Below are 72089 nucleotides of genomic sequence, written 5' to 3'. Positions count from 1 at the left end.
AGTGCCGAAAGAAGAAGAAGATTTGGTGAGCATGCAGCATCCTTCTTGTTTTCTTATCTAATCTATCCAACACATTTTGTGGACCATCAGTCACTCCGAAACTGTAAGTTAGGACAGGAAGAGCAAATTGGTTTATAGTTTGGATTTTGTTCATAGATGTCAATACTGTTTTCAGGATTAATTTAAGTCTTCTAAAGTATTCCTTACTAAGTTTTATTCACATTTGTTTGTGTTTTATTGTTGATCCTTCATCAATTCCCAAATATTTACAGTCCCTCTTTTATATCACATTCTTGTCCCAAACTGATGTTTTCTTGGTGCTGCAGTTTCCCTGCTTTAAAGGTTGCTTTTGCACGTTAATCAAGACCAAATGACATTTATATCATCTGAAAACGTTTTGACAACTTGCAGTTGTACTTTCAATTCCTCATTTGATGAGCTGTACAATTTTAAATCATCGATAAAGAGAAGATAATTCTTTACACTTTGTTGTTTTCTAGGAGCCAAATTATAGCCATGGTCTAAGCTAAGTAGCTTAATGGGTTAAGGGCAAGGCAGAATAACAGCTGTGACAGAGAGTCATCCTGGAATATCCCCCTTTTAATCTTTATCCCTGGGATAATAATTTGTTCTTTATCATGGCTTAATTGTAAAGTGGTCTGCCACTGTAATGTAGATGATCAGTGTAGGGTGCATCTTATACATTTTTAAGCATACTATCAAATGCTTTTTTATAGTCAGTTCATGCCATACTTGGATTCTACCCCTTTTTACAGTTCTCCACTATGACATTATTTAACAACAAATGATCCTTTGTTCAATATCACTTTCTTTTATTGCCCTTTTGTTCTACTGCCATAATTGCATTTTCTTCTGAATAACTGTAAACTTTGTCGGCATCAATTCCAGTCTACAGTTTATACATTTTCGGAAGGCAAGTTAATGGTCTATAGTTTTTAGGGTAGCTTGCAGGTTCAGTCTTAAGTAGTAACATTGTTTTTCCTGTTTTTAGCCAGGTTGATGTCTGTTCAGGGTGCGCATATAAATAGTTCTTACTCATAGCTAAATCTTTGTGCAAAGATGTTAATACTTTTAACAATAAGTTGGGTACTGCATCTGGTCCTGGGGGGTTCCAATTGGAGGATTTTCTTAATTTTGTTTCAATCTCTCTGGCTGTTACCTCATCCCATTTCATATCCTGTACCTTTAAATTTCTTATTCTTTCTTTTACTTCTTGTATCCATTTAGCATCTTTATTATGTTCCACAGGATCTTCATAAATACTTCTCCAAAATGTATCTATTTCTTCTTTTTTTGGTGGTCTTTCAATTCCTTTTACCTTAATTCCCAACTTTTTTGGATCATCAATAAATTGCTTCTGTGTATCTTCTAAGTTTTTCTGCCTGTGCTGCAATTTTTATCTTATTTGAATTAGTACATGGTAGATCCTGGTCTGTTCTAATACTCTGCATTTGCTTTTATTATGTCTATCATTTTTAGTGTTTTTGTTGATCTGTTGCCTCTTTTACATTATTCTAACAGTGACACTTCTTGTCTTAACTGCTTTATCATTTTCTCTATTCGATACTTCCATGATGGTATTCGATTTTTCCCTTTCCTTTCCCTCACTACCCTGTGTTCTTGCAGTAAGACTTTATCAGTTATTAATTTAGCTGCACTGTAATGTATCCTGTTTACTTCTGTTATATCGCATAGATCTCTATGTACAGTCCTAATTATTGTGTTCATTTGTTTTTTTTTTAAACTTCTGACTTTTGGAGTTTTATTGACCTTCTGCATCTATTTCTTCCATTGATCTTAATATGTCTGTCTAATAAATCAAGCAACTCTTCTCTTAGCTAGTTTTCTTCTAAACTGAGGGCACATTTCTTATTTTTCATTTCCTGCAGGCATTCTATAGAAAGTCTTGTAGCATCTTCCTTTGGCACATTCTCTTCAATTTCAGGCTGTGCCATCCATTGCTCTGTCATATTGAAACTTACTGGCCTATCACTCTTGAACAGTGACTGTGTCAGAGTTTCACAGTTATCTGTTCCTTCCCATGCTGTCCAACTTCAAGTGAACATTTATACTGGTTTCCTGTGGAAGGCTCTAAAATATTTTCTTATGGCAACTGACCAGTTGCTTCCCATTCCACTGGTTTCCCTTAATTTGGATATCTATCCTGTTGTGGTTCTGAATTAGATTTTCTACACTGAATCCTTCACTTTGTAGGTACTCCATAACCTCAGTTTCTATTTCTTTAACTTCTCCATTACTAATCTCCTTTTCTACATTTCCTCTTTGTCTTCTTATTTTTTGTATTGTAAAGTTTTCCATATCTGGATTCCTTTGTCTGTATTTTTCCTCGAATATTTTTGGTGATGCTCTTTTTGTATTGATTAGTTTTGCTTTCTCCTTTGCATAAATATTACACTATTAAATCTCTCTTTCTTTCCCATGTCCATATTTCTTCTTCAGATGTCTCCTGATTTTTCTGGCTGTCCTTACTTTGTGGACTCGCTCCATCTTGCTATGATGTAACCTGTGTTAGACCGTCTACACCAAATCCTTCACTTCACAGGCACTCCATAACTTCACCTTCTATAACTTCTACTTTACTAATCTTCTTTTCTACATTCCCTCTTTGTGATATTTTCTTTATTGTGAAATTTTCCATATCTGGATGCTTTTGCCTGTATTTCTCTTCAAATATCTTTGGGACTGCTTTCTTTATATTGATTAATTTGGCTTTCTCCTTTGCATAAATATTGCACCATATCAAATCTCTCTTTCTTTTGTAACCTGACGAGGATAAACAGGCAACCAGAAGATGACACCAACAGCCAAAACCAGGATACCACTCAGCAACTTGTAATGAACCACATGAACTCCAAGGATGAAATAAATTACGAATCCATTTATTGTGACAACGAATATTACCTAGGTTTCGTTCAAAACGAACTTCTTCAGACAAATGACTTGAATAAAACACCTCCCTTAAATACTTTGCACTAACCAACATCAAATTGCCAACAATTAACCACATTCATTTCCCAATTAAAAGAATTTACATTAAAGGAATATCTAAAAATAAATGTGTATATGTATATGTGTATGCAAAGTAAACTACTCTCCTTTTACTATTTGCTTATGAAAATATCATAATGCACTGTTAAAAACAAAATGTAATTTAATAATATTGTCGCTAAACTCCTATTCTTGATATACCATATAATAATGAAATAAAATTGAAAATGAAATGAAATTACCACCTAAAAATAACATAGTATGAATATGGATTAAATTTCTCACATTCCAATACCATAAATGGCTATAAATATGTATAATCTAATGTACCAATTAAATTAATTGAATTAACATCAATAGAAATAAAAATTAACTATTGAAAAATGAGAATAAATTATTAATAATATCAATATTGATATTAATATATTGATAGTAAAATTAATACTGTATAAAATTATACAAATTTGTATATCTGCAAAAATTATATATATATATATTCATACAAAGTACATACATACAACCACACTGCAAAACATTAATATATACATATATATGTATATACCATAACACAAATAACATTATTTCCCTTTAATCATATTGTTGTGCAATATTGGCTTAATGGTGCAAAATTCATTTATACCCGGTCTATTGTATGCGTCTAACAATATCTGCCATTTCAACTCATTAATATCTAAGTCATATTGTGTAATTCTACCTTGTATATTATATACCAAATGCTGAATGACACAAAATTTGAATTTGTGTCCCTCATTACCTTGTATATGCCTAGCGAGTGCGTTAGTATTTTTTAAGTGTTGGATGTCTAAAAGATGTTCTTTCACTCTATCCCTAAAATGACGAGCTGTCTTCCCAACATAAAACGCATCACAATCTTGGCATAATGCAAGGTATACCACATTTGATGTATAACAATTGTGATGTCCTCTAATTTTGATATTACAAGAATTCACAACTATAGTACTATTAGTACAATAAATATAAGGGCAAACAGTACATCGTCCACATTTAAAATTTCCTTCAGGTCTATGTGAACTTCCTATTTTAACCTTAGTTTCTTTTTCAAAAATGTTTTTGAATGATGAATCTTTTTTATATACAAACTTAACATTACCTTGAAAAAGGTGTCCCAATTTCTTATCTTTACACAATATGTCCCAATTTCTCTCAATTATATGTTTAATAACTACAAAACAATCATTGAATACAGATATATAAAGAGGGACATTGTCTGTCATAGATTTAACCTTAATCCTATTGTTGTTATTCCCTAAATTTAAGAATTCTGAAGTCAATATAGCTTGATATAGCCCTACTTTCCTTTTATGTGTAACCTCATTATATATTTTGATACCTAACTGTTTGGGATAACCTCTATTCTGAAATAAATTGGATATATAAGTCAATTCTTTAATAAATTCCCCTTCGTCACTCACCATCCTGGCTGCCCTGACCATTTGTCCTTTGGCAATAGCTTTTTTCTGATGGTCAGGGTGCCAGCTGTTGTAGTGCAAGTAGGAATTAGAGAACGTTGGTTTCCTATATATATTTGACTTTATCCTCCCCTGTTGCTGATCATAGGATAACCTAATATCCAAATACGTGATCTCTTCTTGATTTATTTCATGAGTAAATTTTAGAAATCTTACAGTGTTATTAATATACAACAAAAAAGATTCCAACGCCTTCTTATCCTCATCCCATACAAGGAATATATCATCTAAATATCTTGTGTATATTTTAATATGTTGATAATATTCCGTTTTAAAAATGTAATTAAATTCCCAATAGCTCATGATTAAGTTGGCGTACATGGGGACACAAGCTGCCCCCATTGCCACGCCATTCACTTGTTGATAATAATTACCTTCATAATATAAATAATTATTTTGTAGCACAATGTCCATTAAATTGACAAGTGTGTTTATTCTTCCTTGATCATATACCCTGGTCTCATATAGTTGTTCTTCAAGCCATATCAAACCTATGTCTTGAGGTATGGTTGTGAACAAGTTACATACATCCACAGTAACAAATGAATATCCTTCTTCCATGTTCAGCTCCTTGATCTTCCCCAAAAAATCCCACGAGTCTTTAGTAATATACGGGAACTTGGTCATGCATTTCTTAAAATGATAATCCAGAAATTGGCTGATAAAACACGTCTTGCTCCTCTTCCCGTCAATGATGGGTCGAAATTGCAAGTTATTCAACCCCTTATGTATTTTGGGTATACCAAATATACCACTAATAACTGGATTGTTATTAATCAAAAAATTGAATTCTTCTTCAGATATTTCTCCTTGGTATAACATGTCCTTAAGTGATAAATCTATCTTGGTGTATGCAATATGTATTTCATTAATGCTGACTTCTACATATGAATCTCCCTGTAGCATGTCTGTCATATAGGATATGTAATCATGTGTGTCAGTAATAACAACACCATTTCCCTTATTGGGTCTCATAATCCTGATGTCCCGTATATTGCATATACCCCTAAAAATCTCCATTTCTTCTTTTGACATGTTGTAGTGTATTTGTTTTTTGTATGTTTTAAAAAACTTTCTTATATCATTTTCACTCAATTTCTCAAATATGGCCACCCTATCATTCATTGGGGGATTGAATACACTTGACTTTGTTGGTCCATCATCATTTTCCTTATTTTTATTCTCAGAACAATCATTAAACCAAGTTTTTAAATTCAATTTACGGGTGAATAATTTTAATTCCAAAATGGAATTGACCAAGTTCCCTTTATTACATAGGACAAAATTGAAGCCCTTTGCAAACAAATTGACTTGTTTTTCTTCCATGCATACTTTGGAATAATTGAATAGCTTAAAGTCACCTTCATTATTCATTACAATTTTAGGGTGACTTAAAACTGCATACATTGTATTATCTAAGATGAAAGCTTCATTTTGATCTAATTCTTGTACGTCCGTACTATTCGTTTGCCCTTCATAATAATAAGTTTCTGGATTTAGGTTAATATGAAAGTTCACATATGATGACCTATCTTGTTCTTGTGTGAATGATACATTTTGTTCTGTATCATAATTTTCATATGAGTCATTATCATCAGTAACTTGTTCTCCATATTTAATAGCATCACTACTTGTATATTCGTCTATGCTCATATTCATCAAACTTACTAGATTAATGTCTTCCATATTATCCCCTTGATATTGCATCAAACATGTGTCGCTGTTTAACTGAACTGTGTTGTATACATCATTCACATTTTCAGCATCACCTGATATAACTTGAAGCTTTGTATTTTTTATACTATGCGCATTTCCATTATTTATTTCTAATAAACTCCTGACAGCATTGTCAGAATGCCGAATATACCCTCCACCATTTAAAAAAACATTGAAGGTATCAAAAACTGATAGGTTAATTGGGACATAATCACAAGAACATGTATTAATATTGGACTTAACTTTGTTACATTCATCATTAACATTTTTCACATCACTTGATATAACTTGAAGGTTTGTGTTTTTTGTACTGTCTACATTCCCCATATTAATTTCTGATGAGCTCCTGACAATATTGTCAGTGTTCTGAATGTACCCTGCACCATTTTTACAAACATTGAATATGTCTGAAACTAATAAGTTCTTTGAAACAAAGTCACAATGAATGTCTCTCTCAGGTCCAACAAACTTACCCATATCCACCACTGTGTCAATAGCAAAGGATTGGGTAAACGGACAAACAATACTATAATCCATATCATCATGCAAATGTCCGTGACTGTCTTCTTTATGGTCTCGCATAATACCTCTGTGATAACATTCTGTCATTTGCTTGCTTTCCACCTGTTTCTTGGATTGGATAAAAAATCCTTTTTAGGTCGAGCACCTGTTTTAGTATAGTCATGAAGTACTGTTGACTGCCCTTGGTTCCTAAGTCTATTCGACCTCCGTAAAAAATCATCCGTTTGACTACCATTCTGTGTACGGATGTCATTTGGATCTTCCCGCTCGTTACCAGAACTGATGTCATCTGGATCATCACCATTGTAATCACGTACTGCTTGATTAGTATTGCCTTGACAACTATCGACACTTTTAGATTTGGGATAGAGTAATCCCAATTTGTATCTATTAATGTCTCTTTCGATCTTAGTATTTTTCTTATAAAAAATGATGTCGCAACTCTGTTCAACATCTTTGATGATGTGTGTATAGTTGATGTAATACTGATCAAAAAGTAAATCTTTACTAATGTTGTTATTTAATTCTTCCAATTCTTGGGTTAACTTTTCTATTTTGATATTATTAAATTTGACCATAATGTCCATTAATTTTAAACCACAGTTGTTAAAAAACTCGTGAAGTTCTTTAAGCATGTTCTCATCTGTTTCACATCCATTCGGATATTTCCACATACGTAAGCCTTTCGGCACCATACCCAGTTCACTATTTCTAGTGAGGTAACTGTTTTCTAACTGGGTTCTTTTAAGTTTAAAGAGCTTCATCTCAAAACTCTTGAGCATGTCTTTCATGGATTTAGAGTCTTTGTTAACCACTATACCTTTAGATGTTTTGATTTCTTTGAATGAATAACTATTGTTTTTCCACACATCATTACTACAAAAATCCTTCCTCATAGGGTTACAGTTATTAACGAGTGAACCAGTGTTGCTCTCACCTATAGAACCGGACCTCGGTATTGCTTGTGTAAGGGGTAAGCCCAAGCTATCCCCTGTATCCATAAAACCGGGTCCATTTTCTTGGTTCAATAATTTATGAATGAGCACCGAATGTTCCTTCAGTTGCTCCTGAATTTGCTGCAGCACACCCACCACGTCAACCGTTACATCCTCGTTAGCCATATAAACTCAGAACCAAGGTAACAACGAACCAACTATTGTAACCTGACGAGGATAAACAGGCAACCAGAAGATGACACCAACAGCCAAAACCAGGATACCACTCAGCAACTTGTAATGAACCACATGAACTCCAAGGATGAAATAAATTACGAATCCATTTATTGTGACAACGAATATTACCTAGGTTTCGTTCAAAACGAACTTCTTCAGACAAATGACTTGAATAAAACACCTCCCTTAAATACTTTGCACTAACCAACATCAAATTGCCAACAATTAACCACATTCATTTCCCAATTGCTTCCCATTCCACTGGTTTCCCTTAATTTGGATATCTATCCTGTTGTGGTTCTGAATTAGATTTTCTACACTGAATCCTTCACTTTGTAGGTACTCCATAACCTCAGTTTCTATTTCTTTAACTTCTCCATTACTAATCTCCTTTTCTACGTTTCCTCTTTGTCTTCTTATTTTTTGTATTGTAAAGTTTTCCATATCTGGATTCCTTTGTCTGTATTTTTCCTCGAATATTTTTGGTGATGCTCTTTTTGTATTGATTAGTTTTGCTTTCTCCTTTGCATAAATATTACACTATTAAATCTCTCTTTCTTTCCCATGTCCACATTTCTTCTTCAGATGTCTCCTGATTTTTCTGGCTGTCCTTACTTTGTGGACTCGCTCCATCTTGCTATGATGTAACCTGTGTTAGACCTTCTACACCAAATCCTTCACTTCACAGGCACTCCATAACTTCACCTTCTATAACTTCTACTTTACTAATCTTCTTTTCTACATTCCCTCTTTGTGATATTTTCTTTATTGTGAAATTTTCCATATCTGGATGCTTTTGCCTGTATTTCTCTTCAAATATATTTGGGACTGCTTTCTTTATATTGATTAATTTGGCTTTTTCCTTTGCATAAATATTGCACCATATCAAATCTCTCTTTCTTTACCATGTCCATATTTCTTTTTTATACTTTTCAAAAATCTCTAGGTTTTGCTGTTTATATTTCCACACTTCCTCAGATGCTTCTTTTTTCCAAACAGATCAATGTTTCTTGATCTATTTACTGTTTTTCACAAATCTGTTGTATTAATGAATACAATTTATTTGAAGTTTCTAACAGTTTTTCTTGTGGAAGAATTTTTCTTTCCTCTAATTTATCTCTTAATCATTTTGTATATCTTGTGTCTGGAAATTCTGGGCGTTTGCATATAGTAACAATACATACTTTCTTTCTTATCCTCAATAGTCCACTTATCATCTTTATGGCTTTTCTTTGGCCTACCAGTTTTTGTGAACTATTACATGTTCTTCGTGTTACACTGTTGCCGTCATCATACTTGGGTTATCTGCCTGCAGGTAGCCCTCAGTCAGCCCGAATACCAGAGTCTTGGGATTTCTGCGTTGGATGCTGTCGCTTCTTCCATGACATCAGGTCTTCAGGGGTATAAAACATGCAGCCAATGCCATTACATCACCTTTTCTTGCTGAGTGAAGCCCGAAGCAGAAGCAGTTTGCAAGTGCCGGTTGGCCGCCTTCTGAAATTTTCATTTTTCAAGTTTCAGACCTGAAGTCTTCTAAAAGATAAGTACCCCGTTGGGGATCCTTTTTTCTTGCTCTAACCGATGTCAAAAAAAATATTAATTGCCTGTCGAAAGCAAATACCTCACAGAGATTTTCATTCTTACTGTATCACCTGTTTAGTTCCAGACTACGACATTCCTCACTGTCGGTTTTGTGCCTTGTTCAACCCCTGAACTATTCGTCGTTGGGTTATTTTTGTCACTAAATTCTTTCACTCTCATTTTCTGTATTCCAACATGGCTTTGATAAGCCATCCAACTACCGATCTTCCGAAAAAACGTAAGGATAAAGACAGAGACAGACCGCATAGGTCAAAAACTGCTGACGATGCTTCCGTTAAGCTAGTCGCCAGTCTGCTGGTACTCAGTGAGGCACTTTTGCAGCCCCTGATACCCCCTTCTACAGATTTGCAGGCCTCTACTGAGACCCATTTGGAGTCTGGTATGCCGCGAGATGCTTCGACTATGGAACATGCAGATGTCTCTACCTTGGATGGGTCTGGAGCTGCTGTGCAGGCATTGGCTTCTGAGGGTGTATTCAAGCCTTCTGATGTTCATATTAACCGACTACTTTGTTTCAAACCAAAAATACCAAATTTCTCAGGCCCAGAGTTTGCACTACGCCTAGGAAACAGATTACCAGAGTGCATTCTCAGGGCCCCATGCCACAGAACCAAATGCTTACAATGGCTGAAGACCTTATTACCTTAATTAGGGGAAGCCAGCCTTCCACTCTAAAAGACCAAGAACTGATTTTCCTTCTGATTCTTCAGATCATGAGTCTGATGACTCTGACCCTTCTGATTACCAGGACATACCTTTATCTACCTATGAGGATTCTGATGCAGAGGATTCCATTCCCCCTGCTTCTCCACCAGATGATTTTTCTTTCGGTGAAACCCTGCATACCCTCAGAGAGCATTTGCGCTGGGAGTGCCAGGACTACCCACAGTCCAAAAAGAGACTCAGGGAATTTTTAAACTTGCCTCAACACAGGTCTCTAGCTATCCCTCCTGTTCTGGAAATTGTAGATGATGTCTTCATGAAATCCAGTCTTACCCCCTGATACTTTGCCACCAGCTCCCAGGAAACCTGACAGGTACTACAGAGTACCTGACTCTCACAAATTCCTATTTAAGAATCCTACTGTGGATCCAGAGACCATTTCCCAGGGACCTAAAGGCATTAAGGCTACTACAGCCCAAAACCCTACCCCTTTGGACAGAGATGCTAGGGCTTTGAACAGATGGGGTAAGAAGGTATACACCTCTGCTACTCTTGTCATCAGGACTTTAAATTGCCAGTTTCACATGTTAAAGTATCAGCAACATATTATGGAACTAAAACAAAAAATGATGTTGATTCCTGATTGTGCAGAACATAAAGATTTACAAGAGTGTTATGCAGAACATAAATATTTACAAGAGTTAATGCATTCTGCTAACCAAGTTGGAAAACATACTTTGCAATGTGGTTTTGATGCCTTAGAAGCATCTTGCAGGGCTGCTGTCACTGGGACTGTTCTTAGAAGGCATGCTTGGCTTAAGGAACAAATCTTGCCAGACCATGTCAAAGCAAAATTACTAGATGCTCCATTAAACCAAGAATGTCTGTTTGGCACTAAAGCAGAAGTCGTCCTCAAAAAGATGGAGGAAAAAGCTAAATCTATGCAAACTGTTAAAGATTTCCTACATGTGCAGCCACCTAGATTCAGTAGGCATTGGCCTTCTAAAAACTGGTCTTTCCCAGTCCCTCCCACACCTTCTCAGTCCAAACCCAGGGGCAGCAGACCACTAAGACTACAGTCTCAGGGTATGCACAGATCTAAACAATGGATTGCTCTCACCTCAAAATCAGGGAGTAGTAAGCCACCATCCTATGGAAAAAGTTCACAATGACTTGTCCTTCACCCTTCCAAGCCTTTCCCAAGTACTTGCATCCGTAGGAGGAAAACTAGCCCTGGAGTACATTACCCAGGACAGATGGGTCTTGAACATTGTATCCCAGGGATACAGATTCTACTTCCACTCACTGCCAACCCCAAGCAGATGGCCAGACCTCCCCCCAAACCAGTGGACAGAGGCCTAAAAGCAAGTACTTTCTCTTCTCGGCATCAAGGCTATTCAACCTGTTCCAGCAGAGCAAAGGGGACAAGGCTTTTACTCCAGACTGTTTCTGGTACACAGAAAAGAAAACACTTGGCACCCTATCCTAAGGTGGCATCCAGTGTGGCTCTTAATCAGACCATTCGTCTGCCAACCTTCTTTCCCAATCCACAGAACAAGGGTGAGCGAATTCTGCATTCAGTCTATTCTCAACACCTTCCTGGTGGTTCCAAGATTAAAAATACTTGCACTCCAGCAGCTGCTTCCGATGCTAACCAAGGACTCCTGGCTAGCCACCCTATACATAAAAGAAGCTTATCTGCACATCCCCATAAGGGAATCTTGCAGGAAATATCTACATTTCAGAGCAAGCTCTATGCACTACCAGTTCTCTGCGCTTCCCTTTGGCTTATCTACTGCACCCAGGGTATTCACAAAATGCCTAGCTCCAGCCATTGCATATTGCAGGCAGAGAAAAATTTGAATTTACCCATACTTGGATGATTGCCTGATTCAGGCGGACAGTCAGGAATTGCTACTTCAGCACCTGACATTTGTAAAGAGACTTCTAACTTCACTGTGGTATCTAGTACCCAACCAAAAGATTGTATTCCTGGGAGCAAGCTTGAACACAACTTCCCAGATGGCATTCCTCACTCCAGAAAAACTGATTTATTTAACAAACTACTTCAGTCTACTGGCCACCCAAACCCAGCTATCTGCAAGAAAAATACTGCAAGCCCCAGGGTTCATGGCCTCTCGCATTCTATTAATTCCATATGCAAGACTGCATATGAGGAAACTTCAGTGGTACTTAAAAAGTTTCTGGTGTCAACATTCTCAGGACTTGGAAATAATGATTCCTATCATTCCTTGCCTTAGGATAGAGTTCCTTTGGTGGGCAGAGGCCTGCTACCACAAGGGATTCCCTTTCACTCAACCCCCCGCCACCCAAACCCTAACAGCAGACACATCAGTCTATGCATGGGAGGCTCACATGGCAGGAAAATGCATTCAAGGCAAATGGAGCCCAAAACAAATGCACCTGCATATTAATCAGAAAGAAATTTTAGCTGTACAGAATGCTCTGACAGCCTTCAAATACCTTATTCTTCCAGGGCAGCTATTGATAAAGACAGACAACACCACAGTTGTGGTACATAAACAAGCAGGGGGGAACCCATCCCTACCCACTTTACAAGTTAGTCATGGCTCTGTGGAATGCAGCCTTGAGCAATCAAGTGCACCTGCAAGCTCAATTCCTGCCAGGCAAACTAAATTCACTGGCAGACAACTTACGCAGAAATCTAATGGACCCACAAGAGGGGAAACTGGAGCCCAAATCATTCAAGCTTCTGATCCACAGGTGGGGGGGCACCAGAGGTAGACCTCTTTGCTTCCCCGTAGAACTATCACTTGAGCAAATATTGCACCAGAACTCCCCACAGCCAAGCATGGAAAGTGGATGCCCTGTTCTTTACTTGGGAAAACCTCTCAATCTATGCCTTTCCCCCCTCTGCCCCTCATCTCGAAGGTTCTACTAAAGATCAAACAGGACAGGCCAAGGACAATTCTTATTGCACCAGACTGGCCACACCAGCACTGGTACCCACTTTTGCACAGTCTGACAGTAGTGCCACCATGGCACCTGCCTCAGATCCCTTCCCTGCTGTCCAAGCAGGAGGACCAGATTTTGCATCCTCAGCTGCAAACCCTGAACCTAGAAATCTGGCTCATCCCCTGAACACTTCACCAGCAACCCTCAGTAAACAGGTACTGGATGTAATCCTTGAGGCAAGGAGGCCTAGTACTAGGAAATCCTAGTCAGAAAAATGGAAAAGATACTGTTTTTGGACCCAGTCTCAGGGAATGGACACAACCGTGCCCAACTTACCTCAAATCCTAAATTACCTAACAGAACTGCTCCACAAAGGCTTATCCTTCTCTTCAATTAAGATTCATGCCTCTGCCATCTCTGTTCATCACAATACTGAGCCCACCCCTCTTCTCTCACCTCTGGTCAAAAAGTTCCTGAGAGGAGCCAAAATGTAAGACCCCCCATGAGAGCTCCCACTCCAGCCTGGGACCTTAACTTTGTACTGGAGAAGCTCATGCTTCCTCCCTTTGATCCTGCTGCTGCAGCAGAGTTAAAATTCCTCTCTTGGAAAACAGCCTTACTTCTAGCCATCACTTCAGCAAGAAGAGTATCTGAATTGCAGGCCCTTATGGCAGTGGAACCCTTCATTATCTTCCATGCGGACAGGGTTTCCCTCAGGACTAACCCATCATTTATGCCCATGGTGGTATCTAGTGTGGCTTTAAACCAATCCATTCATTTGCCAAACTTTTTCCCTAATCCACAGAATAAAGGGGAAAGGATCCTGCACTCCCTGGACATGCATAGGCAGCTTAGGTTCTACGTGGACAGGACTAAACCTATCAGAAAATCTGACCAGCTGCTAGTCAGCTTTGCTACAGGGGCAAAGGGCAAGGCCATTTCAAAGCAAACCATTTCTAAATGGATAGCACACTGCATCCATTTCTGCTACAGACATCATGGAAAACCTACACTACAGGGGATCAGGACTCATTCCACTAGGGCTACCTCTACAGCATTTCTCAGAGGAGTCCCTACCAGGTACATCCTGGAAGCTGCAACCTGGAGTTATGTACACACCTTCATCAAGCATTACCACTTACCTATCTTTCCTAAATCCAGAGCTGGATTTGCCACAGCAGTCTTACAAGGCCTGTGAGCCAGCCCTAATGCTTCTTGACTACCCTACACCCTTCCTCAGCTTTGGGAATCAACCCAAGTGTGATGACTGCAAGAGTGAAACACGAAGAACATAGTACAGTTGTGTACACTTACCATAAATGTAGATGTTCGAGTGTATTCATTGTTGCAGTCCTGGTTACCCTCCCTCCAACCCCATGACTTCTCTATACTTTCTACCTATCCTTTTTTTGACCATATCTTATAACAATGGTATTTAGTTTTTACTGGGGGTGTTCCACACCATGTAATTGCTTCCTATTTTGGGGGCTCCTAACATCTGTGGCAAGAAAAACTGATGTAATGGCGTCGGCTGCATGTGTTATACCCCTGACGACCTGATGTCATGGAAGAAGTGACAGCATCCGATGCAGAAATCCCAAGACTCTGGTATTCGGGCCGAATGAGGGCTACCTGCAGGCAGATAACCCAAGTGTGATGACTCCAGCAGTGAATACACTCGAACATCAATATTTATGGTAAGTGTACACAACTGTACGTACTTCTACAACAGGGGGGCCATCCTACCCCTGGGCATGGCCTAGATCTATTGTAGGAATGTTTCCGTATTTTGCGGATTCTATGCTGTCATCTTTTCCAGTCCTGGCACCAGCGTGCCTACCAGGATTGGGCACTTTTATATCCTGGGTCTTTCTTTTTTAATTTTTAACCTACTTTTGTCCATGATATATGCTATATAAATACAGTCTATATATCAGTGTCGCCTTAGTCAGATTTTGTGAAAAACAGGGTCCACCTCATGAAGGTACTCACCAAGATTTGAGGATTAATTCAATTTCAGCACTACTACTCTCCCTTGCTTGCTGACTTTTTATCTCTCCATTCAGACTCCATTCTTTCTCAAGTCTGTTTGCTGTGCTGTTTCCACAGGCCTACCTGGTGTCTCTGCACCTGGAGGATGCCTATCTCCATTCACCCTATCTTCCGGAAGTATTTATGGTTCTCTGCTTCTTCCTCACAATATCAGTTCTCTACTTTGACTTTTGGTCTTTCTACAGCACTGAGGGATGTTCTTCGTGTTTCACTGTTGCAGTCATTACATTTGGGTAATCTGCTGGCAGGTTGCCCTCAGTCAGTCTGATTAACAAAGTCTTGGGTCCTGCATCCTTTGCTATCCCTTCTTCCATGACGTCAGGTTATCAGGGATATAAAACATGCAGCCGACGCCATTACATCAGTCTTTCTTGCCGCACGGTGCCTGAAGCAGAAGCAGTTTGCAAGTGCCAGTCAGCCGACTCCTGAAATTTTCATTTTCGAGTTACAGAACCGAAGTCTTCAACTAAAAGCTAAGTACCCTGATGTTCATCATGCATACAGCTGCAGTCATAACAGATGGGTTTTCCTGCCGTCAGGCGGGTCCTCGGTCGACCGAATTCCAAAGTCTAGGTCCGGCGTCGGTTGTCGTCGCTTCTTCCCTGACGTCAGTGTGACAGGGGTATAAAGGAACCAGCCGACGCCATTTTCTTCAGTCTTTCTTGCTGCATGGTGCCCGAAGCAGTTCGCAAGTGCCGGTCGGCCAGCTCCTGAGATTACGAAAATTTGGAAACCGAAGTCTTCTTAAAAGCCAAGTACCCCGTTGGGGAAACTTTTCTTGCCTCAGACCGATGTCAGACAAAGTTAATAATTGTATTTCTTGTGGGAAGCAAATAACGCATAAGGATTTCCATTCCCTCTGTATACCTTGTTTAGGCCCAGACCACGATGTCTCGGTCTGTCGCTTTTGTGCTACATTCAACAAACGCACTATTAAGCATCGGGCGGAGTTCGCCCAGCATTATTTTGGGAAAGCATTTAACTATACTATGTCGTCGGATACTCCGACTCTGGTTTTGTCTAAAAAACGCAAAGACAAGGACCGACACACGAGGTCCGCGGCCTCTACCGACACCACGCCAAAGCCGACTACACGTGCTCCAGTTCTCAGTGAGGCGCCTACACAGCCCTTGACTACCGACGACACTTCTTTGATGGTGTCTCCTGTGCCCGAGGTCGCAGGCTCCTCGGCCCACACCCCGACTACAGATACCGAAGCCACTCTTGGCATTGAATCTCAGAATGTGGACAGGTCCACCTCCACTCAAGGTGTCTTCAGACCTTCCTCTTCTTTCTCCATCAAGGCTTTCACAAAGTCTAAAGCAACCATGCACTCTAAGAGACCAGCTACTCAGGGCCCATCTCCAGGCCCCATGCCTAAGAAACAGATGCTTAAAATGGCTGAGGATTTAATTACTCTTATCAGAGGTTCTCAGCCCCCACTGGACAAAAGGCCCAGAGTGGAGGAAGATTCCCCCTCCTCTGATCAGGGCTCCATTATTTCAGAGCATTCTGATGATCAGGAACATTCTTACTCCCCTTTTGAAGACTCTGATGTGGAGGAGTCCATCCCTTCTGTCCCCCCCCCCCCCAGAGGATTACTCATTTGGGGAAACTTTGCATACCTTAAGGGAACATTTCCACTGGGAAGGCCAAGATTATTCAGATTCCAAGAAAAGGCTCAGGGAATTTCTCTTGCTACCTCAGCACAGGCCTCTGGCTATACCTCCTGTCTTGGACATCCTAGATGATGTTTACTCGGAGGCTTGCCTTAACCCGGACTCTCTACCTCCAGCTCCAGTTAAGCCTGACAGGTACTACAGGGTTCCTGACTCACACCAATTTCTATACAAAAGCCATGCTGCTGACCCAGAAACCATATCACAGGGCCCCAAGGGAGTTAAGGCCTCCATTGCTAAAAATCCATTACCTTCCAAGAGAAACTCCAGATCCTTAGAAAGATGGGGAAAAAAGGTATATACCTCGGCTACCTTATCCATGAGGGCCTTAAACTGTCAGTTTCATATGCTAAAATACCAACAGTTTTTGTTATCACAATTGAAAAGTAAAATGTCACAACCTGAACAACCAGACTTGAAGGAGTTGCAGGATTTGATGCATAGTGCAGAACAAGTGGGTAAGCATACCTTACAATGTGGTTTTGATGCTCTAGAGGCTTCATGTAGACCTGCTGTTACAGGATCAGTCATACGTAGGCATGCCTGGCTCAAGGGACAAGCCTTGCCTGATCATGTCAAAGCTAAATTACTAGACGCCCCTCTTCAAAAGGATGTACTATTTGGTTCTAATGCTGAGGAGGTGTTAAGGAAAATGGAGGAAAAGGCTAAATCAATGCAAACTGTGAAAGAATTTCTACAGGTACAACCTCCACGTTTTAGTAGAAATTGGCCTTCCAAAAACTGGTCCTTTCCTGCCACGGACAGACCCCAAAGAGGCAGACACAGGCGCCCGAGGGGCAGAGGACAATCCCAAGGATCGTTTAGAGGCAGACAATGGCAAGCTCCTACACAAAGAGGTGGTGAGGATAACTCGCAATCTTTCAGAAAGCAAACCCAATGACTTTCCCCTTTGCATGCCAACCAAGTCTCAAATGGCAGCCCCCTTAGGAGGAAAGCTGGCATTATTTTCAAAAAATTGGCATATTGTCACAAAGGACAAATGGATCCTGGACATTATAAACAGAGGCTACAAATTCCATTTTCACACCCTTCCAAAACTGAGAGGCATGCCAAACCTGCCACACAATCAAAGGGCAGAGGCACAAAGGCAAATTACAGATCTCATAAACATGAAAGCTATTCAAGAGGTACCTACGCATCTAACAAGGTCAAGGTTTTTATTCCAGGCTATTTCTGGTGCCAAGGAAGGGAAAAGATTGGAGACCTATTTTGGACCTATCCATCCTAAACACTTTTCTACTCGTACCAAAATTCAAGATGCTCACTCTACAGCAACTTCTTCCCATGCTGGGCAAGGAGTCTTGGCTGGTAACATTGGACCTCAAGGAGGCATACCTGCATGTCCCAATCAGACAAAATTGCAGAAGGTACCTCAGGTTTTTTGCAGATTCAACCCATTATCAATTCTCTGCATTGCCCTTTGGCTTATCTACTGCGCCCAGAGTATTCACAAAATGCCTGGCATCAGTAATTGTCTACTGCAGACTTCAAGGGATACAAATATACCCCTATTTGGATGACTGCCTGATCCAAGCGAACAGCAAGCACATTCTTCTGAAACATCTGGCTTATGTATTAATGTTGTTGAAATCTCTGGGATACACAGTCAACAAAAAGAAATCAAGGCTAATACCTTCTTGGAAGATAATTTTCCTGGGTGCCAATTTGGACACAAACACTCAGATGGCCTACCTCACGCCAGAGAAGCAGGGGCAACTAATTCAATACTTCAGAACACTAGCAAATTGCACCAGGCTGACTGCAAGGAAAATCCTGCAGGCTGTGGGATTCATGGCATCTTGCATCTTACTAATCCCATGTGCAAAGCTGCATATGAGGAAACTACAATGGTACCTGAAAAACATATGGTCTCAACACAGCCACAGTTTGGAAACAATAATACCACTAATTCCATGTCTGCAAAAGGAATTTCTGTGGTGGGCTCAAGCATGTCAAACAAACACAGGTCTTCCATTCAGCAAGCCTCAAGCAAATCAAGTCATCACAACAGACGCCTCGGACTACGCCTGGGGGGCGCACATGACAGATTGGTGCATTCAGGACAAATGGTCCCAAAAAGAAAAGCACCTTCACATCAATCAAAAAGAAACGCTAGCAGTAATAAATGCTATTATAGCTTTCAAGGACCTTCTACAACCAGGTCAACTACTGATAAGAACGGACAACACCACAGTTATGTAGTACATAAACAAACAGGGAGGAACACATTCTTGCCCCCTATGCAGACTGGCCATGTCACTTTGGAACATGGCCATGGACTTACAAATGGAACTACAAGCACAGTACTTGCCAGGCAAGGAAAACACGCTGGCAGACAACCTAAGCAGGAATATGACAGATCCACACGAATGGAAATTGCATCCAAAAGTTTTTACAGAAATAATCCAAGAATGGGGAAGGCCAGACATAGATCTCTTTGCCTCCCACAAAAATCATCAATTGACAAAATTCTGCTCAAGGATCTTCCATCCAAAGGCCTGGAGAGTGGACGCTCTCTTTCAGTTGGACATCAATGACAGTTTATGCCTTCCCACCTCTTCCTCTGCTGCCCAAAGTTCTATTGAAAACCAGAGCAGACAGACCAAAGATGATTCTCATTGCTCCGGACTGGCCAAGGCAACACTGATACCCACTCCTGAGGAGCCTGACGCATTCACCACCATGGACCCTGCCTCTAATGCCTCTTCTTCTGACTCAGCACAGTTTCAAAACTCTTCACAGCCAGCTAAAAACACTCAATCTAGCCGCATGGAAGATTCCTTAGCATCACAACAGGCCCTACTCTCCAAGGAGGTGCAGGATGTAATTTTGGAGGCCAGAAGGCCATCAACTAGAAAAGCTTACTCCGCAAAATGAAAACGTTTTTGTGTCTGGAATGAGAAAAAGGGCCAGGATCCTGGAAAACTGAATTTACCTCAAATACTACAATATTTGGCTGAACTGCTAAGCAGTGGACTTTCTTTCTCCTCCATCAAAATCCATGCCTCAGCCATTTCTGCAGAATACAACACTGATCCACCTTTATTCTCTCACCCTCTCTTAAGACAGTTCCTCAGAGGGGCTAAGAATTTAAGACCTCCAAGGAAACAACCAATACCTGCTTGGGATCTTAATTTCATTCTGGAAAAAACTGACCTTGCCTCCCTTTATGCCAGCTGCCTCATCAGATTTGCAATATTTGTCCTGGAAAACAGCTTTCCTTCTGGCTATCACCTCAGCTCGTAGAGTTTCAGAACTACAGGCTCTCATGGCTGTCCAGCCTTTTATCATCTTCCATCAGGACAGAGTTTCCTTACGAACCAACCCGTCCTTTATGCCTAAAGTGGTATCCAGGGTAGCTTTAAATCAGGCCATACATTTACCTACTTTTTATCCTAATCCTCAAAACAAAGGGGAGAGATTACTACATTCCTTGGACATCCACAGACAACTGCGTTATTATTTGGACAGAACAAAGCCTTTCAGAAAATCAGAACAGCTCTTTGTGGCCTATGCGGTAGGAGCTCAAGGAAAGCCAATTTCCAAACAGACAATCTCAAAATGGATAGCCCACTGCATACGCTTTTGCTATTCCTTTCATGGCAAAACTGTACCTACAGGCATTAGAACTCATTCCACCAGGGCCACAGCCACCTCTGCAGCCTTCCTCAGAGGAGTTCCTACCAAGGATATTTTGGAAGCAGCCACTTGGAGTTCTGTGCATACCTTCTCCAAGCACTACAACCTACCATTATACTCCAAATCTAGAGCAGGCTTTGCCACTGCAGTCTTGCAGGGCATTTTGGCTCCTCCTAGTTCCTACCACCCCTTTCTTAGCATTGGGATTCTACCCATCTGTTATGACTGCAGCTGTATGCACGATGAACATAGTACAGTTTTGTACCTACCATAAATGTAGATGTTCGAGTGCTAATACAGCTGCAGTCCAGGTTTCCCTCCCTCCTTCCCCTCTTGGGGCAGGCCTATAGGCTAACACATCCTCATACAACCTGATTGGGGTATTCATTTATGTTGTATTTGCTTGCAATTACTGTATTTTGATTATATTACACTGCATTATTACACAAATTTATGTATTGCCTTCCTTCTGGGGGCACCTGACATCCGGGGCAAGAAAAACTGAAGAAAATGGCATCGGCTGGTTCCTTTATACCCCTGTCGCACTGATGTCAGGGAAAAAGCGACGACAACCGACGCCGGACCTAGACTTTGGAATTTGGCTGACCGAGGACCCGCCTGACGGCAGGAGAACCTATCTGTTATGACTGCAGCTGTATTAGCAGTCAAACATCTACATTTATGGTAGGTACAAAACTGTACTTTGGGGAAACTTTTTTCTTGCTGCTTACCGATGTCAGTAAAAGTTAATAATTGCATTACTTGTGAGAAGCAAATACCTCATAAGGATTTTCATTTGTACTGTATTCCTTGCCTAGGCCCTGGCCACAGAGTACCTTGCTGTCGGTTTTGTGTTAAATTTAATCAACACATGATTAAACGTCGGTATAATTTTGCTTCTAAATATTTTGTCTCGATTTAATTATCCAGAAATGTCATCAGTTAGCAATCCAACTACTGGAATACCTAAAAAATGCAAAGAAAAAGACAGAGACAGACCGTCAAGGTCCAAAACGTATGACGACGCTTCTCCTAAGCCAGTTGCCAGATCGCCGGTACTCAGTGAGGTGCTTTCGCAGCCCCTGATACCAGCTACTTCTGATTCGCAGGCCTCTACTGAGACCCATTCAGAGTCCGGTATGCCGCAAGATACTTCAATTATGGAACCTGCAGATGTCTCTACCTTAGATGGGTCTGGAGCTGCTGTGCAGGCACCGGCTTCTGAGGGTGTTTTCAGGCCTACAGATTTGTATATTAGACCAACGCCATCTTCAAAACTAAGGTCAAAATCTAAATCTAGGTCTAAAAAACTGATGTCTAGGCCACATGTGCAGGCCCCTATGCCTAAAAAACAAATTATCAAAATGGTTGAAGATTTAATTACTCTGATCAAGGGTAGCCAACCTCCTCCTTCTAAGAGGCCTAGGCAAGACATTGATTATGAATCTTCTGAACAGGATTCTATTTCTTCTGACTCTTCTAATGAACAGGATTTGTCTATTCCTACTTATGAGGACTCTGATGCAGAAGATTCCATTTCTTCTGCTTCTCCCCCTGAGGATTTTTCTTTCGGGGAAACTTTACATACCTTAAGGGAACATTTCCACTGGGAAAGTCAGGATTTCTCTGAATCTAAAAAGAAACTTCGGGATTTTCTTCTTCTTCCTCAGCATAGGCCTTTGGCAATACCTCCTGTTTTAGACATTGTTGATGATGTTTTTTCAGAATCTAGTATGGCTCCTGATTCTCTGCCTCTGGCTCCTTGTAAGCCAGACAGAGATACCACAGGGTTCCTGACTCCCACAAATTCCTTTTCAAAAATCCTATTGCTGATCCTGAAACCATTTCTCAGGGTCCCAAGGGCATTAAGACCTTTACTGCTAAAAATCCTACCCGGTCTGATAGAGATTCCAGGGCGCTGGATAGATGGGGTAAGAAGGTTTACACTTCTGCAGCCTTGTCAGTCATGGCTTTAACCTGTCAATTTCATATATAAACCAGATAACAGTAAATACCACAGGGAATGAACGCTCTTGAGCAAGGAACAAAGAGGTAAAATCATAAAATAAAGAACTGCTCAAGACCAACACCATGCAGATGGTAACACACAGCATACAGCGAGTCTCTTCAGACTAAAACCATGTAGATGGTAACAAACAGGATACGACAAGTCTCTTCAGACCAAGGATACATGATAAATCCAGTCCAATAAAGTAAAATACTGTCACAACTTCTTCTGGAAAACCAAATCTTTTATTAACAGATATCTGGAATGCACTTTCGCCAAGGTGGCTTCTTCAAACCATAAAAGTAAAAAACAGTTCAAGACACACCTTAGATATTTTTAAGAACACCTTCAATTACTTATTAAATTAATTGATGACATCATAATTAGTTCATATACATATTAAATAAGCAATGAATAAATAATAATATATACCTGTACAAGGAGTTTAATAGAACAAATTAATTAGAACATCAATACTAATAATAATAAGCATCTCTAAAATATAAAAAAAGATGTATATACATATATAAATGAAACTTAATCCATAAATAAAGCAGTTTATTATAAAATAAAATAGGTATTTAAAAATAATTTAAAACGAAACCTTCTGCTTTTGAGGGCTGGTCTTATATGGACCTTGTCATTAAGACCAGGATGAATATGTGCTTGCAGTCTAATAATCCAGTTAGTTTCATTTCTTTCAGTATGGTTCCTAAGGTCCCCTCCCCTCAAACTAGGTGTATTAAATATATAAAAGTAAAAACTTAAATGTATGTGAATTGTTGGTTTCTAAGATATGTTTAGACAAAGCATTCGTATTTGACTGAATATAGATGTGATATAGGTGTTCCCTCACTCTGGCCTTTAGCCTTCTGTCGGTTTTACCGACATAGAAGGCAGGACAGGAAGAACATAAATTGAGGTAAACCACATGTTCCGTATCACAATTAGCACTAATATCAAAACTAAAAAATGACATGTATTGGGATGTATGAACATGTTTGAATCACATATATTAGGACAAAAATTGCATTTATTACAGGGTTTAGTACCTAAAAAAATGTTATTGTCATAAAAAGAAGTAATGTTTGTATAACATAAAAGTCTATGTAAATTTTTCTTATTTTTAAATAAAAACTGTGGATGTTCACCTACTATTTCTCTAATATTAGGATCAACAGTTAAAACATTCCATTGCTTACACAAGATGTCTCTAATTTGATAAAAATCTTGTGTGTAGAATTAATGAAATTTTTTGGGGTGGTGCATTAACATTGACAGTATTACTTTTAACAGTGTGATATTCATTGCCTTCCTCTGAGAAATAAAGGTACGCTCTATCCAATCTAAGGTGCTCTAAACACTGAAAAACCTATAGCAATTTCATCTACTCTATATTTCCTTGTTAATAGTCTAATCATAAAGGCTTGCCAATTCTGTCTCAAATTTACCTTGCATAGGATTTAATCTAGATGCCCGAATTGCCTGACCTTTAATAATATTGGTAAAGACATATCTAGGGTGCATACTATCTCTGTGTAGTAATGTATTTTTGCTTGTACTTGTAGCCATAGCTTCAAAGTATAGTAACGGATTGACGTCACCGATGACATAGTCCAAAAATCGAGTGCGGGACGTTTTTTCTCTAACAACCTTATTTGGACTATAAGGCAACTCAACTAGATTATCAGTATAATCTTCCATGGTTTTCCTGTGGTATCTCCAAAGAATGAACGCAAAAATAAACCAGATAACAGTCAATACCACAGGGAAATAAACGCTCTTGAGCAAGGAACAAAGAGGTAAAATCTTGTGCCGATAGCTACGCAAACCTTGTTATGGCTATGTGGGAGAAACAGAAGCTTTTCCATTCGTCTCACTACAGGAAACATGTCATCTTCTATAGATGTTTCGTAGATTATTTGTTTTTTCTTTGGACTGGTAGTGAGGATGACTTGAGCAGTTTCTTTGAAGAAATTAATTCATTTACTAGTTTCTTGAAATTTACCTTGACAGTTTCAACATGTAATATCCCTTTCTTGGATGTCTTTATTGAACATCTAAGTAATGGTAAACTTAATACAGGTGTATACAGAAAATCTTGCTATAAAAATACATTACTAAAGAGATAGTGTGCACCCTAGATATGTCTTTACCAATATTATTAAAGGTCAGGCAATTCGGTCATCTAGATTAAATCCTATGCAAGGTAACTTTGAGATGGAATTGGCAAGTCTTTATGATAGACTATTAACAAGGAAATATAGAGTAGATTAAATTTCTGTAGGTTTTCAGTGTTTAGAGCACCTTAGATTGGATAGAGTGTGCCCTTATTTCTCAGAGCAAGGCAATGAATATCACACTGTTAAAAGTAATATTGTCGATGTTAATGCACCACCCCAAAAAATTTCATTATTCTACACACAAGATTTTTATCAAATTAGAGACATCTTGTGTAAGCACTGGAATGTTTTAAGTGTTGATCCTAATATTAGAGAAGTAGTAGGTGAACATCCACAATTTTTATTTAAAAATAAGAAGAATTTACATAGACTTTTATGTTATACAAACGCTACTTCTTTTTATGAAAATAAACATTTTTTTAGGTACTACTAAACCCTGTAATAAATGCAATTTTTGTCCTTATATATGTGATTCAAACATGTTCATACATCCCAATACATCTCAATTTTTTAGTTTTGATGTTAGTGCTAATTGTGATACATGTGGTTTACCTCGCTTTGTTCTTCCTGTCCTGCCTTCCATGTCGAGAAAACCGACAGAAGGCTAAAGGACAGAGTGAGGGAGCACCTATATCACATCCGTATTCAGTCAAATATGAATGCTTTGTATAAACATATCTTAGAAACCAATAATTCATATACATTTAAGTTTTTAGATTTATATATTAATACACGTAGTTTGAGGGGAGGGGACCTTAGGAACCATACTGAAAGAAATGAAACTAACTGGATTATTAGACTGCAAGCACATATTCATCCTGGTCTTAATGACAAGGTCCCTATAAGACCAGCCCTCAAAAGTAGAAGGTTTTGTTTTAAATAATTTTTAAATACCTTTCTTATTTATAATAAACTGCTTTATTTATGGATTAAGTTTCATTTATATATGTATATACATATTTTTTTATTTTAGCGATCCTTATTATTATTAGTATTGATGTTCTAAATAATTTGTTCTATTAAACTCCGTGTATAGGTATATATTATTTATTCATTGCTTATTTAATATGTATATGAACTAATTATGATGTCATCAATTAATTTTAATAAGTAATTGAAGGTGTTCTTAAAAATATATAAGGCGTTTGAAGAAGCCACCTTGGCGAAAGCGCTTACCAGATACCTGTTAATAAAAGATTTGGTTTTCCAGAAGAAGTTGTGACAGTATTTTACTTTATTGGATTGGATTTATCATGTATCCTTGGTCTAAAGAGACTTGTTGTATCTTGTTTGTTACCATCTACATGGTTTTAGTCTGAAGAGACTCGCTGTATGCTGTGTGTTACCATCTGCATGGTGTTGGTCTTGAGCAGTTCTTTATTTTATGATTTGTCAATTTCATATGCTTAAATATCAACAGCATATCATGGGACTACTTAAATAGAAAATTATGTTAATCTCTGACTGTGTGGAAAATAAAGATTTACAGGATTTATTACATTCAGCTGAACAAGTTGGAAAACATACCTTGCAATGTGGTTTTGATTCCTTGGAGGTCTCTTGCAGGGCTGCTGTAACTGGATCTGTGCTAAAAAGGCATGCTTGGCTCAAAGAGCAAACTCTGCCTGACCATGTTAAAGCAAAATTGTTGGATGCTCCTTTACAACAGGACTGTCTCTTTGGTAATAAGGCTGAAGAAGTGTTAAAAAAGAAGGAAGATAAAGCTAAATCTATGCAAACTGTGAAAGATTTCTTACAAGTGCAACCTCCAAGATTTAGTAGGCACTGGCCTACTAAGAACTGGTCCTTTCCAGTCCCTTCGAGAGTCGATCAAGTCAAATCCAGACATTCCAAAGGCTCCAGGTTACAGTCACAAGGAACTTTTAGAACAAAACAATGGGGTGCCTCCACCTCCAAATCTGGAAACAACAAGGCATCTCCCTGTGGTAAACAGTCTCAATGATTTCCCTCTACAATCACCAAGTACTTACCCTTTAGCCACCCCTTTGGGGGGGAAATGGCACTTCATGCATGAAACTGGCAACTTATTACCCAGGACAAATGGGTTTTAAGTATAGTATCCCAGGGATACAGATTTTGTTTCCACATGTTGCCAGTCCCAAACGGGTGTTCAGACCTGCCCCCAAATCAGTGGGCAGAGACCCAGAAACAAGTTCTGTCCATCATGAACATGGGGGCTATTCAACCAGTACCAGAAGAGGAAAAGGGACATGGTTTCTATTCAAGACTTTTCCTGGTACCCAGAAAAGACAAATCATGGCATCCAATTCTGGACTTATCCACTCTAAAAACATTTCTGGACATTACAAAATTCAAGATGCTGACTCTTCAACAGTTACTACCTATGCTAGGCAAAGATGCCTGGTTGGTAACGCTAGACTTAAAGAGGCTTACCTACATATCCCAGTCAGGGAATCTTGCAGAAGATACCTCCGCTTCAAAGCAGGCTACTTGCATTACCAGTTCTCTGCACTGCCCTTTGGCTTATCTACTGTGCCCAGGGTCTTCACAAAGTGCCTGGCTCCAGTAACTGCATTTTTCAGGCAAAGAAATATTCAAATATATCCATATCTAGATGATTGTCTAATTCAGGCAGAAAACAAGGACATTCTTCTAAAGCATCTGGCATTTGTAAAAAGGGTTCTAACTTGTCTAGGGTGCACCATAAACGAAAAGAAATCACAACTGGTACCCTCTCAAAAAATTACATTCCTGGGTGCAAGCTTGAGTACAACTGCCCAGATGACTTACCTTACACCAGAAAAGCAAATTCAGTTGGTGACTTACTTCAAACAGGTGGCCACAAAAACCCTGTTATCTGCAAGACAAATTCTGCAAGCCTTGGGGTTCATGGCCTCCTGCATTTTTCTAATTCCATATGCAAGACTGCATATGAGGAAACTTCAGTGATACTTTAAAAGTTTATGGAGTCAGCATTGTTACAGACTGGAAACGATTCCTATCATACCTTGCCTGCAACTAGAGTTCCTATGGTGGGCAGAGGCCTGCCACCAAAACAAGGGACTGCCATTCACTCCCCTTGCCGCCCAAACCCTAACTACAGATGCATCAGACTATGCTTGGGGGGCTCATCTGTCAGGAAAGTGCATTCAGGGCAAATGGAGCCCAAATCAAATGCACCTTCATATCAATCAGAAAGAGATGCTAGCTGTACAGAATGCACTGACAGCCTTCAAGGACTACCTTCATCCAGGACAATTAATGATAAAGACAGAAAGCACCACAGTTATGTGGTACATAAACAAGCAAGGGGGTACACATTCCTACCCCCTTTGCAGACTGGCCATGGCATTCTGGAACATGGCCTTGACCTACCAAATACAACTACAAGCTCAATTCCTGCCAGGAAATCTAAATACTCTGGCAGACGAACTAAGCAGAAATCTTATGGGCCCACACTAATGGAAACTGGAACCATAAATTTTCAACATGTTGACATGCAAATGGGGGAGTCTGGACATAGATCTCTTTGCCTCACCCCAGAACTATCAGTTGGACAAATTCTGCACAAGAACTCATCACAAAAAAGCTTGGAAAGTGGTTGCTCTATCATTCAGCTGGAAAAACCTATCAGTCTATGCTTTTCCCCCTCTGCTTCTACTCTCCAATGTTCTACTAAATGTCAAAAGGACAACAAAATATGATTCTGATTGCTCCAGACTGGCCTTGCCAACACTGGCACCCACTCCTGCACAATGTGTCACACCTTCTTCCATGGCACCTGCCTCAGACACCTTACCTACTGTCTCAGCAGAACTACCAAATTCTGCACACTCTGCTCCAAACCTTGAATCTTGCAGTGTGGCTAATCATCTAATTTCACCCTTGGCATCCCTCAGCAAACCTGTGATTGATGTCATTTTGGAGGCTAGAAGGCCTAGTACTAGAAAATCTTATGCTGACAAATGGAAAAGATTCCGTGCCTGGAACCAGTCACAAGGAATAAGCACAGCAATGCCCAATATTCCTCAGATTCTACAATACTTTACTGAGATGCTTCATAAGGGCCTATCTTTTTCTTCTACAAAAATCCATGCCTCTGCCATTTCAGCTCATTACAACACAGAACCTCCCCTCTTCTCTCATCTTCTGCTAAAGCAGTATCTCAGAGGGGCCAAAAACTTAAGACCTCTTAGGAGAGCGCCAACCCCTGCATGGGACCTCAATTTTGTTTTGGAAAAACTCAACTCTCCCTCCTTTTGAGCCAGCTGCTACTGCAGACCTAAAAATTTTCTCCTGGAAAACAGCTTTCATTTTAGCAGTCACTTCAGCTAGAAGGATTTCTGAATTACAGGCTATTATGGCAGTGGAGCCTTTCATTATTTTTCATGCGGACAGGGTGTCTCTCAGGACCAATCCATCTTTCATGCCTAAGGTGGCATCCAGTGTGGCTCTTAATCAGATCATTCGTCTGCCAACCTTCTTTCCCAATCCACAGAACAAGGGTGAGTGGATTCTGCATTCATTGGATGTACACAGACAAATTAGATTTTACTTAGGACAACTACTGGTGGCATTTGCTGCAGGGGCAGAGGGAAAAGCTATTTCAAAGCAGACTATTTCCAAATGGATAAGCCATTGTATTTGTTTCTGCTATATGCACCATGGTAAACCTATCCCCAAGGGGATCAGATCTCATTCCACCAGGGCTGCATCTACTTCTGCAGATTTTCTCAGAGGGGTTTCTACCAGAGACATTCTAGAAGCTGCTACCTGGAGAACAGTTCATATGTTCATCAAACATTACCATTTACCTCTCTTCTCTAAATCCAGAGCTGGCTTTGCCACTGCTGTCCTGCAGGGCCTTATACCTGCTCCTAATGCTGTATAAATCCATCCTCCCAACCTTAGCTTTGGGAATCTACCCATATGCAATGACTGCAACAGTGAAACATGAAGAACATAGTACAGTTATGTACATTTACCATAAATGTAGATGTTCGAGTGTATTCACTGTTGCAGTCCTGGTTACTCACCCTCCAGCCCCCCTGTTTTTCTCTCACTATACTTTCTTTTACTATACTTAAAAGCCTTTTTGGCGTATTTGCTTTTGTTTGGAGGTATATTTTTTGTGTTTTAAATTATATTTATATATATATATATATATATATATATATATATATATATATATATATATATAGATAGATAGATAGCTCCCCATTTGGGGGGCACCTGACATCTGGGGCAAGAAAAACTGATGTAATGACGTCGGCTGCATGTTTTATACCCCTGATGACCTGCCGTCATGGAAGAATGGACAGCAACTGACGCAGGACCCAAAACTTTGCTAATCAGGCCGACTGAGGGCAACCTGCCAGCAGATTACCCCAATGTAATGACTGCAGCAGTGAATACACTCGAACATCTACATTTATGGTAAGTGTACACAACTGTACTTTTTGCAATGTCTCACCCCAGTCATAGTCTTTTGCAGACCCCATGGTGTTCAGATTTTTCCCTGTTTGGATGACCACCTTATTCAAGCTTCTTCTCAGCAGATTCTTTTGCAGGCCCTCACATTTACTGTCCTGCTTCTTTGCAGTTTGGGCTTCACTCTCAAGCTCAAGAAGTTCATTTTGACTCCTTCACATGACCAAGCTTTCCTAGGATGCAGGATTTAGACTGTCAGTGATTCATAGGTTAATACTAGGCTAATGACCACAAAGGCCTTTGTAACCCTAGCCATGCATCCCAACCCAAATTGTGTCCTTTTGTATCATGGGTGTTTATTAGGAGGGGATATGTTAATTTGGAAATTTCTAAAGTTTATGGGGGTATATTAGTTTGGGCATAGTTACTGCCTACCTCTAACAGAGACCTGGGGTGAGTTTCTGATTTCCCATCTTCTAGTCAAAGTTATACTTAAATAGTGTTAGGGATATACTCTGCTTCACATGACTGGGGAAGCCTGTTCCAGAGCATGGGTATCTGAGACACATCTGTTTTGCTGGCATGTCCCGTTCATGTCATAAGCAAACTAAATCCTTGGATCTAGTGGTTCTGATGTTCATTTTGTAGACCATAAGTGGTAGAGCCAAGCATGCCTTGTATACTAGGCGCAGATCACCTCTCAGCAACCTGTAGGAGATTGAACATAAAGATAGGACATTAAGGCAATCCATATAGGGCAAAGTGTTTCTACCCTGGATTCTTTTTTGGTGCAAAACCTTTGTGGGCAGTCTGGCTGTTGGATGTGTCTACTTGCTGAATGGGGCATTATACTCTAGTCTAATAAGGGCCAAATAAAGTGGCACTGTGACTTCCTTGGTCCTGGATGCCATGCCCTTACTTTTAAGTTGGGCATCACAGACTTATTTTCTCACTACCTTGGTTATGTGTTGGTCAAAGGCCAGATTACTGTCTACATATGTTCCCAGATCACTGACTACTGAGTTGGCTCTTAGGGATTACTTTTCGATGGAATAATTAGTCTGGTGGTTGTTTTCCCAAAAGACACTACAATGCATTTCATGGAAATGAGTTTTAATCTGTGACTTTGGCACCAGTCATTCATCTATGTGAGATTATCTTGCAAAATGTTTATATTGTGTCCGGATCTATGATAGCTCCCAATTTGCACTCCTCTCCAAACTTGGTCAGTCAAAGGCCTTTGACATTAGTCTTGACCTCTGAGAAGTAGATACCAAGTAGGAGTGGGCCCAGCATGGAGTCCTGATGTACATCACTGGTGACTGGTCTCTTAGTAGAGGTGGTGTCACCAATCCTGACTTCCTGGGTCCTGCCCATGAACCATCTGGCAATCTAACTAGTTATGTAGAGGTTTACTCCCAGTTCTGTGAGTTTGTCAACTATACTTGAATCGGGCATTGTATTAAATGCCTTGGCCAGGCAGTATGTACCATTTGCCCACATCCATTGTCTTGGTGACCTTCTCAAAGAAGTCCACCTGGCTTAATAGGCATGACCTTCCCTTGACAAAGCCAAAATGTGTTGGATGCAGGGTCAAAAGGTTGCCTGTATTTTTAGTGATATATCCCTAATTTGTTCCATGGCTTTGCATATTAGACTAGTCAGGCTGAAGGATCTGTAGTTTCTGGGGTCTGTTGTTGGCCCACCCTTGTTAAGTGGGATTGTCATAGCAGTCTTCCACTCACATGGTACAAAGCCTGTTTGAGGCTATAGTTGAAAAGTGACTTAAGTGGCCCTTATAGGTCATGTTGCAAGCTGGTTTAGGAGACATCTCAGGATAATGATGGGTCCCACTGAGGCTGTGTTTTTGGCCTTAACAAACACCACTAGGGTCTGCTCTTTACTAATAGATGGAAGGGGGTTATACTGGTAGGTATTTCATTGGAGACAGGGAGGGGGGGTGAAGTTTGCACTGGATTTGTCAGCCAGCAGATTCACTATGTCACTGTGCTTGGTGAATTTGACACTATCGATCACCATTCAGCACACTGCTGTGTGCTTCTTTTGAGGTTTCGGACATAACCACAGAAGGCCGTGTGGTTGTCTTTAGCCTGTAAGGCTATCTTGACCTTGTAATTGGCCTTGCTGAAATTAACTAGTCCCCTTAGTTTCTTTTTTAGTTTACTTGGAGAGTTCATTTTTATGAGAGTTGATGTTCCTGATTTTAGCCATGACTTTTGCTTTTGCTTTTGCTATAGTCCCTGTTAAGATTTGGGTTCTACCAGAGTGGTTTATTTTTAGAGTTGTTTTGAGCTTAGTTCTAGTAGGTACAGCCATTTACATTGTTATACAGGGTCTCTGTGAACAATTCCACGTACGTTGCTTTGAACTTGAGGTTAGGAGGGGCATTGAATTTTGACAAACTATCACTTAGTAGGATATAGTTTGGCTTGGAATAGTTCCTAAGTGTTGCAGGGTTTACTAAGTTAAGGAGACAGCTTTGTGATCCAACCTCACCAGTGAGGATGTGACATGGGAGGGAGGGGGATGCAGCACTCTCCCATATTGTTGAGTACCAGGTCCAGTGTATTTGAACCGCTGGTGAATGTGTGCACTATCTGGTCAAGGGTATTTGAATTAATGAAGTCCAGGAATTCATGTAACTGTGAGTTAGAGGCAGTGTACATTTCCCATTCTATAGAGGGGTAGTTGAAGTCTCCCATAAATAGGGTATTTGATTGGATGGTGAATATCTCCAGTATGTTGAGGTACAAGCTGTGGGATTCTTGGGACATAGAGGATGACCTGTTGCTTGTTATGATGTGGGAAGGGACTTTATCCAAGGTGATTTACACATGAATAAACACCAAGGCATCATCCTGTTTAACCAACCTAGTTATTAATGTAGGTTGAAACTCTTCCACCTTTTGTACTTGTCATTGTAGCTGATAATTGACAGATATTGAAAACACTGAAGCCTTGTACTGCCAGAGTTTTTTCTGCAACTTTAAACCATGTCTGAGTAATGGCACAGATGTCTGTGTTCTCCAGTGTGAAGAGCGATTGTATGGGGTGGAGTTTCTTGTTTAGGCTGCTAGATTGAGCAGTAACACCTTTAGGTTGCTTTGAGTTTATTTGCTATGTTGGTAGGTTTGTCAGTTTAGCATAGACTAAGAAAGGCTTTAAGGAGAGTGGATAAAGTTGTAGACAATATTCAAAAGTCTAGATTGACAGGTGTGGACCATCCTTTGCAAAGCATTGTAGTTTGTTAACCAGGACCTCCCATGTTAATATTGAATTCCACTGGACTGACACCAAAAATTAAGCCAATCATTGAAGTTAATCATATTTTGTTTATACTGTGGCATCATCCTTGGAGAAGGTAGAATGCTGCTCAATGCAAGACACACACCTGCCTGGGACACACATTCCAAGGGATAAGTAATGTCTCTTCATATAATCCAGAGAGGTACATCTCAGGTCATTTATGCCCCCATAGCCTGTGATCAAATCATACTGGTATCTGTGGTGTAGTGACTTGAGTATGTGCATAACACAGTGGATCATGGCTCCAGACAAGCAACTGTCATCTTCTCTTTGTTCAATGTAGTGATTATGGCAATTGTGTGTTGTGTAATGGAGTTTCCTTTGACAAGAGTTGTGGAAGTGTGTTTGCTTGCTTTATGGGCTTGCTCTTAAGGCTCCACTGGGTGTAGGTGTATGTGTGGTGTTCAGTGTTGCTTTCAGTGAATGCTTCAGAGATTGCTGAGGATAGGCGTTGATGTTTGTAAGCTTAGGAGGTCTATGTTTGGATAGACTTAGTGTCTCAGTATAAGTTGGTCTGGGTCTGTGTGATGAACTCTGTGTGGCAGATGTAGTGTGTGTGTGTCTGTGTGTCTGTGTGTGTGTGTTCTTGACAACCTTTAAGTATACAAGATTTTTGCCTCCATTACATTTATGTATGTACATGTCTTGCAACTGTGTTTGTTTCTTTAAGGCTTAAATGGTTATCTGTGAACGAGACAATTGCTGCATTGTTTATGGATGCCCATATCTACCAAGCTGGCTATGGAGACATTTGGAAACTGTATATCCATATTGTCTGGACCTGTATTTGGCGAGGGCTACTATAGGTTAAGGACTGGGTTATAAAGAGTTTGGTCTCTGGGGCTTGGATCCTGACTAGGTAAGGTAGTGCTAAGATATATAGCAGTGCTGTTCAACATGCAAACTGGCTGCTCTTATCTTGTCGCTGTACAATGGCTTTGTTTAGCCTCAGTAAGTTACAGGCTTCAGTACTATGTTAATTTTATAGGTGATCTTCACTATCTAGCCTTTTGGATCTGTACAGGACACTGCTAACCAATGCTGCACAGTGACCAGCCTTGTGCAAATGTGCCAAATTTATAGCAGCAGCAAATAAAATGAACTCTAACTGCTGAGCCCTCTGGTCAATAAATGACTACACTCTGAACCCTTATGGAAATTTTCCCAACTGAGACAGACTAGGCAAACACCTTCTGCAAAAAAGATGATGATCCTAATCCTCCTAATATAAAAACACAGCAAAAAGGACCTTCACATGTAATGCAACAACAAAACAACTTATTTCCTAGTTAAATCACCTCCCCTGCAAGGTGATTACTATGCAATCACCTCTGAAAACAATAGTCAAGGGGAAAATACAACATTTTCAAGAAAAATTACTTTAAATGCTCTGAAAATGTAAAGAAACACTAGCAATCTCTTAAATAGTGAATAACAAGAACAATAATTCAAGTACAATAACTTATCTTTGCCTGGATGGCACTGGAGAGTGTGTAAAAACATCTTGGTCACAGGCTAGGATGCCAAGCTTTGCTGAGCTCTGTGGAAATGAGCCTTTCTTCCACTACCCAAGATCCTTTTCTTGACAACATTTTTTCAGGTCTGATGTCTATTTTTATGCCTTTCTCAACTAATGGGATCTCGTGGCCACCAACAAACCCTCGAGCTCCTTCCCTACCGATAATGCTCCACCTCTAACATCCCTCAGATCTCGTCTGCTGCTTTAGTTGCCTTCAACTCTCAAGTCTTCAGTGAGAGACAAGTCCATTTTTCTTATCTACTTTCTAAAAAAGTTCTACAAACAACTATTTCTTTATTCTTTACTCATCATTTTCCGTCTTAAGTTGTCTCTTCTATTCTCTTTCTTACACTTTAGGTCTAAAACCTTCCTATCACCATTGGTAGGCCTATCTCCTTCCCTTTACCCTTCTTTACACTTAGAGCAGTATCTGTGTTTACCATTGCTGGTCATTTCTACTTAATGAGTTTTTTCATGTAGTTCTTATATACCGTTGCTGGTATTTTTCCCTTTCCTTTTCCTGTCTAGTAAAAAAAAAAAAGAAGTTTACTCTAACTCTTCTTTCTTAACTAAGCAAATGTCTGAGAAAGGTCCCACAGGTTTAAAAAAAACAATGTGACAAATGTGGGCACAAGTTGGCTTTGTCTGATGCCCACAATCTTTGTGTGCATTGTTTAGGATCAGAACACTTACAACTGGATCACAGTATTTGTCGTGGGTTCAACCCCCGTGCTTTAGCAGACAGGAAAAATAAGTTGATTTTAAAGTGATTACTGCCATCTTCTTTTTCTAAAGCCATTGCTGGGGTTCAATCCCCCAAACATAAATCTAAAGACTTGTAAAAAAGATCTACATCCTCAGATTCTCCAGCCTCTACCTCTTCTGAACCAAGATGAAAGAAAGAAAAACTTTATCCAAAGCTACATCTGATCCAACCATCATTGGATCTGACCACTCATACTTCAAATCCTACATCCTTGGATCCAACCAAACATATCTCAGATCCTACATCTTCAGATCTGAAGCCCTTACCAAGGACTACCTATTCACTAAGCCTGTATCCGGTTCCTTCCAGGGTGCCCTCTACCTTTTTAGAGAGGTACTCAAAATCACCATCCCTGGTATCCCATCATTCCCCCAGGCATCTCATGGAAGCAGATGTGGACAGGATGATGATAACATTTTTCACAGAGCAAATTCAGAAGGGTGTTCTCATGGTTCCTACCCCTTCATGTCAGGAATTTCGACCATCTATCAATCCATCGATAGCAGCTCCTTCTCTGATTCAACCTGTGGTTTTAGAGCCCTCAGATCCAAGCCTTCCAGGTCCATCTGGTTCAGATCTGAAGAGAACATCTTCATCAGATCTAACTATTGCTCTGAGTACATTGGAGCTGGATGACTCTGGAAGCTGAAGCTTCCCTGTTGGATCCTAGGGGATGGGGTCAACTTCGAGGTTTTTCAGAGCCATATCTTCTTCTTGGAGCTTTGCCACTGGATAGCTCGACTCCGACTTCTGTCTCTTGTGTATTGCTCTTGGGGAGGAGGGAGGTATCAAGCTAGAAACTCGATTTCTCGGCTCTATTGACTTCCTTCTCACCAGAGTGCTCTGCCTTTGAGGTAGTAAAGAGAGTGTTATCTGCTCTAGCAGGTCAGGCGGGTCCTTCCCTCTCAGATCCACCCTCTACTTCTCAGATGACTTTGCACTGTGATCCTCAACATTCTCTCCCACAGGGACAGACAACCCAAAGCTGCCAGTCTACTCAGCAGGGTATCTTGATCTTTTCTGACACTTCTCTGGACTACTCCATTGAGGAAGTCCCTAGGAAGAGAAAGTGCAAAAGGAGGCACTTGGACCCTCCTCAGGAGTCAGTCACTGAGTATACTGGTTTTAATAAAGGGGGAGATCCCCCAAATCACTTCCTGATGACATCTCATTTGGAGACATTCTTGAGATCCTAAAGCAAAGTGGTGGCTGATTTTCCCAGGACCCTTCTCCTGAGGAGTCAGTATTTCTGGAAGCATTTGGTACTGGACATCTACCTCCTGGGTTACTCTGTCAACTGATGAACTTATTGATTTCATCTCCAAGCAGACATGTAAGGAACCTGATACAATTGAGCCAGTCCCCAAGAGACCAGACAGGATGCTGGCTGCACCAGTAGACCAGGAATATTGAAGTATATTCCAGTAGATGCCATGGTTGTGGTGGCAGCTACAAAAAAAGGAACTCCCTCAACAGAGTTCCACTGCCATCCTTCTAATAGAGAGTCAAGGGTGGTAGACAGATTTGGAAAGTGTGTCTATGCCTCAGTGACTTTTGCACTTAGATCACTGAACTATTAACTCATTACATCCAAGAGATGCCTCCAGGTGCATCTGCAGTTAACTCCTACTGACGCCTGTAGGCGTGAAATATTATTTGTTCATATTTGCATCAATAATTCCAAAATCATTCTATGTACAAGGCTTTAAAAGATTTCATCTTTAGGCTTACATAATGGCAAACTCAGTTACATTAGTGTTTGACCTCTGTCTAGTGCAGGTAAATAGACATTAACTGTTGTTTTTATGATATTAATTTATATAGATATAATTTTCGCATTTTTCTAAACATCTCAACAACCAAGTAACAGACAGAATTCCTTAGTCTCATATGAAAACTCTCAGCTAGACGAATAAAATGTGTGTTAACTTGAGCAGTTGCTGAGATATTGTAAGTTTATACAAAATATTACAAATGTAATAGTTACTGTGTTTATTGTGACTTATAAAATTTGGTTTAAGACATAAAACCCACAGAATACTACCACTATAAAAATAGTTTGTGCTGAGCAGTTTGTCACTTATACTTCTTCCATAACCTTTATGATTCCAGAGAGATGAACATTTGTTTGAAATGTGAGGACATAATTTGATTCTTTCAAAAGGCTTAGGCTCCACCCATTGGAAGTTACAGTGCCAACTTCTTGAGTTCCATTGGAGTGAATGAGTTAAACACATTTTACTAGGCTACAAAGAGATTTGATTAAAGAGTTATACAAATCTCTTTCTGGAACCAGAACTGCTGAGGTTAATCTTCATTAGTCCCTCAGTTGGCTACCCTACAGGCTATATCCAGTTCATCCATGAGGCATATCTTGCACTTTGCAGACTGCATCTCAAGGGCTGTGGGTTCAAGCATTGCCATCAAGAGGCATGCCTGGATGCACCTATGTGATTTTGTGGAGCCCTACAAGTCACAATGCTCCCTTTGATGGCACTTTATTTGGCCCCACAGTTAAGGACACAATTTCCAGGTGTGAGAAAGATGGAAAGACCCTCTATGCAATGGGTGTGCATTGTTCAACCCCTCAAAGGACCTTTTCCAGGAATCAGAGGGGAGGTCAAAAAATGTGGTTCAGAAAATCTCAGGGTCCTTTCTAGGACACATGTGGAGTTAATTCTCCCAGAGGGAGATGGGGGAGCAATAATGGAATATGATGCCCCCATGGCAGAGGAGGCCCACAAAACTGGGGCTTTAGAGATTCCTTTTCAGACAGACCCTATCAGTGCTCCTAAATGGAGGAACAATTGCCTGCCTCTGAAGGCAGTCAGAGGTCACTTATTTCTGCACCAGAAAGCCTGGCTGAGTATAACAAAAGACAGAAGGGTGCAGAGAATTATTTCCAGAGGTCATACAATTCCCTTTTCCCTACCTCCTCCGTTATTCAGAAAAACTCCTGATATTCACCCCAATCAGTGGAAAGTAGCAGCACTAGAAATCCAAAAGCTGCTAGAAAAAAAAAAAGAGTCATCCAAGAGGTCCCACCAGATCAGATAGAATCCGGGACTTACTCAAGATTCTTTTTAATGCCAAAGAAAACATGGGACTGGAGACCAATTTTGGATCTCAGTGTACTGAACAAATCGGTTCGACACACAAAGTTCCAGAATGTCACAGTTCAGTCCATTTTGCCCTTTCTGGGCAAGAATGACTGGATGTGGTCAATAGATCTTCAGGATGCATACTATCACTTAAGATGAACAGGCAATCCAGAAGGAACTTACACTTCTGGAGGGGGCGCCAGTTATCAGTTCAGAGCACTGCTCTTTGGCCTCACCACAGCCCCTGGGGTGTTCAAGTGCATGGCCATGGTTGCAGCTCACTTAAGACTGCAAGGATTCTGGGTGTTTCCAATTTTAGATGACTGGCCCATTACTGCCAAACCAGGAATTGACTGATAGAATTTCCGGATCAGGTGTTACAGATATATTTGCATCTTGGAATAACTATAGCTTACAATCTCATCTGCAACCAACTCAGACATTAGAATTCATAGGAATAGTGTTCAACACAGTATCTATGGTAGCTCCTCTTCCTCTATCGAGAGTGCAAAAAATAAGGATGCAGGTCAGTAAAATAATTTGCAGTACTAGAATTTTAGCCCAATTGATTATGCAAGCCCTGGGATCAATGTCAGTGGCAATAATTTTAGCCTCTTTAGCAAGATTCCACATGAGAATTATTCAATGGATGCTAGCAACACAATGGCCAGTGTTTTTTCAGCCCATATCCAAAACCCATATCCCCTCGAGCCACATGCTCTAGGGATCTAAACCTCACCACAATAATAAATAGGACGTGCTGGAGGGATAGATTCCTGTCCCAGAGACTTCCCATGCTCTGGAACACGATTCCAATCTACATTAGGCAGAGCTCCTCACTAACATTCTTCAAGAGAAACCTTGACGAGTGGATGGGAAACAGAAAGTTTACCCCAGGGATCACTTCAATGGCTCTGCTGGACAGAGGCACAGGGAACTAATCCAAGGTGGCGGCGAAAGACAGCACATTCCGGCTAGGCTTATAAATGCCTTTGGGCAGATAGCCTAGTACATACCTATGAACCTATGTCTGTAAAGATAAGAGTAACCCAGGTATGCAGACAATACTTTTCCTTGTGGATGCAGTCAGAACAGCTGTTACATCCTCAGCACAAAGCCACAGTGATCACTGATGCTTCCCAGATTGAGTGGAAGTGGGCACTTCCTGGGGAAAACAGTTCAAGGCACTTGGTCACTTTTAAAAGCCAGCTTGCATATCATTGTTTTGCAGATGAATGTGGGGCTCTTAGCGTTGCAGGCATTCCAGGACTCTCTTCCACTTGGGACAACTGCAGTTCAGACACACAACATGTCTTTAGTCTGGTACATCAACAAACAAGGGGGGGGAACCCAGATCTCATTCCTTGTGTCAAGAAGCCCTCAGAGTGTGGCAATGGGAGATATCATCCAACCACTTTCTAATAGTAAAACATATTCCGTGGAAGTCCAGTATGATAGCAGACAAATTGAGCAGGTCCATTTTTACTACCTCACACGTGGTTTCTCAACAACAAAGTGACGGAAATGATTTTCAGGCGGTGGGGCCAGCCTTCTTGCCATATTTTTGCATCTCCCCCTAAACAATAAGTTCAGCAGCTTCTTTGCTCTGATCCCCCCACTGGGGGAATGACCAAGGGATGCTCTGCTCCACGGTTGGCCCCTGGTCTTCTATATGCTTCTTCTCCAACTCCCCTAATTCCCAAATCCCTGCAGAAAACAGACTGATTGAAGAGTAAAGTTATCCTCATTGCACCTTACTGGCCTTGGCAGATTTGGTTCCCCTTCCTTTGGCCTTATCTACTATACTGACCTTGGGTTCTAGATCCAATTCCAGAGCTTCTGTCTCATCTGACAGGCATGGTTCACCCAGATATTTTGAATCTCAAACTGACAGCATGGTTTCTCCAATTCCTTTAATAGCCAGGCAACCAATGCTTTCTTCCCCTGTTCATTCCATACTTTTATCTTCCCATAAACCTTCTACTAGGAAACTCTACATGAAATGGAGAAGGTTTATTTATTGGGCAGAAGAGAATCAGATAGACTCCTTCTCAGCTCCAGTTCTTTCTGTTCTAGAACTTTTAGTGAGTTTGTTTAATGAGAGTGCTAGCTCATCAAGTACTGAAGTTCAATTTGCAGCAATCTCTAACTTTCATGTGGGATTTCAAAATTATTTCCTGCCTTCCTCTAAACTGCGCAAAGCATTTTTGAAAAGTATGCTTCTTCTAAAAGCCCCATTTAAAGACCCCATGCCACCATGAGATTTAAATTTGGTAATGCAAGCCTTAACAGACTCTCTTTGAACCTGTAAATAAATGTGATCTTAAATTTTTGACCTGGAAAACTGCCTTTTTTGGTAGCAATCACTGCTGCTAAAAGAATTTCAGAACTTCAAGCATTATCTTCTAAACCCCATATTAGATTTTCAATAAGGATAAGGTCAGATTACTTACTAATGCTTCCTTCCTTCCTAAGGTGGTGTCAGAATCCAACATTAACCAATCCATTAACTTGCCAGTATTTTTCCACAATATACAAATAAAGGGGAATGTATGTTTTACTTACTGGATGTTTATAGACAATTAAGTTTCTATCTAGACAGAACAAAAGGGATTAGAAAGATGTATCAGTTATTTGTTTCCTTTGCACACTATAAACTGGACAAATCAGTTACAAAGGTACCTCTAGCTAGATGGCTAACAAATTGCATCTCCTTTATCTACAACAAATTAAATCTCCCATTACCAAAACCATTAAAGGCTAATTCAACCAGATCTAAGGCAACTTCTGCTGTATTACTGTCTAGACCCTCTATGGACGATATATGTGCAGGTGCATCTTGGTCAAATCCTCATACTTTTATCCTTCATTACAAACTAGATTTGTTCTCAAGGGGAAGAGCAGCCTTTGGCTCAACTGTATTCAGGCATATCCTTCCTTAGAGTCCACCCAGGAATTTAGGTAGCTGGGGACTGTGTACCAGTAGTTGAGGAAGGCATGAAAGTGGACAATATCAGATTAAGAAGTTATGTACATACCATAACGTTCCATCTGTGTTGTCCATTTTCATTCTTCCTCAACACCCCATCCACCATCCTCCTCCATATTTCGTAACTGACTTCTGAAGGAATGAGATACTTCAGGACACCTGTGTCCTTTGTATTCAATTCCAGTTATGGTCATTCTTTTATAAGCTTCATGCCAAGCTGCAAACACGATCTGGGGATATTAGGTGTGGTGCATTATGGGTAGGGAAGGAACTTGAAACTTCATAGGTGGACAAGAGATAGTAAAACAGCCATGTCAGATCTGATCCCATTAGCTGAGGAAGAATGAAAATGGACAACACAGATGGAATGTTATAGTAAGTACATAACTTCTTTTTCTCTCTTCCTTTATAGGTATTGTCAGAAAGGCAGTTTCCCTGAACCTGGGGTTCATGTCTGATACTATTCTTATGATTCTTTTTGCCAGACTCCAAGTGCGGAAGTTCCAGGGATATCTCAAGACAATTTGGCTACAGCACTGTCATCTAGACTTTCCGATTCCTCTCTTGCCTTGGTGCAGAAAGTGGTTTCTGTAGTGGATCCACCAGATTTATCTGAATACCGGCCTTCCTTTTCAAGTTCTATCCTCCCACTCAGGAGCTGTTTACAGACTTTTCAGACCTAAGTTGTTGGCTTTTTCCAATAACATCAAGGTCCAGGGGGACTGCCACCTTTTGAACCAGCAGCTTCTTCTACTTTGCAATTGTGCACCTTGAAACTGTCCTGTTGGTGGCTCTGACTTCTGCCAAAAGAGGCTCTGAACTTTAGGACCTTGTTGCAGTTCCTCTTTTTCTAGTTTTTCACAGAGACGGAGAGTCTCTTCGAACCAGTCCTTCTTTTTTGCATAAAGTGGTTAATGATTTGTCTTTGACTCAGACCATTCATCTTCCATCCTTTTTCCTACCCTGAAAGTAGCAGTGAGAAGGTTCTACATTATTTGGATTTGTATAGGCTGATCAGATATTATTTAAAGAAAACTAGCAATATTAGAAAATCTAAGAAACTTTTTGTTTCTTTTAAAGCAAAGAAATTGGATCTAGCAGTTGGATTCCTAAGGCCATTTCTTTTTGTTATTTTCATGGCAAGCAGCCTCCTACTTCTATTTCTGCTCATTTGGTTGCCTCTTGTGGAGCTTTTTTTAAGGGTCTTCTTGTTAGATCCAGTTTGGAAGCTGCTACTTGGTGGTCTCTGCATACTTTTACTAAGCACTATAAGTTAGATGTTGTTTCTAGAGCTAGAGGAAGTTTTGCTATGTCCACCCTCCATTTTTTTTGAATATTTCTCTGTTGCTTCTTTCTCCTCCCATTATTTTCAGTAACTTTAGTACTCTCCCTTTTGTAAGGAATTCAGCAACAGTGATAAAGGAAGGACATAGTACAGTTGTGTAAGAACTCTCCCTAACAGAAGATGTCCTTCTTTTCACTGTTGCAGTATTCCACCCCTTCCTCTCTTTTTTTTTTTTTGCCTTCTGGCTGAGGGGAGTTTTTCTTTTATACTCTTTCTGGATGTACATGTAATTTCGTCTCTCTTCCTCCTGGGTTGCTGCAGCTCTCTTGGGCAATTCAGTTCTGAGGATATGGTGCTCATAAGTCACTTACGTACTTTACGCCTTAGATGTTGGATATGTGTCTGATGTACCAAGCTTGGAAGGACCCAAGGCTTTGCTATGCTGGCTGGATGTATGGCTATCCTTGGCAGGATATCTCTTTTTTAAGGAATACTGCAACACTGAAAAGTGAGACATCTACTGCTATGGTAAGTTCTTATTCAACTGTACTTTCTGCAGGTACAAGGGATATTACTGGTTCCAGTACATACTAAAGTCAGGAGTTGTTGCCTACATAACCAAGTGCCTTATGTCCAGTCTAAATGTCCATAGGAACAGGGTGAAGAACAAAAGACATATGAGAAAGCTAAAAGAGGGGCACCATGATAGTCTTGAAACTGCTGCTGCTGCTGTAGCAATGAAAAAGTGTGATATGACAGGACAGCCAGATCTATGGACTATACCCATAGATAAAAGGTAATGGTGTTTATTCTTGTTTGTCAGAATAAGCTGTAGGTAGGATCTGATGGCTGTTTCACTATTGCAAGGAAAGTATGTAATATTACTTATGTGGTGGAGTTGCCAGGTTGGAGATAGAAATGCAAATTCTACCATGTTGATATGAAGCTCTTTCATAATGTAGACGCATTGGTACTCAGTATCTGCAATGAGCTACAGGGTGAATCAGAATGCTAAGCTATGGTGTACCCATCTGGTACAATACCATGTAGACACAAACTTCCAATGACCAATCTAAAAGCCAGGGTTAGCCATAAACCCAGATAAATATGAAATAAGAATGGCAAGAGTATGTTACCATGGTCATCAAGTGGGCAATGACATGATTTGGCCTGAGTCTCTCAGAGTAGAAGCTGTCCATGCATAGCCTACTCCTGCTCCCAGCAGCAGGTAAGGGCATTCCTTGGAACAGTATGGTATTATTTTAAGTTTGTTCCTCTTAAATAGTCTCTTCTCTTAGTCCACCTTAAATAACAGGCCAGAGAAGGTTATCTGTACTCTATCTTGTGAACAGACATTCCAGAATCTCAAGGAGTTTTTGACTTGCTTCCCTATACTAGGTAGCCATGGTTATAGTCAACTATTTCTCATGCAGATGGATGTTTCAAACTACAGACTTAGGACTGTACTTAGCCAATCTTTTTACAAACAAAGAAATGCACCTAGTAGTATATATTAATGGTAGACTCTACCCAAAGGAATAATTGGATGTAATTGTGAAAAAAAAAAAGAATTAAGTGGTTGCGCAAAGGCAGTATACAAAATATCAAGCGTCTCTGATGAAGTTTGGGATTACATTCGTAAATTATGACAAGCTAACCCCGGAGGAGTGCAGGTAATGCAAATGCATATGTCCTACAAGTACAGGTGACTGTGTAGCTGAACTTAAAATGCACACTCAATTCCCAAACTCTATTTCTAGGCAATACCTGCACTGAGCTAATGGAACTATGTTTATTTTTTTCAGAAGGAAAATGAATTGGTGTACAAAATACAGATATTTTTCAAGTAAAGCATTCAGAATTGTAAAAAAAATGTTTAAAGCTGTAGATATCATGTGCTTCTTTTGCTGATCTTGTTATCTTGTCTTTGGGAAAGAAACTTAAGAAAGATTTTCATAGGTTCATAGGTGTATACTACGCTAATGACCACTAGGGCCTTTATAAGCCTAGCCATGCAACTCACATGTCCCACAAGTTACATGTTTTAGACATTTATATAGGCGTGACTGTTGGCTATGACATGATTTAATGACTACCTCTGTCTATCAGAGACTGGGTGCCACGCCAGGGGTGAATTTTCAATTTCCCATGCAATGGTCCAAGTTAAGCTTAAATAGGGATAAGGAGGGCTTTGTTTCATATGGATGGGGAGCCTGTTCCAGAGAAAGATAATTCTCTTGAGATACACATCTGTCTGTCCAACATGTCCTATTTATGTTGTAAGCAAAATTTAAGTCTTTAAATTTAGCAGTTCTGATGCTGCTTGTTTTGTGGTTGTGCAAAAGGTTAATCAGAGTGGGGTCCAGGGATGCCATGTATGCCAGGCATAGCTCATCTCAGTAGTATGTAGGATACAAAGTATAGACACGGGGCTTTGAGGTGATTCACATAGGACATTGTGTTTATGCCCAGTATTCTTTTTGTAAGAAACTTCTGCAGACGTTCCAGTTGCTGCATGTGTCTGATCAGGTACAATACCGAAGGGGGCATTATACTTAATGATGGGTATGATGAGCGCTGAGTTTAATGGAACAGTGACTTCCCTAAACCTAGATGCCATGCACTTATAAATTGAGCAACATAGAAGGATTTCATTACTACCTTGGATACATGTTGGTTGAAAGCCAGGTTACTGTTTACATGTGTTCCCAGATCCTTGACTGGTGGGTCAACTCTGTGCGTGTTTTATTGATGATGTAGTTTCCTGAGGTGGCCGATTTCCCAAAAGGTACTATAATTAATTTTTTTGCATTGAGTTTCAAGCCATGGCTTTGGCACCAGTCATTTATCTGTGTTAGATCCTCTTGTAAGATGTTAGTGTTTTGGGGGGATTTTATGACTGCTCCCAGTTTGCAATCATCTGCAAACTTGGTCAGCCAGAGGCCTTTGACATTAGCCTTAACTTCTGAGAAGTAGATGCCAAACAGGATCGGGCCCAGCACAGAACCTTGAGGGACTTCACTGGTGACTGACCTCGATGAGGATTTGGTGTCACTAATTATAACTTCCTGGGTCCTCTCTGTGGCTATCCAGCATGTTATATAGGGGTTTATGCCTAATTACGTAAGTTTGTTAACAATGCCAGAATAGGATATTGTATGGAATGCATTAGCCAGGTCAAGGCAGGCAACATGCTCTGTTTTACCCTCAAACATTGCCTTAGTGACCATTTCAGAGAAGTCTACCAGCTTCAGTAGGCATGACCTTCCTTTGACAAAGCCAAACTGGGATGGATCCAGCTTCTGAATGTCTCATTTTTCTTTGTTGATCATTTCCATAATTCTTTCCATGCTTTGCATATAAGACTAGTCAGACTAATGGGGCTATAGTTTCTGGGATCTCTTGATGGTCTACTTTTATGAAGAGGGATGACTGTTGCAGTTCTTCATTCTCATGGCATGAGTGTGTTTGAAGACAATAGTTAAATAGTAACTTCAATGGCCCCAATAGCTCATGTTTTAGACTATTTAGAAAACATCCTGGGATAGTATCGGGGCCCAATGAGGCTCTGTTCTTGGCTTTAGCAAGTGTAGCCAGGATATGCACTGTATTTATAGTTGGAGAGGTTATGTTTGAAAGGTGTTTCTTGAGAGGTGGCTGGGATTGAGTGGTGGGTAAAGCTGGAACTGAATTTGTCAGCCAGCAGATTTACTGTATCACCTAGCTCAGTGAATGTGACACCATTAACCACCAGTTCAGATCCCTGCTGTGTGCTGCCTTTGAGGTTTCTGACAGGTGAAGAATGCCTTATGGTTGTCTTTTGCCTGGGAGGCTATCTTAGCCTCAAAATTGAATTCATTGGTCTTAATTCGCTGTCGTAGCTGCCTATTTATTTTTTATGAGAGTGTTCTTATCTTTGTGGGAGTTGCACTTCCTAATTTTAGCCATGATTTTGTTTCCTTTTGTTGTATAACCTTTAATCTGGGATGCCAATAGGGTGTTTTTTTTTTTAGTTAGTTTTGGGCTTCTGATAGGTACAGCAGCCTTTGTGCAATCATTAATACAGTTGCACAGAGTTTCTGTGAGTAATTTAGCATATGCTGCTGCTGTGTTTTGTAGACTTGAAGGGGTGTTGCATTTTGACAAATTATCGATTGCTTAATAAAAGGTGGTTTACCTTGGGATGGTTCCTAACTGTTACTGGATTTACTGCGGTTACCAAGTTGATTTTGCTTTTGAAGGAGATGACTTTATGGTCAGATTTTATAAGGGAGGGAGGGAGTGACATTGGGGGTGGTGCAGCATTTTTCCATATTTGTGAGTATGAGGTCCAGTATGTTGGAACCTCTAGTGGGTGTATGAAAAACCGGTTAAGGATGTTTGCATTTATGAAGTCCAGGAATCTATGTGCCTGTAGATTTGGGGCCATGTAGGATTCCCAATCTATGGAAGGATACTTTAAAGTCCCCATAAGTAAGGTGTTAGGTTGGATGGTGAGTGTCTCCAGTAGGTTTAAGTATGTATCTTACGTCATTTACACCTACTTAGACTATGATGGAATCATACTGGTACCTGTGGTGCAGTGACTTGAGTGCATACATAATTTGGCAGATCCTGGCTCCAGATAGGCAACTAACTGTTATCTTCTCCTTGTTCAGCCTCATTAGAGGGGCATCAGTATGTCTTGCAATGGAGTCATCTATGACCAGAGTTCTGGGAAATGTGTTTGCTTGATTTGGGGCTCCACTGATTGAGGCTGTATGTATGTTAGGTGTTGCTTTTGTTGAGTATTTTTGGGTTTGCTGAGGATAACTTTTGCTGATGGCTGCCCTAGAAAGCCTTTTTTGTTTATGAAGATTACATTTAAGTGCGTTAGCATATGTTGATCTGTGTGTTGTGTGCTGTTTGTGTGGTTTTGAAAACCTGATGTATGCTTCTATGCGAGAATTTACCCTCCAGTGACATTGTGTATGTACACCTCTCGCATACTATATCCATTACTTTGAGGATTAAGTGGTTGTTTGTAAATATGAGACAACTAAAACATTGTCTCAATATACCCATATCCACCAGGCTGGCTGTAGAAAAATTAGGAAATTGCATATCCATGTTGCCCGGTCCCCTAATTGGTGAGCTACAATGGTGTGGCATACAAGAATTAACAGAAGGCTATTAAGGATGAATTTGGGGGAGGGGGGAGGCAGACAAGGCTAAAAAATGCTAAATTTGACAGTATTGCCACTTGTGCAACTAGCTGCTCTAAGCTTGTCATGTGTGCAAGGCATTTTCTCTATATTTACTGCTTTATAGGGTACAGCTTTATGAGCACTTCTGAAGGGAAAATGTGCTGCTAGATGTTTCCATCTATACAGGACACTGGCATGACGAGCAGCTTCATACAAATGTGCCAAATTTATACCAGCACTGGAAATACAGAAAATTGCCTACTGAGGCCTCTGGCCAATAAAATGACAACACTTAAGAGTCCTTCTGTATGCTTCCCAACTCAGCTAGACAAGGCAAACACTTACTGCCACTAGATGAATAATCCCAATCCTCGTAAAGTAAAAGCACAGTAAAAGACTGTCTAGAGTGAAATGCTACCACAAACAAACTTTAACTTAAGGAAATGCTGTAAAGAAATTCAAGATTACAGCAGTGTACTTTAAACAGCTTGTAAAAGTAATTTGCTTTGTAGAAATGAGCCAAGAGCCACTCAGTTTTGCAGAATGTATAAAGGTGCTAAAACATGGTAAACTGATTAATAAGCATTCCAGCCAATAAATACATGTAGGAATCTCTAGTGTATTTCCCAAGTTATACAGACCAGGCTACCATCCACTAACACTAGATGGAAAATCCTCAAATCCTCTTGATATAAAACACAGAAAAGAGCTTGCTAGAGTGTAAAAATGCACTACTTTATCCAACAGCTAGCTAGATAAGGAATTCAGTGCACGTAAATGAGTAGAACAGACAATGAGAAGCAAAATGCATTTTTTTTATGAAACTAAGCACAAGGAAAGGCAAATAAATAAATAATTTAAGATAGGAACAGCAGTGTAGAAAGGGAGGAGCTTACCAAGCTCAATTTACAGCAAGGGTGGGTGTGCAATGCTGGTTTTAATTCATGTTTTAGCTTCCTGATGATCATTTTTGTTTCCTAGCTAACTTCTTTAATATAGTCTTTAATATCGGTAGCTTTCAATTTGCTATAGGACTTTAGAATATTTTAAGACACACATTTATGTACTGGTGAATCACCTAGAATATTTTTTAAGAGATTATTTATATAGTGGTGAATCACCAAGGTGGTTTATTTTTAAAGTACCTATTGTATTTGTTTCTCATGGGGACTGATAGATCTGTACATTTATGTAGGTGGCCATACAACTCAGTTGTGTAAGTTGCAGCTGAAGCAGCACGGACGCTGGTGAAAATGCAACTAAACTTAGAAAGCTCATCATAGAATGTAAATAAGTTTGTAGATGTAAAGTCCTTAAATTCAGAATTGTTTACAGTTGTGAAGTTTGTAACTTTAAAAGAGAATTTTACTAATTTGTGTCCTATCTTGACAACAGAAGGAAATACAATAGCTACAGCATGCTTGGGGACAGTGTTAGTAAGGGTGAGGTCCAGAATATGTTGACCCCCTAGGGAACTGGTTATCTGTTTGCTTGAGGGAATTGTCTTTTAGTAATTATTGGACATCTCCAGCTTTTCAGGTGTAGGTAAACTAGCTGGTTAAAAGGTCCTTGAAATCTCCCAACCAAAAGGCTTTTTTGTTAAGGGCAGTTTGGTGAGAACCTTTTGAAATCCCTCAGTGGTGTTCTGGGGACATGGACAGTGCCTCATAGCAGGCTGTAAAATGATAATTTGGTTCAAGGTTAAGTGGGTCAATAAGTTCAGTTTGTGTGTCTTTGGGAGTCTGCCTAGCAGTGAAACAATCTCTAACAAATATGAAAATATACCCCAATTAACCTTAGGTCTGAATGCATGGTAAGCACAACATCCAGGTAAGAAGGGAGTGCTGTCTTTACATTGAAACCAAGTATCAGTTATGAGACAGACTTGGATGTGTTCAAGTTGTAGGGAAGCCTCAAGGTCAGGCAATTTTTATCAGTACTTTTGGTGCTGAGAACAGTAACCTTAACATGGTCAGAATTAGGATTTGCTGTAATTGTGTCTGTTATGTTGGGGTGTCCAGTAGGAATTGGTTTAAAAAGGTACTATGGGAGCAGCAATGGCTTTGGCCAATAAGCGGAAGACGTGGAATATGAGATGTAGGCCGTCCCTTGCAAAGCAAGTTCACCAGTCTTCCATATTAATCCAGGCTGACATATACCGGAATACTCTAGAATTATCTTAAGTTTGTATTTAGGCAGCATTCTTGGGAAGGTTTAGTTCAACTCATGACCAGAAACTTATCTCCATTTAACACATGCATTGTGACATCCAGCATGCTTTCTTCATTCCCTCGGGTTGAGCACCACAGGGTATTAATGCCCAGATGGACTTTTATGTTACACTTGGAGATGAATGCCATTATTTGTAGCTGGGAACAGTTTAACCCTTTAATATATGTATGCTAGTAAACAGAAATGTGCACATCTAACTGACTATATTATTGCTAAATATATTATAGTAACAGAAGTGTATATGCATCTAACTAGCAAACAGATGCACATGCATTTATAAATCTCTAAATATATATTTAACAGTCAGCAATGAAACTTTGTAAATTTCACTCAGAGCAGAATGTACAACTGCCTTCACCTGCAGACTTCTTGACTCCACCTGAACATTTGCTAATGAAAAAAGCTAATATCTTTGCAGATGTAAGAAGTTTAGTATTTTTCATGCCTTTCATCATTTTGTGTTATTTTTCAAGCTTATTTGCTTAAAAAAACACTTGTTTATAGCTTAAGCCAAGGGCATTAATATAGATATTCGCCATTGTAAAAATAAGAGAAAATATCTTAATTCTACATGTAATATAATCAGTGCACTTTTACACCGCCATCCTCACCCCAGCAGCCCAAGATCACAGCATATTAACATTAAACTTGCTTTTATCCAGCCATTCTTCTCTTGTTATACTGTAAAGTGTAATTTTTTTACAACTAAAAAGCACTTATTTAATTTAGTATATTTAGCATGTACAGGAATCAGTGAGAAGAACCCCACCACATTTAAAATACCACTGGCTACAGATTACACAGGACTGCTTTACTCTATATAACATGCAGTTTATGTCATGAAATCTTTATACAGATATTAATAAGAGCAAAATTGTTTTACTTACACTTACTTTTTTCCCCTTTTAATGTCATTGTAAACAATGATATAAAGTGGGGTATAAGCTTTACAATTTACCAAGTGAAATAAAGTCAACAAAAGTCCAGTCTTTTCAGCCACTTTTCTTGCAAAGTCATATTTCACAAATGTGTTGCCGGTCTTCCTGTTCATCTCTGTCTCCCAACAACAGATTCTGGTTCAAGTACTGATTCTTTTAGTCAGCTAATTTGCTTTTTTTCTGTTTCTCAAGAATTTTCCTTCAGAACACTGGGAAAGGCTTCACTTGCAAAGTCATTCTACGAGCTTTATTGTCAGAAGAATGAGAAGCAGAGTCCCCTTCTGTTTGCTGGCTTACTTTTTGTTGGATAGTTTTTTTTTATTTCCTCCTTAGCTTGTTCTGCATCCAAAAATGTATTTGCTCCTGTAGGAAAAAATATTCTGGATACAGCAGCTTGAATCTCTGACTTTCTTCTTGAAATAACTCAAGAGACAAAAAGTTAGATCTAGAGAAGACTTTGTCTAATAAAAAATTCATTTCTAATACACTTAAATATTCTACTGATACATGCAAATCAATATGAGCTGCAGAAAGCAACAATTCTGAGTACATTGCAGGTGCTGACAAAAGCATTCTTAGCAAACATTGGACTGAAGCAATACTAATTTCATGATCTTTAATTATACTCCAACTCAGGAATGGAGTCCATTCCTCATAGTATTACAAACTCAAATAATTTGGAGAAATTATAAACAATATTTTGAAAGGATATACTGAGACACGGGGGAGTCAAATATTAATGTGACGGGTTCAGGAGAAAGTTTTGTGTTGAATTACATTTGTGTGTGTGTGTGTGTGTGTGTGTGTGTGTGTAGGGGGTCAACAAATTATTCACTGACATCTAAAAAATGTGGTATAAGTACATAAGATTGAGTGAATAGAATAAATGTAGCACAAGTGAGGATGAAACATGTTGTGATGATCGGAGGTAGTGAGTTCAAGCTATAGAGCTGTATGGTCTCATTAATTCCTCTAACAGTGGGGAGTCCCTAGACTGTGGGCAAGAGATGATCAGAGAGACCATCATTCAGGCAATCACTGAGGTAGTTTGTGCCCTCACTGACACCTGCTGATGTTGGCAATGACAGTGTTTGTATATTAGATCTTGATCTCTCCCCTGTTTTCTAACATGAGCTTCTGCATCAATGGTGAGACCAACTTTGCCTTTCCCATGATGGATTGTACTCCCAGCCACACAATGAAGACTACAACCACCAGCTTGTTAAGATAAGCTTACATCACTGGACTGCACAGTATCAATGGTGTCACAAAGCCTCCACTTGCTAGCTGCATTGGAACCACTAATGATCATCATAGCACTACTGCAGTAGCCTAAGCCATATGGGATATATCCTGCTAAGGATATAACAGTCGGACAGCTTCCAAAACTTCAGGGCACCTTCCACACACCCAATCCATTGGACAGCTTGAGCTGAGCTGTCTAACAAGATAGGTTTGGGTGCCAAACTCTTCAGAGCTTTCCTGCCACTGAAGAGAGCATTCCTCTGCAGGCTTTTGAGGATCAGCAGTTGACTTGTGCTGTTCCATTGTTGGACAGATAAGTTCCCTTTGAGGAAAAATCTTCCAGATTTAAAATGTATTATTTAAATATCCTTCCCTGGTTAGGGAAGTTTTTTTTCTAGGAGCTTATGTAGCTTGTGTTTTAATGGTCTGTTTTTGAGACTTAACTGTACTTTTAGATAGGAGTGCACTTTTTTCCTGTCAGTTAAAAAGTTGTTTGAAACATTGTAAAACTATTTTTTCTCTGGAAATAATGTGTGCGTTTTACTTGTGGGAGCTAGCAAAATGTATTAAAGTGCTTTTAATGTGTTTTTTTTCCCATGGAAAAGTTGACTTTTTGAGACTATTTGGGACTTTGAACTTTTATCAGCTTGTGCTGTTTGGCTTCCACGAGAAAGAGGCACCATTTTTGGCATGAGCATGTAGCAAGCTGCTAGTACCACCACTAGTCCTTCTTCCAGCCACAAAAATAAAGAGTTAAGCAAACAGCCTTTATCACCACAGCAGGCTAGCAATTTGCCTCAGCCTAAGGTAGGTAATTCTGCCGTGACCAAAGCTGGTTACTCAGACCACTCATCTTTTATGGATCCTTCTTATGTAGCACTTACAACCACTATGGACCAGTGATTAGCCACATCCCCTGCAGCTGGTCGGGTCAGCTTACTGGGTAAGGGAGAGCCACTCTTGTTGGTCCAGGGAGAAGGGGCAAGAAAGTCCTTCCTGTTTAGTCAAAGTGTTGTGCCCATCACTGGTTAACCTGCTGCTGACATTAATGTTCTTATTGGCTGCAATTTTCCTGTCAATAAACTTATACATGTATCTGCTCTTGCTCAAATTTCCCTGGACAAGGAATAGTTTATTAGGTCTGCCTCAGGGTCTAACTCAGGCCATTGATCCTTCTTATAAGGTGTTTTTTTGGTGAAGAAAAATTGGATTCCTCTTTTCCTGAAGATATTCAAGATTCAGAATCTGGACAGAAACATGAAGGGACAGTTGCAGGGTTTTCTCCTCGGATTACTGATTTAGACTCAGAGGAGAACATGGTATCTGATTCTCCCTGTGTGTGTGGGGATTCTCATTTTCTGAGAGTATTTCCTGAATGTACTGGTGTTTTCAGTGGAGATCAATGAAGTTTCTCAGTCACTAAGAAAATAGTGCAAGCTGTTACAAATAAAATTTCCAGAGCCTTTCCCATCCCTCTTGTGCTTTCAGTATTGGTGGATGTGAGTGTCACTGCCTGCAGTTTCTTTGATAGTCAGCCTGCTGCCCCTAAAAAACAGAATGATTGTATAAGGTCCCAAGGTTCCTCAGTTTTTCAAGTTTTTATACACTTATCCCAAACCTGGTCCAGCAGCTATAGCTTCAGTAATCCTACTGTTGTTAAACATATAATTTCAGTCCTTCTCTTTTTGACAAGGATGGCAAATAATTGATGAGTATGGGAAAAATGTATGCTTCTGCAACTTTAATTTTTCAGAATTTTGAATTGTCAGGCTCATATGTTAAAGTTTATTTTGAATACTGAGAAAGTATGAGGAATGTTTTGACTGCATTTTCCACTTGTCAGGAAAATCTGCTTTCTTCCATTTCTCAGGTCACAACCCATTGTTCAAAGTTTGTATGACTCTGTTGATACTTCTTCCAGGGCTATAGCCACCGGTACTGTATTGAGGAGGTGTGCCTGTCTGCATTCTCAGAAACTCCCAGAAGATGTGAAAAATGAGATTTTAAATTCTCCTTTGAATAAAGTTTTTGGACCCCCTGTTGCAGAGGTTATCAAAAATGGGATGAATGTGGTAAGAAGATTCAGGGAATCTCTCAGATTTTTCAGCCCTTCTTTTCCAAATTTTCCAATGGATTATCACCTCATCTGATTTTGGCAAGAAACAAAATAAAAAGTCTCAGCAAAAGGATAGTAAACAGATATGTAAGAAACAATGGCAAGTAGATTTCAGAAAAGAGACACAAATCCCCCGAAACAAGGATAGTCAAACTCAGAATGACTAAGGGTCCGTTCTCCCTTCCATCTCTGGCATTCCCTTATCCGTTCCAGAAAGTCTGAATCTCTGTTTCTCTCTTTGGCAACAGGTAGTTAAAGATAAATGGAGTCTAAAGATTATTTATGAAGGTTACAAGTGGCAGTGGCTGAAAATTACTCCCTTTCAGGGAGTAATTCCTCATCCTCCAGACCAGACTCATTTATTTCCCCTGTTCTTAAAGATATGTTGTCTCAGGGAGTTATTGAGTCAATTTCTCTTTCGTAGTTTGGGAAAGGTGTTTATTCAAGGATGTTTTTGGTGCCAAAGAAGGAAAATAGCTGGAGATGAGTTTTGGATATTTCCTTCCTAAACTAATTTGTAATACTGCCCGAGTTCAAAAAGCTGTCACTGCACAACCTGTTATCCCTTCTCTCTCATTTAAGTTTTCTAGTTACACCAAATTTAAAAGATGCTTGTCATCACATCCCTATTCATCCAGACTTCAGGCATTTCTTAAGTTTTTTTCTGTCTGGAAAAATATCAGTTCTTTGCCTAAACCTTTGAACTATTCACTGCCCAAGCATTTTCACAACGTGTCTAGCTTGTTATAGCTCATTGCAGACTATAGGGTATCCACATTTTTCCATGCTTAGATGATTTCCTTATCTTTGCAGAGTCGTTTTCAAAGTGTCAGGAGTCTGTCTCTTGGGTGAGAGATCTCTCAAACAAGTTGGGAATCCAAGAGAATATTCACAATTCTTTTTTGACTCTTTCACACAGGATTGTGCTCCTGGGGTTTCTTCTAGACACCTCTGTTCCAAGAACTTTTCTCCCCACAGGAAAAAAAATGAATTATACCTAGATCTGTTTCTAAGGTTTTCTACTTAGACTTTAGTCACTGTGAAGGAATACCTCAGGATTTTGAGTGTCATGGCATATGTGAATCTCATGATACCTCTTGCAAGACTCCACATGAGAAAGATACATTGATGCCTGAAGTCTCTCTGGTCCCAGCACCAGCACCCATTATCTTTTAAAATCCTATTTCTAGGGATTTGTCAGAAGGAAAGTCACTTCAGCAAATTTCCCTAAATCAAGGTCTCACCCCCCAGCTTCACAGTAATCAGTCACCACAGACACTTTGGAGTTTGCTTGGTTATCAGTTTTATGATAGGTACAAGTGCAAGGTACCTGGGATACCAGTGATAGATGCAAGCACATAAGTATAAAAATATATGCTTGCCCTGATCAAACACTCAACTCTCTGAATCACCTTTGGTCCCCTTGACGTTTTTAAGTTGTTACAGACAATGCCACAGTCATGTGGTACATAAACAAGCAAGGGAGAACCAGGTCATACTCCCTTTGCAGACTAGACATGTTAGCTCTGGATGTAGCTTTACAGCACAATCTCACTTTATAGGCACCCTACATCACATCAGAGCAAAACTGTATGGCAGATAAGCTGAGCAGGACAAAGGCAGACCTTCATGAATGGAAACTAGATCGGGGGTCTTCCAAAATTTGATCCATCTGTGACAAGTTCCTCGAGTAGACTTCTTTGGCTACTGTTTGAACAATAAGCTAGCAAAAGTCTGCTCCAGGACTCCATGCAAGAAGGCCTGGAAGGCAGATGCCTTTTCCTTTCCTTGGACAGGAATGTTCTTGTATGCTTTTCCACCCTTTCCACTGATATCCAGAGTAATTCTTAAGATTCAGAAGGAATCCCCCAAGATCATTGTAGTGACTCCATTCTGACCTAGGCAACAGCAGTTCTCACTTCTTTTGGAAAAAGCCAGAGGTAATTATCACAAGCTCCCTCACATAATAGATCTACTTACATAAATAACAGGGGTGTTTGATGCATGCTGACCCCAGACAACTTCAACTGACTGGATGACAGGGTCTCAATTCAGTTTAGGCACCTATTTACTAAGGACATGCAGTAGGTACAAATGGAAGTAATAAAACCTGCTACTAGAAAATCATATAATATCAAATGGAAAAGATTTTCTAGTTGATGTCAACAACATAACCAGCACACATTCAGAGCTACTGTTTTTTCTGATGTTCATGTGAGTTATTATCCTATGGCCTTTCTTAATCCTCTGTCAAGTTCTTTTCACATCCATTTTAGCATGCTTGCCCATGTATACCTCTCTTTCAATGTATTATCATGTGAAAATGTTTCTGAAATGGGTTTTACATAAGAGACCTTCAAGAAAACCACTGGCTCCATGTAGAGAAGCTGACGTTTGCTCAATTTGAACCAGCAAATCAAGATGACTCGAGGTTCTTAACATGGAACACTGTTTTACTGATTGCTCTGACCTTTGCAAGAAGAGTATCTGAATTGCAAGTTCTTACGGTGAGTCAGCACTATCTCATTTTCCTCAGAGAAAAGGTTTCATTGAGAACTAATCATTCTTTTATGCTTAAAGTGGTATCTGAGTTTACTTTAAGACAAACTATCTATCTTCCTTGAACCTGAAAACAAGGGAGAAAGCATTCTTCATACCTTAGATGTCCATAGACAGCTCAGGTACTATCGTGACAGAACAAAATCTTTCAGATCTTTGGATCAGTTGTTCATTTCTTGTGAAGGTAAGAAGAAGGGACAACCTGTGTCAAAGTAGACTATTTCCAAATGGTTGTCTAAGGCTATTGTCTTTTGTTATTCTTACCGCAACAAAGATATACCAGGCAGGCTTACTTCTCAACTGTACAGATTTTCACAGAATGTCCAGATTTTTGTCTCATATTTTTGATCCATTTTTCATAAAATTGTGGTTTTCTGGCAAATCATTAAACACTGACATTAGAAAATAATGACAGATAACGGAGTTTCAGATGTCTTACCCTTAAGAAAATTCATGTTAATGTCAAACCTGTTATTCTATCAACTTTCTAAATTTATAAGAGTAAAAACAAAATGAAAACTCCAGCAAAGCTAGAACTTCCACTGAGTGACCTCCCAAACCTCTTGTATCAGAGGCACATGGGATATATGCAAATGACCCTTATGAACATCAGGTGTTTCAGCTATTGGTGATTCTGAATGCCCATGACTTCTTTTGTCGTTTTAATGGACAATTTCAGGCCAATAAAGCAAAACCCCACTAGGTGTGGATATGCATATTTCGGCCTTGTTATGACCTCATCAGCACAGCACAAGCAGAGTGTTTGACTAAGCATAAGAAACACAGGGCTGTTATACCCAGCTGATGTCCATTATCATTAGGGCCACTGCAAAAATATCCCAAACAACAAACTAAAACAATAAGTGAGAAGGTCACTGAAAAACCAATCAGTAAAAATTGCTGTTTGTCACCAAACACACTTTAACGAGAGCTCTTTCATCGAAAAAGCACTTTCGTTAAAGTGCGTTAAAAAAAAAAAACAAAAAAAAACAATAAATCTACTTTTATGCAGGAGGGCAAGTCCTCCTGCACCATCCACATCCCCCACTTTAATATTCTCACTCCGAGATCGCACCACAGTGAGGAAAAGGGAATGTTCCCTTATGCGCACCATAGTATGATCTCCACAACAGTCATTCCCCCGCAACTCCCTCTAGCTTCAGGCATACTTCCGTGAAAGTGATTTTTTGGTAAAAAGCACTTTCACGGAAGTATGCCCGGCTGTTTGTGCTTCGGCGAAAAGTTCTTTCAGGGATCAGTACCGATCCCATATATATATATATATATATATATATATATATATATATATATATGCCAGGTTTTTGTGATATAAAAAAAATGAGACCACAATAAATCATTTCAAAACTTTTCCCACCTTTAATGTGACCTATAACCTGTACAATTCAACTGAAAAACAAATCTGTTAGGGGAAAAAAATAAAAAATGTACAATAAGCTGTTTGCATTAGTGTACACACCCTTAAAACTAATACTTTGTTGGAACATCTTTTGATTTAATTACAGCATTCAGTCTTCTTATCTTGACTTGGCAATATTTTCCCAGTCTTCCTTGCAAAAGCGCTTCAAATCTGCCAGATTGCGAGGGCATCTCTTGTGTACAGTCCTCTTCAGCTTACCCCACAGATTTTCTATTGGATTTAGGTCTGGGCTCTGGCTAGGCCATTCCAAAACATTAATTTTCTTCTGGTGAAGCCATTCTTTTGTTGATTTGTATGTATGCTTAGGGTCATTGTCATGCTGAAAGGTGAAATTCCTTTTCATCTTCATCTTTCTAGCAGACACCTGAGGTTTTGGGCCAAAAGTGACTGGTGTTTGGAACTGTTCATAATTTCCTCTACCTTGACTAAAGCCCCAGTTCCAGCTGAAGAACAGCAACCCCAAAGCATGATGCTGCCACCACCATGCTTCACCGTGGGGAGGGTGTTCTTTTGGTGATCCGAAGTGTTATTTTTGTGCCAAACGTTCCTTTTTGAATTGTAGCCAAAACGTTCAACATTGGTCTCATCAGACCATAGCACATTTTCTCACATGCTTTTGGGGAACTTGTATTGTTTTGCAAACTTTAGCTGGGCCTGGATGTTTTTCTGTGTAAGAAAAGGCTTCTGTCTTGCAACCCTACCCAATAACCCAGTCATATGGAGAATATGGGAGATTGTTGTCACATGTAGTACACAACCAGTACTTGCCATGAATTCCTACAGCTCCTACAGTGTTGCTGTATGCCTCTTGGCAGCCTCGCTGACTAGTTTTTATCTTGTCTTTTCATCAGTTTTGGAGGGAAGTCCAGTTCTTTGCAGCGTCACTGTTGTCCCATATTTTCTCCAGTTTTTGATGACTGTCTGCACTGTGTTCCATGATATATCCAATGCTGTGGACATTTTTTTGTACCCGTCTCCTGATTGACACATTTCAACAATCAAATCCCTCTGATGCTTTGTAAGCTCTCTGCGAACCATGGCTTTTGCTGTAGCAGACAACTGAGTAAATGTCAGTAAAATCCTACTAGGACAGCTGTACTTTGTTTGGGGTTAATCAGAGTCTCTTTAATTGATGGCAGGTGTGTACCCAAGAAGACTGAATGCTGTAATTAAATCAAAAGGTGCTTCAACAAAGTATTAGTTTAAGGGTGTGCACACTTATGCAACCAGCTTATTGTACATTTTTTATTTTTTATATTTTCCCCCTAACAGATTTGTTTGTTTTTCAATTGAATTGTACAGGTTATAGGTCAAACTAAAGGTTGGAAAAGTTTTGAAATGATTTATTGTGGTCTCATTTTTTTATATCACAAAAACCTGGCATTTTAACAGGGGTGTACACTCATATAAATTTAATTTCCTTCACTGAAAACGGTTTCATTTTTGAACATCTCATAACATACCCATTCTGTATCTTCATCATCAGAATACCAGTGTACAAAGAAAGATTTAAGATCTATGGTGACCAATAGATCACTGTGATCAGTTGACAGTGAGCTCATATTTTTCTTTAAAATTGAGTGACTCTCTTATTAACATGCCTTTAACTCTATTGAAAATGGTCTTTGTATCTGTTGACAACTTCTTAATCCAAAGAAAACCAAACTAATTTTATTTTTCCCTAAATCACTTGCCCATGAGAAACAAAACATTAAAATCACATCCCTAAAAATTCCAATTGGTAATGCCCCTTACAAAACTGTTGGGGGTTACAATAGATTACACTTCAAGTATGACCTCTGCAAAAAAACTAAAAATGATATATACAGCCAAAACTTTCCTTGCTGCACTCAGAAGAGTCATTCTTGCCACTACATACCTATTGCCCTCTCTATCATATGGTTCTCCTATCTTCACTAACCTTTAGGACACCCAAATCTAACCTAGAACAGTGTTACAAGGTAAGCTAAATTTGCAGCTAATACAAGTCACAGAATGCATCACTGCTCTACTCTAAAAATTATAAATTGGCTAGAAATTATCCCACCAGCTAAAATATACCCAGCTTCTCTTAACATATAACAGTATATATAATCCCACTTCTTGCCCAGCTATTAGCAGAATTCTTCACTACTACCTCCCAAAATCATCACCTTCAATCTTCTGACAAAAATCTAGCTGACATCCACAAGCCTTACAAAAATTGCAGTCAAAGTCTGTACTCACACTGTGTAGCAAAAGTCTGGAATGCGATCCCTGCATCAGTCAATGTAATACATAACATTCACTTATTTAAACTGCCACTAAAGGAATTCCTCTCACACTCCTTGCTTTGCACTTGCTGCTCTTGTTCTTCTGGGTAATAATTTCAGCTCCTACCCCTCTAATATGTATATACATACTACACCTCCTTTTTCTTGTTTTATTTCTTTTACTATTAATCTTGCTTTCCCTCTTTTTTTTCTGTCTGCCATATGTACCCCACGTATCACCTCTAACAGATACTTGTTTCTTACTTTCCCCTCCCTTCCTGCCCTCCTCATTGTCCACTATTTGAATGTTCCACTCTGACATTTTATCAGTGAGTAATAAACTCACACACTTATGTCAACACATTTCAGAGCTACATGATTTTGTATTTATGTTCTTTTACTGACAGTATTTGTGTGTTATTGTACATATATGTGCATTAATATTTGTATTATTCTATGTATTTGCAATATATTGTAATATGATGTCAGGTTTCGCCTATTTATAACTATCATCCTTTCTTATATTTGTGTAGCTTTTCTCCCCATGTCTCCGCTGAAAATGGATATCATTATCCAGTCAGACTTTGCTGGTCAATAAGTAATACATACATGAAAATCTTAGCCTTGAAAAACTGCATTCTTTAATACCTTGTAGCAAATACTATCAGTGGTTTTAACTTTCACTATACAGGTCTCGGGGGGTCCATTACATTTTTATGCATTTTAGATATTCCAAAAATCACCCTTGTGGCAGGATCTCTTTCTTAAAAAAATTATATTGTTCCTCACTGATGTCTCCATGTAACAAACCATGTATCATCACTATCATTAAGTCTGTATTTAAAACTTGTACTTTACTGACACATCAGTAAAAGTTCAAATCTTTTAACATGTCCAACATTAATCCCTTCATAGACAGTAGTGCCCATCATAACAGTGGCATCACCCTTGTCTGGTTTCATAAGTTTATACTGCTGTGACTGGGTGAGGAAAATGGTGCTTCTCTTTTTTGCTGGAATACATCATTCACCCTGATATATGATTTTGAGATTAATAACTTTCAGATGTCTTGTTCACAGCTGCTTTAAAATGATTGTATAACAGGATGAAGAAGGGGATTAAACACAATAGTGTGGCTTGTTTCCCCGATGAGTCCATGTTCACAGAATGAAATATAACTCCAAGATTCATGTTTCTAGTAAAGGCTTTGAGGCTATTAATGCTGTCTATAAAATTTGCCTTCCTATTACATACAACAATAAAATCCTTTTTAACACACTAATTTCATGGCCATTTAAAATTCTGGAGGATAAATGAAAATGTTTTAAAATCAAGAGACATACTTACCTCCACTGTTTCTGCTCTCTTTGCAGTTGTGGGACATCCCAGTTGTTGCACTGCGGCTGCCATTGAACGACAGCAGCTGCAGTGCTCTTCAGCACCTAACATTCTGCAAACCTTGCTTATTGGACATTTTGTGGTGTTTTGTCAAATTCATAACTTTTTTACTGCTTAATATTCCCTTTTGTTTTTTTTACTATTCCTTTTCTTTTTTTTTTAATTTCTCCAAGTCTTTTGGTTTTGTAATACCATGACCGGAATGAACCCATTCCAAAGTCAGTATATTATTAAAGTTAGTAACGAACCAGAAAGCACAGGAAAACTGTAGAGAATGCCACCAAACACTCACGAATTGCTAGTTACAAAAGTAGGTTGCATATAAAATCCAAAGGACTTTATAATTAGGTAGTTATCTTCGGTTCCAATACCGAACAGAAAAAAGCCAGTAGAAAAAGTCCAAGGTGCTTTAATTTAATAGACCACAATGAAAACAAGCGCTTTCGCCTGGTGTGTCCCAGGCTTTATCAAGTTACAAATATAATGTGGCCATCCCCTTTATTTATATCCTGGGATAGGCCAGTCAATTAATTAATTAACCATTTCAACCATCAACAAGAAAAAACATTTCATAATATCTTAAATTGTAAAATGTATATACCATATTTAAAATGTAATATATAAAATGCACAATAATAAATGATCAACATAGATTGTATACTGGTTACTAAATAATAAAAACATATGTATTTAAATTATGCATCGTAATACCTGCCTATAACATTTATAATAAATGTATACCAGTTAAAAAACTCTGCTCCACACAGTATTAGATTAATTAAATAATCAATAAAGGGGATGGCCACATTATATTTGTAACTTGATAAAGCCTGGGACACACCAGGCGAAAGCGCTTGTTTTCATTGTGGTCTATTAAATTAAAGCACCTTGGACTTTTTCTACTGGCTTTTTTCTGTTCGGTATTGGAACCGAAGATAACTACCTAATTATAAAGTCCTTTGGATTTTATATGCAACCTACTTTTGTAACTAGCAATTCGTGAGTGTTTGGTGGCATTCTCTACAGTTTTCCTGTGCTTTCTGGTATATTATTAAAGTTCATGAAATTAGTATTGTTTCACTCTTTGATGTTAGCCAAAAGTGCTCTTCACAATACCCACAATGTGTCCAGAATTGACTCCTTCTGCACTTCATATGGAGTTACATGCATTGCTAGTGTATCTAAATATGACTGTAAATTATTTTTATGAGACCCATTGCTCCTACTACTATTGGAACTGTCTGGGTATCTTTCTTTCATATTGCTCTCATTTCTGCCTGTAAATCTTGATATTTTATGACTTTGTCTCTCTCTATGTGAGACACTGTATATTGCTAGGTATAGCAATTCAATAATCAATAATACTTTTTGTCTTTTTTTCATGGATTATTATATCTGGTTTTCTTCCATCTGTTTTTTGAATTGTTGGTAATGTGTGATCCCATATGATGTACGCTTCATCATTCTCTGCAATGCTTTCTGGTTCATGCTTCCAATACTATTCAGCAAGTTCGGTATTGTAGTGTTTGCATAATCCCCAATGCAACAATCTTGCCACATTATTATGCCTTTCAGTATACATGCTCTCTGTCATGAGAATATCACACCCAGTAACAAGGTTTGTGACTGTTTCCAATTCTGTTTTACAAAACCTACATTTGTCTGTTTCTACCACATGTTCAATAGACTTTCTAAACCAACATATGTGACGTCTACTATCTTGTACTGCCATCATTAACCTTTCATCCTTTGGTTTCAACTCATTTCTCCTTAACCATTCCTGCATCAAATCCTGATCAGCATGAGGTTATACTAGGAGATCTGTATACTTTCCACTATATTTATGGCTTTTCCACATTTCTTTCCTTCTCATCTGATCCTTCTCCTTATATTCTTTCCTTTGTTTGTTTGGCACATTCAGTTGCTCCCTGATTTTTGTCTACTTGTTTGATGTCCTGATGTCCATTCCCACTTGCCACCTGAATGCTTCTGGTATACTAAGCAGAGAGGTCATCTTAGACCTCCTCTTCTCATGTTGTAAAACTCTCACTATGTTTAAATCTGATGAGGTCAGCAGATATGTATGTAGTCCCACGATCAGAGATCTATACATGTAATCAATTTTGAGGAGGCCCATACCTCCTTCAGAACATGGAATATATAAGCATGGTATACACTGTGTTTTATAAATAATTTGTTTAGTGTGAATCATTTTTCTTTTTTTATTTCCAGCTGATCCAATACCTTTTGGGGCCAGTCAATCACACCAAAACCATATGTTAAAACAGGAAGAACAAACTGGTTTATAGCTTGGAGTTTATTCCTTGATGACAAGGCTGTTTTTAATATTATCTTTAGTCTTCTGAAGCATTCCCTACTGAGTTTTACTCACATTTGTTTGTGTTTTATTGCTGTTTCTTCATCAGTTCTCAAATATTTATATACTCATTCCTGCTCAAATACCTTTATATTACATTCTGGCCCTAGGCTGATATTTTCCTAGTACTATTTATCGATACCAGATGTCATTCTTACATCACTTGAGAAAATTTTAACCACTTGCAATTGTGCTTTCAGCTCCTCCTCTAATGATATATACAGTTTAAGTCATCCATAAAAAGTGAGAAATCATTAGGCAGGGTTGTTTTCTCTTTCTCTCTTAGGTAAGGTAAACGATGTACAATGGTGCTGGATGCTGTATTTCATTCCTCCTGAACAATAGTCTCTCCCAGTGGCTCTTCTCCAGTATCTAACACAACAATTGGACTTTCCAATTGGCCGTTGTCTTCTCCTTGTGGTATCGTTTTACCTAGACACTGAGTTCATTAATAATCAGTGTCACAAATAAACTTGTTATGTTTATAGGTTCATAGGGCCATAGCTAGATAGCTAGTCTTCCTTGTTAACTTTAAAAGTAAATCTCTGTATCCTTTTTTATATTTCATTTGCAGAAGACACAAGAACCATTTTATCTTGTAAAACTTAATTCTTCCACATATTTTTGATGCTGTCCTCACACTTTGATATTTGAATTTAAGAAATGAAAATCTAGCTGTTTCAGTAAGCAGTCTCCATTCATTCATAAATTGTTTATGACCTTAGGGCATCTCACTTCTCAACTCATAAGCATCTTATGACCGGCTTATTAATTAATTAATTTATTTTAGTTTTCCTTTGTTGACTGGGTTACTTCCTCTGTTTATACTACATGGGGGAAATTTGGCTTTTTGATTAATGCTGTGGGATCTTTGACGTCCACATGAGCTGCCACCATCTCAAGCAAATGGGACCTCAGTTTAATATCTCATTAAAAGGACAGCACACTTAAGAGAGCAACACCCCTATTGCTGAATTTCAATATCAACAATTTAAAAAAGAATGTCATCACATGTAGTGAGAATAGAAACCATAACTTTCTGATCTTTCTGCACCAAAGGTGAGCATACTACCTGTGGAGCCATTAACACTGTCAAATAATGTAAACTATTTACAAAATATGTCAGATCCCACTGCTGCCTTGCATATCTTAGCAGGAGTTCCTCTTCTTTGTAAATGTCTTCCTTACCCAACATAACTTTCAGTGAAACTCCATCTCCTTCTTTATTATTATTGACCATGTTCATATCAAGGATAGGTTTGTAGTAATGTTCTTTTAGTCTGATGAAGTCTTGCCCAAGTGTTGTTATAAGAGAGAGAGAGAGAGAGAGAAAATAAAAAAAAACAAACAATATGAAGTATTGCCAGGACTTGTATGCCAATGTGCCAGATTCCACATGACTTGCTCTCAGTGTAAGCGACGCACTCGGGAGTAAGGCTGCCTCAACTTAGAAAGACATGTTATCAGTGACTTACTTTTATTTGTACACAGAATAAATCACTTACTCTAAGAGTAAGTATTCTGGAATCTGACCTCTGGTGTAACCCTACATTATCAATAGGCCTTATACCAGAGTAAGTCAGTTACACCAAGATCAAGTATTTTGGAATTGGGAGAAGCCTATACTTGAGTAAGTCACTTAGACTGAAAGCAAGTTTTTTGGAACCTGGCCCAATGTATAGAAAATGTAATGAGTTTGGACATTCTGGGTTGAATGCACTTTACTAGAAAAACAAAAGGCTGGATGAAGAAGAAAAACAGATGGAAATATTACTGAACATACTTATGAAGGGGAAATAACATTTGAAAAGAATGAGGTAAATATTTTACAGACAGAGAACTATCAGGTACAATACAGAAATAAATATGAAGCTTTAGAGAGTGATGAAAGTGAGGGGGGAGAGATGGGATGAATAAAACAGAATGATGAAAAATCAATTGGAGAAGAGTTAGGTGAAGAAAGAGTGGAATAAAAACTGCAAGTAAAATGACAAAACAGGAGAAAGGATTATCAGTCAATGTAAATATTATTCAAAATGCTATCAGGAGTTTGGTAGTGACTCAATGGTATAAGGCGTTAAGCATGGAAATTATGTTTATTGGATATGGGGTATATGAGGAAGGAAAGCAGGAAAATAATGAAAGCAATATGGGGAAAGAGGATTACATGGCCAATAGGAAATGAGGTGTGCTCAGGGACAGAAACCATGATAAGAAATAAGGAAATAAATATATCAGATGTGACCACAGTAGTACCAGGGAGGGTGGTAACGTGTTAGTAATATATTATATTAGAAGAAGGGAATGATGTGTAAAGTTAATAGTGATTTATGTATATTCTGATGTGACTGAAAGAAATGCTTGAATAAATTAAAAAAGTTTGTGTTGGTAAACATGTTAATAGTTATGGTTGGAGATATTAACTGTAACTTAAGGAAAAGGAAAAAATAAAAGAAGATATTAAGCTGATGAAAGAGTAATGAAATGTGGAGTCCTTAAAACAGGCAGAATAGAGGATGGACACACACAAAGGGCATTTTTGCTACTGAAATAGACTAAGGGCTGGATTCACGATGGCTTGCACGGAGTCTAAGAGTAGAGTAAGACTCCATGCAGCCATCATGTCTGACGAGCGATCCACGAACGGCCTGTAGGGGCGTGTAAGAGAGCTCCTAAACCGGCTCTTACACGGACAGGGTTTGGATATGCAAATTACCTCACTTGCAGCCGAAAGGCATGCAAATGAGGTAAATTTGTGATCCAGGAAGCACAAACCTGTCCATGTAGGAGCCGTGTTAGCTGCAGAAATGTACTCAGTTGACAACTGAGTACCGTTCTGCAAATGCCACAATGGAGCCTTGTCAGCTCCAAATAAAGGTTGCGTATGTTCCAAGAAGCATGCCAATGGCCAAATATGTGGCCACTGGCAACATACCGACATGCAAAATTAAAATAAAAATTTTTATTTTTTTTCGCCGATTGCCAATGTTTAAAAGTAGCCCAGAGCAGTGCCATGCAAACGGGCTACGCTGCAAAAAAACAGAAAAAAATTTAAAACCCACAAACATGGGTTTTATGAAAACCATCAATTTACAATGTAAGGGAATAGCAGGCTGAAAACAACATGGCCACTGAGTAGGGGTTGCTAAGGGGGGGAAGCTCAGTGTAAGACATGTAACTAAGCATTAGTAGGTAATCCCATGTAAATGAGTGTTAGGATACTGAATCACACTTTTACATAGCAAATGAGCACATTCCCTGGAGTGTAGGAGTAGGATAAGGGGAGTAACAGAGTAGGAGATAGGTGACATCACAGGGGGGTATGTATGAAAGAAGTGAAGCTCATTGGAGCAGAGTGGCATGTGAAAGCTGTCAGTTAGACATCATGGAAAGAGGTATGTCAACAGGTAGACAAGGGAAAGCCAAGAAATGGAAGGTGTACACTGTGGATAACACCAAAGTTTCTTGCTGAGCGAGCATGTGCATGTGTGCGCGCTGGGAAGCCCGAGTAAGATGGAGTGCCGCGTGTAAGCGTGAGTGCGTGCGTTTATGCCGGAGTAAGCATGTAGAAGCCTGTTTAAAGACTTGTAAGCACGTTTGCATCGGTGTGCACGCGTTTTAACCCGAATAAGCAAGTTGTAGTCCATTTAAGCATGTGTGTGCGCGCGTGTTAGGTGCTGTGCACGTGTTTGCTCTTGTATGCGCGTCGCTCCCCCCTGAGGAAACAGACAGGAAAAATGAAGCACAACAAATTGTAGGAAGCTACCAGGGAATACTAGCAGAGCTAGCATGTGAAAACAATCAGAATCAGGCAATTACACAGGCAGAACAGTAGCCCAGCCCAGCCCAGCACTGAAAACTCTGCAAACAACAGTGCAGTATGTGTCTCTCAAGAGACACTGCAACACTGGAGTAAGCTACTAGAAAACTGAAAAAGCTTCACTCAGACAAAAAATGCTAGGGGCTGCCAAAGCTGTTATAAGGTGACATATGCAACATGCTGCGGGTGGTGACAATGCAAATGCTGCCGGACAACCCACAGTGAGGAGACGAGTGTACAGGCCCAGGGTCACCTACCAGGGGTTATATGAGCTGGAGATAGTGGAGCACTATAGAGTGGACAGAGACCTCCTGCAGCAAATTGTTGAGCTGTGCAGGCCACACCTCACACACAGAACCAACAGAGGGGAACCCATCCCAGTGGAAACCAAGGTATATGTTGGCCTAAGAATACTAGCAACAGGTACCTTCCAGAGACCAACTGGTGATATGATGGGGATATCACAGGTGTCAGCATCCAGGGTACTGCACCAGTTCCTGGATGCCATGTCAGCACATGTCGGTGATCATGTATATTTCCCCAATTCCCGTGAGGTATTGGCCAGCAATATGCGTCTCTTCCAGCAAATAGCGGAATACCCTGAGGTAGTGGGTGCAAAAGACTGCACGCATATATGCATCAAAGCACCAGCCGTTGAGCGGGGTAGGGCCTACATTAACCACAAGGGCTTCCCCTCCATCAACTGCCAGGTTGTGTGTGATTCCCAGGGCATAATAATGAATGTGTGTGCTGGCTGCCCTGGAAGCTACCATGATTCCCATATCTGGCATCTGACACAGCTGTACCAGACATTTGCCAATGGGGACATCCCACATGGTCACCTACTGGGGGATGCTGGCTATGCACTGGAGCCGTGGCTGATGACACCCATCAGAAACGCACACACACCTGAACAGGAATGCCATAATGAGGCACACGCACAAACATGTAATGTAATAGAGCATGTGTTTGGGCTGCTCAAGTCATGGTTCCGGTGCCTGGACACATCTGGTGGAGCCTTGATGTACTCACCAACTACATGTACCCAAATTGTCATGGTATGTGCTATGCTACATAATATGATTCTGCGAAAACAGCTGCAGCAGGACCTGCATAGGCCCGGCCCAAACAGCCCCCCACCATTGCCAAGGACATCACAGGCAGAGTGTGACTTGGAGGAGGAGCAACCTGAGCCTGCCCCAGTAGGCAGAAGGAGGTGTGCCCAGTACGCCTTGGCCTTGGCAAAGAGGCAACGCATAGCACATACACTGGCTCAGTAGGAACCCTGGAAATGATACCTCTCTCTGACTCACACATATAGTAAAAGGGATGCTTTCAAACATGTACAGGGAGTGTAGTATGTGCATCCAACATAGGCAGCCCTGCAGCACCACCTGAGGCATGATTGCTATGTGGTAAGCAATGTAACACCATGTAGTATATGCAAACTTGATGACCCATGAGTAACATCCTACCCTCACCAAGCATGATGCCACAATATGAAGACAAGATGATCAATTACAACAATTGGCTTAAGTATTGTTGTTAGACAAAGGGGATCCAATGCCTGTCAGCCTGGGATGAAATGCTGAGAAAGACACGATGCTCCGCTAGGGATGGCTTGCACCTATCACCCCTGGCCTTTTGGATACTGGCAAAGGCTGTTGTCACCCCCATAGTGCCTTGAATAGGTAAGGCTCAAAACACAAACCCACCTCCATAGGTATCACAAGGGATACGAAACTAGAAGTAATGCTACCCAATGCCAGAAGTCTAAACTGCAAGATGCATGCAGTCCAAACTCTCCTCAGCATGGAGAATGTTGATATCTGTGCAATAACAGAAACCTGGTTCAAGGCTCCCAAGAGCACCCTAACACTACCAGGTTACACCTCATACCATGCTTTACAGCCCCAAAACATGGAACAAATTACAAAAGGAGGGTGAGTATCAATAATTGTCAAGGATACCCACACCCCCAGGTTGGTGCCACAGCATGAAGCAGCACAGACTATCCACGTGCAAGTAACAGTGGCTAAAACTGCCTCCCAGTTCGTAGCCTGCTACAGACCACCCTCCTAAATCCAGGAACCCCACTTGGCCTACTTGAGAACACATGCAAATATGAAGGTCTCTCCAAATAACATTATATTGGGTGACTGCAACTACCCAAACATAGACTGGGAGCATTATTCTAGCTCCAATACCCTAGGCCAAAGGTTTCTAGACTTCATAAACCGAAATGCTATGGAACAACTTGTTACCACTCCCACAAGAGGGGTAAACATACTGGACCTGATAATCACCAACATGGGGACTCTATGGCCAAGATGAGAAGTGTATCCCTCACTGGTAAGATCAGACCATAGAGTAATCTCACTGGATATTCACATCCTGACCCCAGTCCCTGGCCAGAAAACCACAGTGAAAAACATGTGTAAAGCAAATTATGCACTCCTCCAAACTGAGGTGGAATCCATTAAAGCCCTTGTGCCTGTGGAAAGTATGGCCCAAACCTCAGAACCCTTTATGAATGCATTATATGAATACCTTCAGGAATGCATGGATTATGCAATCCCAAATAAAACCAAGACCCAATCCTCCAAAGGCAGGCATCCTGTCTGGTTTACCCCAGCCATTAACAAACCATGCAAGAGAAGGAGGAAGCTACTACATGATAGAGCAAAACCCAAAAAGGGAAGGCATCACTGATCAGTATTATGACAAAAAACTATGGCCACACATACTCTAAGGCTAGCTACGAGATACAAATTGTATAGGACACTAAGGATAATCACAAGGCTTTCTTTACTGATGGTAGGAACCTGGGTGGGAATTCCCAGATATGCTCAGAATTAGTCCAAAATGACAAACAATACACCAAACCCACAGACATTGCCAACATCCGACCTGACAGGTTCAGTGCAAACCCCCCCCCCCCCAACAAAAGGCCAAATATCTATCCCAGCAGAGTGATGGACCCCTGACATCGCAGATGCTCAGGAAGCAGCCAGCGTCTCCAAAGCAAAACACACAGCATCAATGGGACCAGATGGTGTCCCGGGCTGCATCCAACATGAAGTCCAAGAATAATTGAACACCAAATAAAACTACTGCTCAATCTCAGCCTTACCACAAGATATGTACCCAAACAGCAGTGTACAGCAACAGTGGCCCCTCTCCACAAAGGTGGTGCCTGAATGGATCATGCAAACTATCACCCCAGAATCCTGACTAGCATGGTCTGCAAAGCTATGGAAAGGATCATCATGGATCTCAAAAATAAAGATATTGGGGACCTGTAGACACTGGACCCTACCCAGTTTGGCTTTCTTAAGGGCAGATCCTGCCCCTTAAACCTGGTTGAGTCATTTGAAACAGTCACCAAGGCCAT

Source organism: Protopterus annectens, chromosome 2.part2, assembly GCF_019279795.1.
Source record: "Protopterus annectens isolate FY-2018-M chromosome 2.part2, PAN1.0, whole genome shotgun sequence".
In the NCBI taxonomy this organism is placed as follows: domain Eukaryota; kingdom Metazoa; phylum Chordata; order Ceratodontiformes; family Protopteridae; genus Protopterus; species Protopterus annectens.
This window is presented reverse-complemented; position numbering follows the sequence as displayed.